This window comes from Manihot esculenta, chromosome 2 (genome assembly GCF_001659605.2).
Source record: "Manihot esculenta cultivar AM560-2 chromosome 2, M.esculenta_v8, whole genome shotgun sequence".
NCBI lineage: Eukaryota > Viridiplantae > Streptophyta > Magnoliopsida > Malpighiales > Euphorbiaceae > Manihot > Manihot esculenta.
The window spans coordinates 1,091,393-1,154,557 of record NC_035162.2 but is presented as its reverse complement, the minus strand read 5'-3'; the positions used below and the strand labels follow the sequence as shown (position 1 = coordinate 1,154,557).

Sequence of the window (63,165 nt, the reverse complement as noted above, 5' to 3'; positions counted from 1 at the left end):
TCAAAGTCGTGCTCCCAGCTCGGACTGATGATTCGCAAAAGCCCAAGACCGAGCTCTCAACTCGGGTAGACTTATATCCTCAAAGGATCCAGATACGAAGGCCAAAAAGAACGGCCGAGCTCCCTCCATAGCAGGACGCATAAATGAAGATATCCTTAGAAGGATAAAAAAGACTATAATCAAAGCCTAAACCAGTTTATCTGAAATAAAAATACGAAGTCACAGCGCAGAAAGCAGGACTAAAAGCCAAAAATTGACATGATAATTGTACGAGACTTGATCTCCCAAATCCTCAGCTAAGAGCTGAGCTCGCAAATTCAAAGCTCCTAAATGCAAATATATAGTTTACATCACAAATACGAAGAGTAGAGATAAATATGAAAAACAAGAAAGAAACTGATATCACATTACTAACTATTACAATTTATTTCTCCGGCGAGGAAGGAGGATAAATAGTCCTTAAAGGACTTACATCAGTAAGTACACCCTCGCCTGCATTATTTCTACTTACAGCCATCCCCGAAGGAAGCTCGGTGTCCCTAGGACCAGAGCTCTCAGCATTAATAGTAGGGGCCACTTCTGATCTAAGGTGAAGGCTGTCTTTCTCAGAATCAAGATCATCTTCCTCCGACCCCACCTCGGATTCCCCTGACGAAGACTCAGCTGTCCGGTCTATGTTCCTCCGAGAATCTCCTCGGGGCAAAGGGAAATCATCCTCCCCGTATAGCACTGACTCGCCATCTGAGTCCACCTCGCGCCTGCGAAGCTTGGACAAAGGAATATCAGGAGCCTGTCTAGCTTCTCTTAAACCGCGATTGTAGCCAGTTACATACATGCGGTAGGCCTTATCAAGGATAGCCTTTTTCATCTCACCAGAAGCTTTATACTCATCAAGGTGTTCTTCACAAGCCTCAGCCACAAATTCCTTAAACTCAGACGAGTCTTTGTAGTCCTGGAGATGAGCTTCACAGGCCTGATCAATTTTAACCTTCAGCTCATCAGACTCCTGATACTCCGCTATATACTGTTCACGCTTCAGCTGCGCCTTCCCGTCCGCATACTTTACCACCTCAAGCAGGGCTAAACATTTACGTTCCAAAGACCTAACTTCATGCTTTAGCTGTTGTCGACGAAGGTTGAACTCTCCAGCCAATGAAGACAGATCTCTGATACGTTCAGAACTTGTGCCCAATTCCTGCTCAAGGACTTCCACCCGGGCTAGGGCACTTTCCTTCTGAGCCTTCACCTCACCCAGGTGAGCTTGAAGCCCCTCAAAATCAGCCTTTAAGGCCTCATGTTGGCGCTGGACCTCGGCTCTTTGGCTTACAGCCTCATCTCTCTCCTGAAGGGCCATCGTCATAGAGGACAGCTGTTTTATAACCTCTACACAACGAGTCTCCACTTCAGCTGCCCTCTCATCAGACTCCTGGAGAACTCTGCGAGTACGAGACAACTCTGCCTCCAGGGCTTTGCTATGCTCTGCCGCCTCTATTGCTTTGTCCTCAGCTCTTTTAGAGGCCTCCTGGGCAGAATGCAACTCCACTCGGAGAGACTGGATCTGCTCCCGGGCGGCTGCCAGATGGCCCCTCGCGTCACTGGTGGCAGTCAGGTTCTCATCACGACGCGCTTCCTCGATCCGGCGGTCCACGGACTCCCGGAGAGAGAGATCACGAGCATCCACCTCCATAACCAGGCCTAACACCTAGGACGGAAGAACAATTGTCAAGAAAAGACACAAAGCAAACTCAAAAGAAAGGTAAAAACATAACTTACCATCAGCAGCATTTCTCCAATCGTGGATCCGAGCTCCTCACGAGAGCGAGATTGGAAGGCCACTTGCTCCTTGGTAGAACTGGCCAACTGACCAGTCAGGGCCAGCAGACGAGGATCCGAAGCCTCTGTTATCCCGCCGAACATCCGTTCCCGGAGAAGTGCGGCAACAGCGGAGGCCGGAGACTCTGAGGAAATGCTTGACAGGTCTAGCATGTTGTCAGTAGGGGACAACGAAGGAACAGCAGAAACGCCCTTCCCTTTCCCAATGGGAGGAAGAGGTGAGGAAGGACCCACAGCAGTCCGGGATTTTTTCCGAGCAGGAGATGGGACAGGCGTTCCAGAAGAGGTCGGACGCTTGCCCCCAGTCTTTGAGGGGACACCCTCAGATCCCTCAGGCTCAGTCCTCACAGGGGCAGGGGCACCTTCACCAGAAACCTCAGGGCTTTGATCCTCTAGGAGGATGATCTCCATCCCTGTCCCAGAGGCCTCCTTATCTTCAACAGGGGACTTAAGTTTCCCCCCTAACACCTCTTCAGTAGAATGAACGGCACCCTGCCCCACTTGTTCCGTAGCTTGGGTCCGCTCCATAACAGCTAGGGAAGTTTCCCTCACGACCTCCGAGGTTGAGCTCGACCCACCTTGGCCAGATGTCCGAGCTGATTTAATGCTGCGAGAGCTCGGCTTGGCAGTCCGAGCAGAGGCTTTGACAAGAGGTCGGCTGACCTTCTTGGAAGAAGCGGCCTGAGCCAGCTCTACAGCAATCTCAGTTACAGAGCGACCATCCCCAAAGGCGTCAAAAATTGCATGCATGTTCTCCCGAGACAGGTCAAAATTTTTGGGGAATTTGATGCCCTCCATTCTAACCTCAGAAGCTGCAAACAAAACAAGAAGTTATAAAGAGTCAGCATACTTCCTGATATCACAAGCAAAGAAAAAACAAAAACAGAATAACCGAACAAAGCACTATACCCGTGTCCTGGATATCCCTAAGGTTTGACGCAAACATACACTTCTCGACATCATACTTCCTCTCAACGGAAGTCAGTCGGAGCAGCCCAACCTGCTCAATAAGACTCAATTCGGGCAAATCGTTGCAGCCCGGAAAGATCTCCCCCCACCTCAGGTCCACATCCCACGATCGGCAGGACCCTAATTTCAACTCTGCCACAAGGAAATTCTCTACCCATCCCTTTATAGAATCCTTGTAGCCCGTAAGAAGAGATAACCCATTATGGGGGGAAAAGTAATAGAAGTTTTGCTTCGCCCTAACCAGGCGGAAAAAAGTGACAAACAGACAGGCCGTAGGAGCGAAACCCCAACCCAAGCAGATAGACTCGAAACAGGACATGAACAAAATGGAATTTGGGGATAACATTCGAGGAGTTACCCCAAAGTATTCAAACACCTCAACAAAGAAAGGGGTAAAAGGAAGCGGTAGACCAAATTCTCTCTGCTTCAGGAAAAACACTATGCTACGAACCTCTTGGGGATCCACTAAACCAGGTGGGCGAGGGTAAGGAAGCACTATCCTCTCATTTGGAAGAGGTGCTCGAATAAGATACAACGGAGTATCTAAAAGCCTCCGAGAAATGTGATTAGTTATGTTGGAAGGGGTAATATGCGACTCAAGGTCAAAAACATCAGGAAGCTTTAAACTGGCCATGGAAGAACAAGGAAGCGTACCTGAGAACACGATAGGATGAAAAAAGAGACGTAGAAGGAATTGCAGGAAGACAGAGAACAACCAAGAACTAGTTCTTCAAAAGACAGAAGGAATTTGAAAAGAAAGGAAGAAAGGCTATTATGAGGCAAGGCGTTGATACTGAACAGTTTTGTCTTGGAGCGGCGCGATCATTAATTGTTCTCGAAGTCTACCCTCTCGACGGTTAGGAAATAACCGGCGAGATGGTAAAGGGGCAAAAGGACGATCGCTGGGCTTCTCTACATCTATCAAGGGCCAAGTACACGATGACAGTCCCTCATTTAAAAGCCCATTCGCCATCCACATAGTACAGGCCCAACTCATCAGTCAGAGCAACTTAGCCTACTACTTTACCATCCCTATGGTAAATGCCGAGGAAACAGAGGGGCAGGTCACGAAAAGACTCAACAGTACAAGCAAATAGGAGCGTGATAAAGGTCAGACTTGCGCATCACTTAAAAAGTTATAAGATTTGATTTACCGCTACTAAACAAAGGGTGGGAGATCGAAAAGAGGCGCCAAAAGCACCTCGGAGTCATACAAAGCTGAGAGCTTAGAGTTCAACTCATCAGAAGCCGAGCTCAGAGGTCGGATTAGTCCAGCTCAGACAGCATGACTTGAGAAGCTCGGCCAGCTAAAGGAAACTCAGAGCTCATCGCACTAAACAAAGACATAACTCTCAGGTCGGCCAGTTCAGCTCGGACAACATGACCTGAGAACCCGTTCGGATGAAGGAGACTCAAAGCTCAATTCGTCAAAGTAAAGACCGAGCTCACAGGTCGGTCAGACAGTCCAGTTCGAAAAACTTGAAAGCCCAGTTAACTAAGTGGATCCGGAGTTCAACTCATCAGAGCTCGCAGATAGGTCAGATTAGCTCGGGAAAAAGCAGGACAGAGCTCAGTTGGCTAAAACTATAAGGCGAGCAATCTAAAGTATTTCACGCATAATAAAAGAAGAACAGATTAAGCATGAGAGCAGAACAAGAACTTCATTAAAAGAAAAGCACATTACAGCACGTTACAAAGGCCTACACTACGGGATGAAAGACTATCCTTAAAGAATTTACATATCCAGATACTTCCTCGTCTATGACTATCACCTACCCTACTATTCTAGTCTTCAGCTCGGAGGACTTCTCGTAGCTCGGAATGAGAGTTTTTCGGAAAAGGCCAAGATCTGTCTCGCTATTATAGGGGAACTGAACAGGTTGATTCCCATAAGCATTTCTCACTGTTCCCCTGGGTGAACGTCCGGTTACCCAAGTGTGATGCACGGTACATTCGAACAAGCTCAGATATGGTATGCCGACCGTGCACCACACATGAAAAACATAAGTCTTCGAGGCTATGGCCCCGAAGAGATCGTGAAGTACACATTCGAAAAAATCGCTGGAGACCTGACTGAATGCAGCAGATCCCAGCCTCACGTAATACTGGTACTTCACACCAAAGGAAATAATAATACTGGTACTTCACATCAAAAGGAACAACGAGCTGAACGCCGGCGCCACTCCCATTTATATCAAAAGAAGACAACAGGGGCATCGAGGAAATTCCCTTTTTCTCTGCGGAAAAAGGCGAAGTTAGAGCGAACCCCCCAACAGCCCAGACCTTCTTTGGAGCCCGGACAACAAGCAGAGGAGGAGGCCGGCCAGACGACCTGGGTAAAGCAGTTTCAACAGCTTGCTGGATGGTCCCGCCCTTCGCCTGCCATACCCGAAGGATCTTCAATGCACCCTTCAGATGCCTTAGAGGTAACATCAAATTTTCAAGAATTTTGAACTGACCCATATTTATCTCAGGAACGGCAAAAAGTTTCAAAACAGGGACAAGTCAGAAACAGTTCTCCCTTGAGATGATAAAAGCGCAATGAAGGCAAACCTCTGGGGCACAAGGCAATCTGTTTGAAGAAGGCGTCGGATGAACCTGCCACAGATAAAACGAGAATTTCTCGCTTCAACAGAAGGCTCAAGAATGAATAAAAGCTGGCGCTGATATATACTCGGAGCCTGAAGACTTAGCACGGGACAGAGCTACGCTAGACTCTAAGCTAATGGCGTCAGATTTTTAAAAGGATATTCACAGAAAAGGAAAGAAAGGAGATGTCCAGATAATGATGACAAGAAAGTAAAGGCGGCAGAGGACAAGAAAAATAGAAAAAAGACAGAAAGAGGAAAGAGCAGATAGAATTCAGAAACTGCGCAACGACTGAAAGATGAAAGGATGTTATTAAGGCACCTGAACCCGAACAGACGCGATCATAATAGTTCTTGGTATTCACCCCCTCGGCAGTTGGAGCAATAACTGCCGAGAAGGTGAAGGGGCAATTGATGACCGCTGGATTCCTTCACCCCGGACCAGGGGCTTGACCACAGCCCAAGGCCCACGATGTAGGGGTCCACACACCTGATATGCATAACAAGCCTGGCTCATCCAACCTTCAAGGCTGGGCTCGGCCCATCTTCCTCACTCAAGCTGGCCCGGCCCGCACGAAGCAGACCCTCTCCACTCAAGCTTAGTATCCGGCCCAACTCTCAGCCCAGCCCAGGATCCGGAATAATATTCACCAGACAGCCTGACAGATCCGCTCGAACGTACGCACGAGGAGAATCAGAGGCCGTTACGCATGGAGCAGGCAGCTGATACCCTAGTACCTCCGAATCCGCATGGCAGAGACGCGTGGCCCAATCCTGGAGAGACCTTCACACGCCACCAGCAAGCAAGACAATGTATAAAAGAGGAGTCTCCTCCTCAGGAAACTTAAGCCTTAATCTGTAACACAAAACCTTGGTAAAACTCTATTCTATTGGATCTCAGATCATCATTAATTAAAAAATATAATAATTAATTATTAATTAAAAAGAGAAAATAATTAATAATTAATATAACAAAAACTATAAACAATCAATTGAAAAAGTGATTAATATTTCTTAGTTTATCATATCCTTTGGGTTTGTGATTTTTGTGTGTAATGGAATTAATATAAGCGCGTAGATGAGGCCTATTCATTACTACATTTCTATTGGGCAACCATGTTGATGACTTTATGTAGCAATAACCGCTAGGAAAATTTTATTTTATTTTATTTTATAGAAAATGGAGTTACTATGAATTTGAACTTATTTTACAATTAAAAGGCTTTACGTAGCAAGAAGAGAGAAGCGAAGCGGGATCGTTTTGACTTCGACAGAATGTGTTGCTTTACTTTGATGATACTTTTGTTCGTAGTTTTTTGTTTTTATTTAGTTTTATTTGGATCTTAGTTGTATTTGGTGATGTAGATTTGTAGATTTAGGCTAGTGTTTTTGTTCGGTGTTTATTTTCTTCTCTTGTTGGAAATTGATGAGTCACTATGAAAGTTTTGGCTGTTGCTATATCATTGTCAACAGGGTGATGGGGTCGGTGAGTATCGGCGCTAGAGCACTGGATTTTCTCCTTAAGATGATTTCTTGGCTATACAAGACTAGAACGTCAAGGGCCGATCCTTTCCGATGGTGTTGGTACTAAACATAGAATCTCAATTGGTTGTGGTTTGTTGATTGTAAACTGGTTACTGTTCGTTTTTGTTTTTTTTATTTTGATTATTGAAAAGGTGCTTTGAATGGTTGCATGTTTTTTCCAAATAAATCTGATGGTGTTGTGTGGATGAATGTTGAGTTTTTTGGTATGTTATTCCTTTTCTTGCAGTAGTCGTGCGTTGCAATTGTTGATCGGTTTGTTGATCGTTGGATTACAGTGGTTCGCGATGGGTGTGTCGATTTCGACATGCATATTTTCTGGGGAGATATAAAGGCAATGTTGTGTTGATGGCGGTGTTGTTGTGTGTTACAAAGTTCCATTTTTTTTCACCTGTCGCTTTCGATGCTTTCAGTGTTTAGTCTGAATTAATTGGATCAATTCAATTTAGTTATGAGTTGGACCATTATGGATTGAATTTTATGTTCTGTAATATTAGGTCCGATTAGTTTTAATTCTATTTAGTTATAGTATGTTCAGATATTCTAAATGCATATATTCTTGCATTGATAAAAAAAAAAAATTCATGTTTTACTATGCATAAAGAAAATCAAGGTTATTGGTATTTAAATTTTTATTTTTATTTTATTATTTTTAAAGAAAACGAGATTATTAATATTTAAATATTAGCTTTTTATGCATTAAGCCATTGAACTTATGAACTTTTTTTTTTTTAAGAACACCTAGAAACCTAAATCAGTTGGGTTACTCATCATGAATCGGAAAGTTTACGAACATAGTATATTTTCACTCACTGAACCACTTTAATAGAATTGGTGGCAGATATAATTTACATATTTACATAAGTTCATCTTTTTATTTTTTTTGGTATTACACACGAGATCATGCGCTTTGAACTTGACCTAGCCTAAATTTTATTATCACGTACATTTCTTATAAAAATATCAACGGATACAAATTTAGCTAACGTCTTAGTTGCTTATTCCACTCAAAGGCTAACAAAGATGGGCTTCTGAAGGCCCAATTAGAAGCCTAAACATCATATAACTCCAGCTATTTAATGAAAACAAAACGGTACTTTTATTTAATTCTTTCAAATGTAAGATCATTTTTTAATTTATTTTTAACTCTTTATGAAACTTGAGGTTGGTGTATTCAGCCCAATTATTTTTAACTTTTTATTCAAATTAATTTAAAATTTTTAATTTAGATCAATTTAATTTTAAAAAATACAGGCTAGATTTCTTTATTTTTTATTTAATAAAAAAGCAATGAGCTCAATTTCTTATTTTGGGCTAATTTTTTTTTTATTTATTTTAAAATCATGAAACTCAATATTTCATCTCGTTAGTTAGTTTAAATTAAGCATTAAGTTTATATAATTTATCAATAAAATGAGATGAAATAAAGGCTAAATTTTATCAATTTTAATAATTATATTTCAAATATTTTTCGAAATAATTCAAATCAAATTAACCTCATGAATCATGAGGCAGAAATTAGAAGTGAATAGATAAGCACTTTCACAGTTACCATATAGAACAACGCATAACTTTTAACAAGTGCATCCAAAATCAACTAACCTTTCAGATTTAGAAACTGGCTCAAGTGAGCATAGTTTACGCCTTTAACGGCGCACGATTTGATACCCATCAAAATCTCTGGATGCCAATATGAAGAAGAAAAAGATGAAGAAAAACTACAACATAGCCATTGGTAGAGGAAAAAAATGTTGCATTTATTCTTCGCTTAATAATTCGGATAACAAAGCATTATAATCTTCTCTAGTAAAGATGCTATTTGCCCATTCTCCAAAAGCAGATTCAAAGGGTGATATATAATTGAAGGAATCCCACTCACTCACTTCTATAAGTCTATGTTTCCATATTGATTTCTAATAACAGGAAACTAACAAGGCTCACACTAGAAATACCCTTTTGCTTCAACCATCATGGCATCGTTGCAAATCCAGAAACCCACTGAGGAAACCGGTCTCCAAGAACATCACAATGCCAGCCTTGTCAAAAAGCAAACCCATGATGAGCACAGCAAGAGCCATGGCAACCAGGAGCATCACCGAGAATCCAGCATCATGGCTTCCCCTGCAAATAGAGAAATCAAGATAAAAGACAAGAAGGAAAAAAAGGAGAAGAAAGAAAAGAAGGATAAGAAGGAAAAGAAAGAGAAGAAAGAAAAAAAAGAAAAGAAAAGTGAGTCTAAGAAGAAGGAGAAGGGTGGACATTAGAAGATTACAGAATTGAAAATCAAGTGAAGTGTGGGTGCCTACTGCCAACATAATCTACACAAATAAAGGAAGAAAAAACAAATAGAACTATAGCATTAGACATAAATAAAGGTGAATTAATGTCGGCTGGTGAAGACTTGTAGATGCACCAGTTTGTTGAGTCCTACGTATGACTTGATGTTGTATCATGTGTTCCATGAATATCATAAGTCCATTTTATTTTTAAGCAGACGTTGAGCACAGATTATCTGCAGGATATTAAAATTTCATTGAAACCTGAAGTCAGTACTTTAAAAGAGGGAAGAAGAGGCTCAAAAGCCATGGAGTTACCACGACAAGCAAATTATGATACTACACGAAATGATTTCACTTCATTAGTGAACCATGTCTCATAAGATCTTGAATCATGACCACACCAACTGTATCAATATATAACCTTAAATAAAGCAATGCCTTTTAAATATACATTCTATGCATGAACCATATCCCCTATTAATTTCATAGCCTGGACATAGAAAAACTGAAACAGGCTGGGTAATCCAACAATAGTGTTGATGCTAAGGGGTATGCCACACCTGTGCTACACCTAATCAAAATTACAAAAGCATGCAAATATATTAGATAACACAGGGGTTAAAAAAACAAAAGGAAGTCAAGCCAAGGCAGTAAATTAAAATCCCTCGGACACCTGGAAACAAATGATGCAACAGCCTGAACAGCAAGATCTTCGGCTTCATCTTGGGTTAACCCCTAATGTTTGAAGATGCTTTTTGGCCATTTTGTCAGTGGTCACCACCCTCAATCAGGGGTGAGCATTGTTCGGTTCAAATCGAAAAAATCGAACCGAATTAATTTTAAAATTCGGTTTGATTTTTTATTAGGAAAATTACTTTTTAGTCCCTGAGGTTTAACGTAATTAACACTTCTGTCCCTCTATTTTGGCGACCCAACACTTAAGTCCCTCACTTTCTCTTCCGTCCAAATTCGTAGTCCTTCCGTCCAAAATAGCCGTTTGGTCAAAGTGTCAAAGGTGAGATATGAGAATTTTTTCCAAAAATGCCCTTAATGAAATCCCTCCATCCTTCTTCTACTTCATATCTTCTCTGTTTCTTTCCTCCATCTTTCTTCTCCCTCGTATCTTCTCTGTTTCTTCCCTCCATCTTTGTTCTCCCTCATATCTTTTCTATTTCTTCCTTCCATCCTTCTTCTCCCTCATATCACTATATTTCTTTTATCCTCTCCGCTCATCTCTCTTTCTTCTCCTTCCTCTCAATCCTCCCCTCTTTTTTTCTCTCCATTTCTTGAAATTCTGAGTGAGTTCTAGAAATCATTAAATAATTCTTGAAATTTCCATGGGAACTTTCCGGTGATCGTGGGTCTTCACTTCCAGTCTTCTCCCGTGGGGTTTTTCTCATCTTTGCACAGCCCGTGACCTACCTACCTACCTAGCTATCTATCTATCTATCTATCTATCTATCTATCTGAAAAGAAACTCCCAGCCCAGAAATTTCCTGTCTTGATTGATTTGATTGAGGTTATATAATCACAGTTACAAGCAATCAAAACTCATTTGGAAATTGGATCTGAATTCTTGAGGAAACCATTCACATTCTCGTTGTCATGGCATCCCCAAATCAACAAACCCCACAGTTTGATATGCACAAATTCTTCATGCCCACAACCACAGCAACAATCCAAAACCCTTCTCCCAGTCTTATGATTCCTCCGACCTTAATCCCTTCTTCTTCGTATCCTCCTCTTACCGGTACCCACTCCAACTTCCGCTTCCAATTCCCTCAGCAATTCCACCACGCCCCTTCGTTTCCGTTGGCCAATGACAACCACCACCACCACCACCCTTCTCCTCCTGCTATCTCTAACATGCCACAACGTTCTATGTCATATCCTACACCGTCTCTTCAACCTCAGCCCCAACAGCACCAGCAGCACCACCGAAACCCTTCTCCTCACAAGAATAATGAGCGTAGTGGGGCTGAAATAATGGGCAAAAAGAAATGGAGAGGATACGAAAGAGAAGAAAGATTGAGAGATTTCAGGTTAAGGGAGTTTTAACAAGTTCATTAAGGGTATTTTTGGAAAAAATTCTCACCTCACATTTGACTCTTTGACCAAACGGCTATTTTGGACGGAAGGACTACGAATTTGGACAGAAGAGAAAGTGAGGGACTTAAGTGTTGGGTCGCCAAAATAGAGGGACAGAAGTATTAATTACGTTAAATCTCAGGGACTAAAAAGTAATTTTCCCTTTTTTATTTAATTCGGTTCGGTTTTTAATTTTAAAAATTTCAGTTATTTCAGTTCGATTCGGTTTTGATCAGAAAAAAATCGAAAAAATCAAACCGAACCGAACCGATTAATGATAATAATATATTATTTTTAATAATATAGAGAAATTAAATTATATTAAAATTAAAATATTTTAATTAAATTTTAAAAAACTAAAAATAAAGTGTAAAAAATAAAAAAATTATTAAAAATCGAAACCGATCAAATCGAACCGAATCAGACCGATTCGGTTTCTGACCAAAATCGGTTCGATTCGGTTTTCATAAATACTAAAATTTCAGTTTTCAGTTTATTCGGTTCGGTTCGGTTCAAAACCGAACCGACCGAATGCTCAGCCCTACCCTCAATCACACGTATCTAATTTAGAGATTTCATCTTCTTGCATACAACTTCCAACTTATCAAGGGTACAAAGCCCATCTTTACTACCCATCATATGTAAGGAATGAGACAAATGTAGGCACACATAAAGGGGAAAACATCACTAACACATACAAAAGAAAAAATAGCTTAAAAGTACAACATATTTCAACCAACAAAAACAAGATGAAGATTTCAAAAAAATATTTATTATATATTTTTTTTCTTTTATTTATTTATTTGTTAGATTCTTTCAGTTAAGGAAAGATAACTAGAATCAAATGTGAGAAATAAGGTCTTAAGAATGAACAATTATTTCAAAGTTTTTATTTATTATCAAAGGCGCACAAATTGTCCATTATCTAATTTATTTCAGTACTCAGTAGTTGAAGTCAATAGGAGTACAAATTGCAACACAGCCTCATGCCTCACAGCACTATTCATGGATTGAAATAGTAAGAAAATTACTGCTGATGCAGCAAAGTCAACCTCAGTGGCAAAAATGCAGCCGACTCCATAACATGCACAAATTAAAATCAATAAAAGAAAGAAAACAATACATTCATGTTATTTTCATTCCATTACCCAGAATGGCAGTGCACGAAAGTAGCATAAATATCAAAATTAGGCGGCCATACGGACACAAGTAAAACTCAAAAGATGGCACATTTAACTTCATTTTATTGTATCAGTTTTCAATTTTTAATATGTTGGGCTGAAAAATAATCCCTAGGAACATATACCCTAATGACAGCACCAAATTGACTCACCCAGCACACAAATATAAGCTACTAAACTACTCAGGTTAGTATAAACATTTGAAAATTCTCACGCAAGTATGTTCAGAAAATTAAAAGCAAAAAAAAAAAAGATGTTCCTAATAGGTTGTATTATACCTAGAGCCTATAGCTTTCCCAGCCAACAGCAGATGTTCAGGGTAAATTTGCGAAACTCCACCAATTTCTCTGGTTTGGAAGAAGCCCGAAATCTTTTTCCACCAGAAATATCTGACAAATCAAATCCATTAACTTAGAATCACACTGACCATAATTCACATTTTTAACGAATTAAGAAACGAACAGCAAAAGCAATTGGTGAAAAAATGTTCAAATCGGCCATAAGAAGGGGGGAAAAAGAGAGTAAATAAAGAAATTATCAAAATACCTGATCATCCAATCAGAAGAAGAAGGGGCAGCAGCACCGGAAGCAAAGACAACAACCCGCGATGTGGATGATGACTCGTCATTTGCATCTTCGCCTTCGCATTGACAACGATGAAGAAACATCCATTTCGGATGCTAATAAGGTTTGTTTAGCCTTACCGTTATTTCTGCGGTTTAGAAAAGTAAAAAAATATTAAAATTAATTTAATTATAATAACACTAAAATAATATATTCTCCAAAAAAAAACTAAAATAATAAAGTAGTTGCATGTGTTATGGGCTTCTGTTGGGCTGATGGGACCCAAGGACAAAACTCATGGACCGCTGTGAAAAATCGAAGACTCGCAGGACCCCATGAATTGGGTAATGGGCCATAGTATAACCTATGCAAATTAAATCAAAAGGTGATTCAAGTAAAAATTTAGAGAAAATTGTATGATTTAAATTTCTGAAATTTTACGTTTTGATTGTAAAAAAATACTTAATTAAATATTTAATTACTGAAGAAAAAGGATGGTATCATGCATGGAGTTGCACGTGTTAAATACTTAATTATATCCAAATTGCAAGATGCGTTATTTGGATAGAAAGTAGGATTCGAAGAATGTCAAAAGAAAATGATATCTTGTCCTTGCTCATAGTACAGGAGATAAGATTTTGATGCCACCCATATATATAGCTAGCTTTATAATATTCTTTAATTAAAAACAGCTGCCTTATCACGATTCTTAAGAGCCAACTCCACTGTATACATTTTGATGTGGCAATCATCAGATATTGACTTTGTGTATTAATGGTGGATTATATAACGAGGCTTTTACATGTCACTAGCTCTACTGCTGATTTTACGGGGACCTCTTGAGATAGCAAAGGATCGGGTTTGGCCACTAGATATGAGGATCCCACCATATATGTTTTCTTTTCTCCACATTTCTACATGACTTCCAGCTCCGCACCTCCAGGGCCTATAAAAAGTGTTAACTCTCTTGCCCAATCCTCATCAACCAATCAGAAAATTAATGAATATCTTTTCTTTCAAGCCATTGGTTGCTCACTCTCCCTCAAGGGCTTCTGCATGTATGCTCTAGCTAGCTCATGCATCCACAAATGCCAACAAAATAACATCAGTCAGCTGGGGTTAGTAGGCTAGAAGCTCTTGCAGGGGGGCTGAACAAGCCGTGGCTTGCTGGCGATCAAGAATAATGAAGTAGTAGTAGTCCCATGTACGAGACATTTTGATTGCTCACTCTCCCTCAAGGGCTTCCAGCGACATGCATGACAAGGCTGGAGGTCATCGGGGAGAGTGGACAATATTACTGTCTGGAATTCTCGTCAACGACAACAACAATGGCATATCCATTATTCACTCTCCCTCAAGGGCTTCTGTTGGTTTTCTGGTCGACCGAATGACCAAGTACCTACACGGAAGACCTTAGGGAGAGTGGAAAATACTTGCCATTTGATTTCATGGAATTATTGCTCTACTCCGAGAATTTCAAACTAAATATACTCTGCAAATTGTTGCTTATTGCTTTGTAGATCCACCTGGAATAATTTTTACGTCAATGGAGAAATGAAAGTCAACTAGTGAATTCAGCTGGTTCTGTCGCCAGTTGCCTGCAACTTGATGCCATTGGACACTTACCAACCATTACTAAAGCTATACAAATGCAAGTGGAGGTATGGATTTATATAGACTATATTCTATGATTTTCCGTAGCTTATCTTAATTAATAAATAAATAAAAAATTCTCCTTTTTTATTTGTTTGGTTTGCAAGGGGTACTAGAGATACTCGATACAAGGGAAATTTTTAAAGCATTAATTAGTCGGTATGAGAACCAAACATCCCTACTTCGATCAGACGTACAGAGATGTCCCCGTTTTGCAAGGATCGAGGCTTGGCTTGAGGGTTGGAGGGGATGCCAATTTGCCAATATGTTGAAACGAAAGCACTCCACTTTGAAAGTGTCATAATATGTAGCTTGGTAAAAATAAGCAGCTGATAAGGCCCAAAAGTATGTAAATGGGCCGGTGGTAATTAACTTATGAACTCTGCAGGATGCTCCTTTCTACATGCATACTGTATCCTCATGAGGTAGCAAAAGATAATTCAAATATATAAAATAAATGAAAAATAATAGTGCATATACACACGCACACTTCTATTGTAATTAAAATAATAATAATAAGTTTTTTAAAATTCTAGAAATGAATTGAATATCACTAATTTAAAAGATAAAATGGGAGTATTATGTGTATTTTAACATTACTAATATTCCAAGTATAAAGAGGAAGAGAGTCTCATGTAAGGAGGGCTTAAAAAACATTCACTCTTTCTTTCCCCTGCTCAGAATAAAAATACATCAGCATGGTACTATAAGATATATTAATATTCATCGTATGAAATTTATTGATAAATTTAAAAAATATATATATTATTTAGTTTTATAATAGAGAAACTTACTAGTTAATCTCTTTAAATTTAAAAAATATATTAAAATATCTCTAACATCTTAAAAAGTCCATTAATTAGTGTTTCTATTAGTTTTAATATTTAAATTTTATAAAAAAAATTTAAAATATTTTTAACGAAAAGACTAATTAGTAAATATTTTAAAATTTTAAAAAATTAATTAATAAATTTTTTAAAAATATAGAAACTAAACAATAAAATATTTAAAGATAAAATTAATAAAGTTATTAACTAATAAACTTTTTAAAATTGAGAAAATAATTAATAGTAATTTCTCCTGAATTGAATATATATCAATTCTCTACCAACAGCAGTAGTTAAAATTACCGCCTAAAATTGTGGAAAATTTTCGGAAAGGGAGATTTGCAAACACATGTGAGGCCTTTGTGTGCCAAGAAGCGATGGTTCTAGCAAAAGTTGTTTGAAGGGATTCGGTCTCTGTCATCTATTTGCACTGTTATAGGTATTATGCTGTTTCAAATCAACATTTACCTAAGGTTATAGAGAGAAATTGAATTTGATGGTAAAAATAATTGAGAAGGGATAAGGCAACAGAGCTAGGTCCAGAGCTGCTTGCGTGCAACATTTGATGTGATGGAAATTGTAGGGAACCCATATGCTGCAGGCCTTCTCTGTATTAGTTAGCGGTGGAGCAATGGAGCCCTTATAAGTAAGTTCTGCTTTCACCTTTTACAACCTTACGTAGATAATGTTCCCTATATATGAATTGTATCATTCGTCATATCCCATCAATTTAATTCACATTGTTTCTACTTTCTATCTCCCTATCCAATCAATTCAGTCACATCAAGCTTAAACCTGGTGTTCTTTCTCATCTTTTATGCTAATTTTTCATTTATTAATTTTTTTTATTTATTATTAATGTACGCCGATATTCGTATAAAATACAATAATGATATATCGAATAACGTAATAATTTAATTCAATGCATAAAAGAAAATATAAAACTGATATACATGTGTTATAATTTAATGAGAAGCATATTTTATATGTTATCATGTGTGTATATGTATGTGAGGATAAAATAATTTTAAAATATTAAAAAAATAATGAAAATAAATATAAATATTATATAAAATATAAAATTTACGTGGAGGAACGAGCTTTTGATCATTGATGATAAATGTATCCGAGTAAATTTGAAAAGTTTGAAATTCTACCTTACCGATTCCTGTTTAAAAAAAAAATATATATATATATATATAAAATTCACATATCAAGTTTAAGTTGATTATGAATAAGAGAAGAGGACGCTCCAGTCCCACCTGCCGTTCTTCTTAGTGGTGCTTTAGAAGAGGAGTTGCAATGAAAGACCAAGAGGCAAACAGATGATAGGCTCTAGCAAGTAGATAAATAAAGACAAGACCCAGTCGCATCCAAGAATTAAGGATTTTTTTTTTCTTTAATTTTTTTTTTTAAAAAAAAAAAAACGGTAATTGAACTTTTGGCTGATACCTGCTCCAGTGAAATCGAGGACACAGCAGTATCCCCTGAATTCATTGTAGAACCCAGCAGAAGCAGAACATATAAATGATTGAGGGGAAAAAAAATGAAATGAAGAAATTTAGAACTAAAATTCATGCATTTATCATTTTAATTAATCTGACTTAATTAGGTAATTATGAGTTGAGATAACTCTCTCATAGTCTACAATTACATACCACCAAACTTGATGGCATTTTGCAGAAGACTTTACAAACTGATCATTAATTATTCCATCATTTTCAGTCGATATTAATTACTTCACCCTCCTCTGTCCGGCTACGTTTCCTAAGCCTAAGCAACCTCTTGATTCTTCTCCACAACCCTCACTCCGTCGGCAGATCTAAGCAAATTCGCCTGTTTTAAAACCCAAAGCATCATAAGCGATAAATTAGAAGGGTCACACTTTTGGGGAGAGAGAGAGATAGAGAGAGAGAGAGAGAGATGACCTGGTCTTCAGTGATTTCTACTGCAAAGCCATCTACAATGACCAACGATAGAGTCTTATTGTAGCTTCCATGCTCGAGGATGTTTGCCAATAACTGGTCATGCTTTCTACTTAGGTACAAATCAAGCTCATATGCCCCTCGCTTTGTTCTATTGAATACAAACGTCAACATCAACAACATTAGAGATGTACAGCATCAGCTTGTTAATATAATAACTCAGACTGATAATACAGACAACTCACCTATCAGCTCGAAGGCGTTCATACTCTGGATCATAATTCATGAAAACGAAGTATAACTCAGGTTTTCTACTACTTCCCATTGCCACTGCCTCTTCCTTCTTCTTCTTCTTCTTCTTCTTCTTCTTCTTACCTTGTAGTTTTGTTATTGAATGATATAAGATGTTCCTTTCAGCTTCTCCTATTTAGTATTTATAATGAACAGCTAGCAGGCTCACTTGGAATTGCAAGAAACTCACTGTTTTCTTATTTGTGTCCTGTGACTTAACATTTTCTTCAAAAAGGAATAATAATTTTCAATTTTTGTCAAAAAAAAATCATTTTTAATTAAATCAGATAACTTTTTCAAAACACATAAATATATCAAAGTGGCGCCATATATATATATATATATATATATTTGCAGTGATGAGATTAATTAAAGTCTTTCTTTTTAAAAGGACATAAATTAAATGAAACATTAATTAGGATTGTACCTCTCTAACATAACATGATGTTCATGATTCACATTTGAAGTTTCCCACCTAGGGTTTGTGGTTGTCCTTAAAAAAATGTCAAACCACACGCTTGTTAGAGAAGAAAAGTCAACCCATTGATGGAAGAGATAATGCATGAATGAATGGTAGATTATAAGGCATTACGTGTTTCTTGGCAAAGTGTAGCAATTTGTGTGATGGGTGTGAACCTCTTAATTATTTGGTTGACTATACAATACTTTTCTTTTATACTCATACCAATAAACAGAATCATTACTTCTCCAACTTCTATTCCTTCATTAATCAATCTTCAAATGAAGAAAAGATTTATCAAACCATATGGATTATAATTAGAAAGAACCAATCATCTAGTCAAACAAAAAAAAACTTCTCCACATGGGTACCCACTAATATATAATGCAATTTATTCTCAAGCCTTTGATTCACATACAACGTTTCTCCGATCAATTTAAGGAAACAATATATAAATGGAGGCTCGCTATCAATGGTCAACTATTTCAGCAAATCTAGGATTTTCAATCTAGCATTACTCATCCTCATCTTCTTGTAGTTAATTTATATTTAAATTTAAAACATGAAAGATTATTTAGTGTATAATGATATGTGTTAAATTTGGATCAGACCTAACTCATCCCAAAAACTAGTTCAAAGAGGAGGATTGCCTATATCTCATATAAAGGGTATATTACTCTTTTCCACGATTCAACACATCCCTCACACCCATAATTTTTAGTGGTGCGTGATACATTTATGGGAGGCTCAACATCGGATGAGGAGGCTCTGATACCAAATTAAATTTGGGACAGCCCTAATTCACCCCAAAAATTAGTTTAAGGAAAAGGATTGTCTATGTCTGACACATTATTCCTTTTCACAATCAATATAAGATTCAAATATACTCTTATATTAATAAATACATTAAATAATTTATTTAAATTATTTTTTAAAAATAAAAAAACAGTGATCCGGAGTATTTTAAAATTTACAAAAAAAAAATAATAATTTTTGTTGGTCAAACCCAGCAGACAGTGTAGACCCTACATATGTAGAGCCTAATGTGAACACGAAAAGGATAATTTATTTAGTTTTGTCCAAGATTATATGAATATTAGAGAGCCGGCTGTTGGGTTAATTAACAGATCTAGGATAGATGATGTAAGAATTTAAACTTTTAAATTTTTATAATATGAAAAATATATTCAATTGAAGATCATTAGAGATGATGGGTAGGGTTAGATAGTAATAAGAAAAAAAGAAAGAGGATAGAGCTATTGGGAGAAGCAGTAACGGTAGTGGAGATTTTGCCTTTCTCATGAAAGACCTTATCGTCTGAGACTGCTAATTTCCACCATACTCGGACTTCTTTATCACATTCCTAGCTATGAGGATGAGTGTTTCAACACTTGTCATTCTTTGTTTTTTTTGCAAAGCTAATTAAGCTCCACATTCAGATTAGGAAGGCAGTTTCCAGCTGGTTTAATTTGTTTGGGTTAATAGTTTTTATACTTATTATAGAGAAAGGAACAAAAACATTGAAAATCCTTTTTTTTTATTTAAAAAAAACAAAGGGGGAGAAATGAAAATTGTTTGCATGTGAAGATAGAGGAGAGTGGGTCTGACAAATGAACGTGTCAAAAAGGAGGTGAGTGCAAAATGGGGGACCGTTTGAGGACTGGGAGAGAGATCCACAGTACAAATAGAAGAAATCAAGAAAGGCCGTGTGGGTACTGAATGCTGTCAGTTGTCGGTCACATGGTGCTCCCAGTCGCACTGACATTTCCTGGATCAACATCAACCCACTCCTACAAACCCAAACCCAAACCCAAACCCAAACCCGATGTGGTTAATGCAAATGCAATTCCCCTTCAAATTGTAATATTAATACTTGTGAAGTTCACCGCTCTTCTCTGTCGGTTAAGAAAGTCTCAAGAATTGAGACTCGAGAATATTATTTTTTTATTAATTATTATAAAAAATTATTACTTAATTTTTATAATATAAAAAAATTTATTAATTAATCTTTTTATTTTAAAAAATATATTACTTAATTTTTAACATTTTAAACAATTTATTAATTAATTTTAACCGTTAAATAAAAAAATAATTAATAAATTTTTTAAAAATATATGAAACTAATTAATAATTTTTTAAAATTATAAAAATTAAATAATAAAATATTTAACAATAAAATTAATAAATAATTAATTAATAAATTTTTAAAAATATTATAAAATTTTTAATATATTTTTTAAAATAAATAAAATGAATTTTTTATACAATAAAAATTAAATAGTAATTTTTTATTTTATATATTTAATACATACCCATTGATTAATAAAAAGCAGTCAGAATATTCACACTAAAATTTATAGATATTAAATATGCACACTACATGAATAACCTCTTACAATACACGAATAACCTCTTATAATAGATATAGTCGTTTTTTAAATTAAATTTATCGATTGTATTAATAAAATTCTATCAAACAAATAGAGATATCATATCAAATAAAGAGACAATTATACTTGATAGATTCTCTAACCAGAGCAGCTAGGGTGACAAATCTATCTAATAGAAATATCAGTTTTAAAGTTTAATAAAGATTTACAATCATTCAAAATCAAACTCGTACATAAAATAATTTACAACTAATATATATATAACTATAAATCTTATATAGTTATTATTATAATAAACTATTCATATAATAGTAGTATATGATATTCTTTCCGCAAAATTCTTTTCACAAAATGTCCTCTCAAACAATTTAAAATTTAATGGACAAATATGTACTGTACATAGCTCCTCACATATTAAGCATATATTTGATGAGGCAATATATGAAAAGGCCATTGCCAACTTTGAGATCATAACTACTAGCTCCAAGATATTTATGACAAGGCTTGGAGGTAGGAAGTGTATGTGAAGGTTAAACGCCGCGTTTGATTTAAGCAGTTAGAAGGCACCGCATGCTTTGCATATTATAAGTGAGCTGGGCCTTAACATGAGCAAAGTGGGCTCAGATTGTTAGGAAGTCTTTTTCTTGTTGTTTACTTAGGTTTGATAATGTTAGAAGGTGAGGGTTATTGTAGTAATACATTAAGAATTAGTCTAAAATAATAGTTAATCTCCAATCCCATCTTAAAAGCTTTGCTTAATGACTAAGAGTTGGGACAGAAGGTTTCCCGTCTCTGTCGCTTTCTCTCAAAACCAAACATTATCATTGACTCTTGCATTACAATTTCTATTTTTATTTTCTTCTCAGCCTGTGAGATTCGTTTGATTACAAATAGGATTCCATAAATTACTCTTGTATTTTACATTTGATTGTCATTAGTGTTTTGTTTTATATTTAATTTATTAATAATGTTTTATATAATTCTACAGTAATCATTGTAGAAGTGCTCTATGAAAAGTATTACACTCAATAAAACTAAAAATAAATATAAATTACGTGTGAACTATGATGCAGGCAGAGCTCCTATTCACACCACTCAAATGGTCAAAACCCACGCAAACCCACAACTAAGTCAACGCAACGCGTCCCCTTGATTATCCAGCCAATAGAATTCTTACCCCCCATCACACGTCAAGGATAAATTGTATATTTTTTTTTTCCAAAATTTGAAGAATCTATGATTTTGTTAAATTCATTAATGAAAACGTTTTTTAAGAAGAAAAGGAAAATTCAATTCGTTTACCTTAGTAATAGCATAGCTCATCTATGGAATTCAAATGTCGTTTTCATCATTGTATCATAGGATTATAGCTACCTTTTCCATTGTTTTTTTTTTTTCAAAAGAAGATTAATTAAATTATATAAAATTTTCAAATTGTGATAAAATTTATTTTTTTGAAAAAAATAATATTAATTTCTTATTGATTTTTAGTATAAAAATAGAAACAAGAGAGAAACAACGCCAAACCATAATAAGCCACGTGGTCTATGTCCCAATTGCCCGACGCCCGCATTTTACTTCTCCCATTCAACTCTCCTGCGGTTCTTTCTCCCCCTCCTCGTATATAACAAACACAGATCTGCCTCTTTTTATCATTACCTAACCTTTCATTTCAATATGGCTCGAAATCTCCCCTTCACCGTCGCCGTCACTGCTCTCTTATTCTCTTTTACCTTAGCTACTGCTCGTTATCCGTTGGATCTGCCGGAAAATGACGTTACCAGCCACGATGATAATTTAGCTTACTGGTCCGACTCTGATCCAAAGGTCACTGCCACCTTAATCCTCCCCAGTGAGAAACCTGAATCCCAACCAGCAACGGCTGTGGAGTTTGAGTCCGAAGAAACTGAACATGCCGATTCTAAATTACCCGAAAAAGTTATCGGCACATCGGAATCCATCCACGAGAGATCAGAAACCGAGTCAGATAAGACGGTGCCATTGACGGTTGTCACTTTCCGTCCAATCAACCGCCACTTCCCTCGACGTCCACTGATCCCGTTTCGTCGCGCACATCGATGCCGTGGCAGCCACCACCACCACAACCAGTTTAAGCCATGGGGCAGTTCACGGTTTAGCGGCCCGCAGGAGGTTTCCTATGGCAACGACATGCTTCTTTCTGGAGGTGAGGATAAGGGTTTTAGTCCAGTGTTTAACCACGGCGGGAACAGATTGTCATTCATAAAGGATGAGAAGAGAGAGGAGATGATCACAAGGCGTCACCACAACCATCACCACGACCATGACCACGAGGAAGGAGAAGAAAGAGAACATGAACATGAGCATGAGGGTGGATTTGTTAAGGGAATTCGCAAGTTCTTGAAGCATTTTTGAAAGCCACGTAATAGGGTGATAGATTTATGTAATTTATGTTTCTATTTTTCTCTGTAAAATTTCTGGGCCGTTATTATATTTGTAAATAAGTCGGCATCTCCTGTATGAGATGTACAAAAATTAGTATTTGGCAGTAGGATGATAGCTGTTGAGGAGATCTAGAGTTTGTAATATATATACGTGCACCATTTAGGTGTTGTATACAACTTGGATATTTGAATTAGACATGTTCCTTAGATTACATGCAATCTTCTCTTCAAATTGAATGTGGATGGATTGGATTTGGAATATTATAGCAGTTGTTAGGGGGATCAAGGTACGAGGATTTTGCAGATGATCCTCCGTTACCAGGGATCCTACCTAGGAGGATTTTGATAGTACAGTTACTTATAGGACAATTAACGAATTCGTCCATTTTGAAGAATGAAAAATTCAAGATATTTCTTACTCAGAATAGAAAAGGGAAGAGAATTGAAGATATCAAATATGATCAGAACATGCAGCAGCCTGATGTGTAGTTGTAAGCTCAGAACAAGGCCATGGGCTTACCTCAAGAGCAGCACCACTTACATCAGAGCACTTCCATGGAGTGGATCTTGGTCCTGGCACACCATGAAGGTTGATGTTGGACAGACATATACCTGTGAAAGGAGAGTCCTTCAGGCCTTGTATGGAGCCTGGCTGCTGAACCTTCTCCCCCCAAACACCTTTAAGTGTGATGCCCTTAACAACTGGAAGAGCATTTGGGTTGAACTTGTCATCTGGGTGGTCTCCAACATCTCCTGCAATCTTTATTCCCTTGCGCACGTTCTCCATATACACATCAGAAATGGTGATATTTCTGATGAACCCTCCTCTGCCAATGTTTGTTTTTACATGTATTCCAACTCCCATATCGTAGAGGTTTATGTTTTCTGCTAAGACATTCTCCACCCCACCAGAGGTTTCACTTCCAACTGCAATTCCAGCAAAAGGAGATGATCCTGTTACCCGCCGGATTGTGATGCCAGAGCTTGGACGACCGTAAGCAATTCCATATTCATCCCACCCGCTTTTCACAGCCACAAGGTCATCTCCGGTAGAAATGAATGAATCCTCTATGCATACATTAGTGCTTGAATCTGCATTGATGAATTATGAAAAAGAGATATATCATAAACATAAAGAGAGTTTTCCCATCTACATAATTGTAAATACCATGCCATCATCAATATGCTCACAGATTTAGACGATGGAATCTATGACAAGCTGCACCTATTAGGGATTGGTTGAACTTATTCCAAGCATGTGTCTAGACTCTTAAGCCTTGTAAAGGGAGAATAAAGAACAAAAGAGAATTGGAGCCAAGAAAATAATACTGCATTTGTCCAAAATGCCACCATCCTCTTGGCAGGCAATGGCACAAACCAGCTAAATGCCTTTTAACTGCTAAATTATGTTCTTTGTCCCAATGTTTTCCTGTCCAGATCAAGGCATTATTGATCCACGGCATTGTTAATTGATTTGTTGAATTTGTACTGCAGTTGAACACTTCAACGGTTTTGTGGCTCTTCAACGGTTTTGTGGCAACATTCCATATCTTCCCCCATACAAAATGTGTACCACTTGTATGTAAATTCATAGAACAAATGATGACAAAAAAAAACAGATATATTACACAATACCTGGATCAATTCCATCAGTATTGGGCGAATCAGGTGGGGCCAAGATGGTAACAAATTGGATAACAACGTTGCTGTCATCAAGAAGGAATTCATCAGATCAGATAAACTATGTTGCTACACCTAAAATTCTCATACAATTTGCACCAGGCTAATAGAAATCAGCACAGCAAGGATATTAATAGGACAGAAACAGAGAGGGTTCCATCAATTTTCTCTAATAAGCAATAATATCATTATAATGATTTGATGTAACACAAATTCTACCAACCAATCACTTGTCATGCTTTCAACTCTAGCAAAAGTGTTTCCTATTGACCTATGCAGGCACTTACCAACAATGTTTCAGATTCTGATGATAAAATACATTTCAAGCTAAAATCCATACGCTGACACAACGTGGGATCTTGTCCCACATCGTCCAAGAAAAAGAAAAATAGAGGTTTATATACAGCCGGCAAAAATAACTAAATAACTTAAGTGAAAAATAAATTCCAATGATAATGACAAATGCCCATGCAGACCACTCAATTCTACAATCATAAAATTAATGGGAAAGTAGAATGATATATGCATTTATTTTACATCTGTGTAGCAGAAACACGAACTACAGAACCTCACCCTTTTTGCTTTTTTTTTTTTAATAAGAAAAAATAACTGTTTATGTAAGCAGAGAAATATGATAATTTTTATATTCACGTCATCATCACTGGTGCATGAACTTCACAGCGCAAATAAAGGGTCCACTTTAGCTCATCGACAAATAAAGTGATGATTCCAACCTTGTAAAATTTCTCCAATATTTAAGAACAGAAGCTTTTGCATTCTATGTGGAACTATTACCTGCAATAAACAGGATGAATGTTCCAAAAGGGAGAGTTCTTGAAAATCACATTGGATATGATTATGCTTCTTGAATTTACAATTTCAACAAGATTAGGCCTTGTAAATTGAAGAGTTCTCTGCCTCCACATTTCCCACCAGACATCTCCTTGTCCATCAATGGTACCATTCTCACCTAAGAAAAAAAAAAAATCTTTTTAGCTGCTGTACAAGCAATATACAAAATAAACGTGTCATATATAAGCCTTAGCTATTATACCCAACATTATCAAGTTCTGTACAAATGATGTAAATCCAATAAAAAAGTTAGTATGAAAACTTGAAAGTTATAATTTAGATTCAAATAAAAACCTTATCTAATATGAGCACTATTGCAATATAATACAACCGATATTCATTGTGTTAATTGATTTTATTATATAGTCTCTAAGATATTGTTAAGTACCATAATGCAGCAGCTAAAAGAATTTTGAAATATGACTTTCAATTTGAAATTTTAGCTAAAATCTGAGATTAGAGGGACACATCTAAGGTTGTAATCCAATAATATCCTTTAGGCAATGCATACAGGCCTTCTTCTTTACAATTTCAGATCACTCTCCAAATTCATGACTTAAACGACAACTTAATGCCAAGCTAAATAAAAATATAATGCATCTCTACCATGCAATAGATGAAACCCACCTGTGATTACCACATCATGAAGTCCATCTCCATGAATAAAGCTCATATACCTCCCACCAGGCCTCTCCCTCCCTCTTCCATAAGATGGCAAAGGAGCAATTAAAGGCCAGTTTGAAAAATCCTGTTGCATAAAGGAAGATGGAAAGATCATGAAACTAATTAAAGCATAGACAAAGAATAAGGAGTATGTCAGTTAGGCAGTTCATGGACTATGCATTCCTCAAGGAGCAATGAGATAGCATAGATGATTGTTGTCTCTTAACATGACAAATAATGCCAATGTCACATTAAGCCCTTTATTCTCTTGGGGGGGGGGGGGGGGGGAATGAAAATAATGAAACACCACATGCATTCAGCTGAACTCAACAAGACCTTAAACTAATAGGTTGGCCATACAAAACTTATAAAGATCATTTATCCCAAAAAAAAAAACCTATAAGATCGATATCTTGCAAATCATATTTAAATGGACAAAAGATGTCCTCATAATATAATACCTCCCCCTTCCTATATATGCTCGAAAGTAGGACAAAATAAGGAAGGGTTCAAGTCTCTCTCTTAACTCTCACAGTTTCTTTCGCTCTATTTTCTCTCAAAAGACCAAGCCATCTGTTACTAAAGTCTATTTTATAAGGTGTTGCCAATATTACCAGCTAGACGATATCATTAGATCCTCACCGTAAATTTTATCCTCATCAATTTCCAATTTTTTCGCCATATAGGCATAAACCACGAGCACCAACTATGGCAAGGATGTTCTCTCATCATAATAAAAAACGAATAGATTCAAGGACAACAATTCATTATAAACGTGTAGCCATCAAATCCCTCGGGATGAGCTGGGATTCCCACTTAGAAATATAAACCATGTGCTACCACAAGTTGTAGAGAATGCTCTGCTTACAGACTAGTATATCAGTTTCAAGCACAGAAGGGTATGGAGAGTGGATCCATCTTCTGCGGCGTTCCTTGCCTGCTTGTGAACAGTGGACCAGAGGGACAGTGGGATATTGTAAGAAAGATAATGGCACCATCCGTAATTAAAATTTTCAAAATTTTGTCAGGTGATTTTCGTTATTATATTGATCACTATAAGAAAAAAGGACATCACCAGCACCATTTGCCTAGTATATTTGTTAGGAGTAAAAGCAGACAGGGTCACTTTCATCTTCAGGAGCTATGAATTCGATGCGCACCCACTCTTAGCTAAGGTAGTGGAGATTTCAATATTCTATTGAAGATAGAATAAAGAATACAGCACCTTGACATTACTTGCCAGCTATTTGGCTGTCGGACTGACATTCAACAATTTTACTGGTTGTTAACACCTACACATGTCATCCACAATTGCACATGCAACCATTCGACGCTAGTCCCACCAATTTATTTTTATTTTCTCTTGTTCGAGAGCCCCGGATCCACTGCGGTTTATGCAGCCCAGGCCCCAGCTAATCCAATCAAAGAACTACCCACATAGACATAAAATGAAAAATTACTCAACTTCCGTAGCCTCTCCTGCAATCAGTAAATGGGGACTAAGTACACTTATTTTATGCCATAACTAAAAATTTTTTCGGTTTGAGAAAGAAAGGAAGCACCAAAACATGTCTAAATTCCAAATTACCAAGTTGAGCAATCTACTTTCGCAATGCTAATTACCAGGAAAATGCCTTCGTAAAATTAATAAATCACTTTGTTGGGTTGAAATTGTCAACATAAAAGTGTTACCAGTCAGATCTTAGAGACTATTGAGCTACTAGCTGGTGGTTCTTCCTTACAAACAATGTAATCCAACTGCACAACTAAGATTAGTGCCAGAACAAGAATCCAGCATCGAATAATCCTTTGATTCACTTAAAATAAATAGTAAAAAATTTCTTAAGACACAAGAAAGGCTAAATCGAATGGGAAGCAGAGTGAACAGCTAACCTGAGTGGCCTTAATAACGGCACCTTTAGCCAAGTAGAGAGTCATGTGGCTAGTGAGATTAAAGCTCCCAGTTAAGTAGACACCAGGGGGTATATAGAGCAGCGTACCACCACTCCTACTCAAATGCTGAATCCGATATATTGCCTCCCTAAACGCCTTGGTATTCAAGGTCATCCCATCACCGACGCCACCGAAGTCGGTTATCGATATGTTATCGTTTCTATACCTCATCGGCACTATCCCAGAGCAAGTAACCACTCCGGCAACCGCAAAATGACTGGAAAAGAGAACAAAAACAGAAACCCCAAGAAAAAAGGACAGCAAAGACACAGACTTTTTCATAATTTTGGCTCGACTTGGGGGACAAATTGAATATGGATAAAAATAATGAGGTTTCTGGTAAGATTCTATGTATAGTGCCAAACAGAAAGATGGAAAAGAATTGATTCAAAGAGGAGACAATTAGGAAGTGATTACAATAGGAAAAATACAAAATTAGAATATAGATTTAGAGAGTATAATAATAGATCTGGAAATGATACAAAGAGAAAGATGTTGTAATGGTGGTTTTAAAAAGCATTGAACAGAGAGCATTAAAGAGAGCACAGGAAGCAAAAAAGAGCTGTGAAAGTTGAGATTTGTCTGCAAGTAATTTGTCTTTCGGATGGAGAGCGAGAAAGAGAGAATTGCGCACTGAGCAGTGAGAAGCTGAAGCAGCACGTTGAAATCAATACTGATGAAGCGTTTTTCATAAAGAAATGCGTGACGTATTGGCGCTAGGCCACAGGCCAGCGAGGACGGGGTTTTCTTAGCTATTTACCGTTATGACCCCTTCACATTTGGACAGCATCCACTGATCCACATCTTGTGTCTCTATCAGGGGCTATAAGAGATTCAGCTGTGATTTAATTTGAAATTAGATACTTTTTTCTCCTTATTTTCTCCCAATTTCTTTACAGGATTTACAGCTCTGCCAAAAAGCTCGGCTGACTACATAGTGGAGGACCAAAGGCTGCGGCAAAACCAAGCTCAAGAGATGCGCTCCCAATTATACGATTCTCCAGCGAATTGAATATGCCACCATGACAGTCCAGCCTATCATTTACCATTCTCAATAGAAAATTATATCTCTTGTCAAAATGACTAAAAATTAGAGTTACATTTGGTCAAAATATTCCCATCTAACTGGAAACACTTGCAGAACGGAAAAGATCTAATGAAAATACCTGTATGAAATGCAAAAGAACAAGAATTCCCAAGGTATTGCCCACTCCCAATGCTCAGCATAGTACATTGCTCGTATTGGGTTTCCTACCCATTCTGAGATTAGGCTGATTGCTACTGATGGTTATCATCTACATCACAGGCAGAAGGATGGTCACTATTTCCTCACAGGCAACCCCAAAGCTCAACTTTGCGATATTGAGAATCAATTTTTCACTAAGCCTTCTTCTCTGATCGCCATCAGAAAATTATGAAAATCAAATAATATCATTTCATTTATATCACTATTTGTGGCAGATATAATGTGAGATAAAAAAAAAGGGCATGACATGATCCATCCCATATTAATTGGAAATTGGGGGGAAGAAAAGGTACTTATATAATTTGAATAATACTCATTCACAAGGTCTCTTTTGAAGTGGAAGTATATCCAATCCGTTTTATTAACATTGTATCAGAGATGGGTCATCTCACTGTTGCTCGACCAAAAAATGTCCATTTATTTTGGGGGTGAAATTAAACGTTTAATTTATTTGTTAAGTTTCACATGCGTCATATTATTTTGGATAATCTTCCTTCCACAAAATGCATTTTGAAACAGAGTTAAAAGTTAAGACCATTTAAACCTGGGGGACACTGGTATACTCATCATCATTCAGTGCATATACACGAGAAAGCTGGTCGAGTTGAGTGCCAATTAATATCATCCACTGCGAAGGAAGCAATGACATAAGCTCGTACTAAATGTGTTTACAAGCTATGCACGAGAAAAGTATGATCCTACCACAGTGTGTATGATCCTGCAATATCATAAATTCTAGCCTTTCATATTTCCTTCAAAAGACGGATCTTTAGTTAATAAGATGAAAAAGAGGGCAACCATTGGAGGAGTATTAAGGGATGAAATAACACCCCAACAATGTCCCTGACTATAATTGTACATCATATTTCCTTTCATATCAAAAAATGATTTTATTAAAAAAAAAAAAACCTTTATTTTAATGTTGAAAAAGCAGTGCTATAAAATTATTTAGTTGTTTTGGATTCTTGTGAATAGAATATGTCAAATTAAATGCAAAAATAATTTTAATACTTGTGACTAGCATATTTAATAGGTTTTTTCAACGGCAGCTATAACAACAAATACCAAACTGCAAACAGAACAGATCCCATCAAATATCATGCGTAACTTTTCATTTAACCTGGAGCTGGCAAGTTAGCTAACAGGTTAACTAACAAGTCATTCTGTTTTCACCGAGTGAAGAGACTATATGGTAAAAAAGGCATCAATAAACTAAAAGAACACAGCTTACATATTTGTAGTTTCTTCCTAAAGAAACAAGATCATACATTCTTGTATCCCATTCCTCCGGCAAATAGAAAGAGGTGTACCATATATAATTTCCAAGGATGATGCGAACAAGCATCTGTTTCATAGTTAAACTAATTCTCTCCATGCATTCATATTTACAATCAGAGGTCAATATATACCCCCATTATTAAAGCACCCAAAAAAGAACACACACGCAACAGTGAAAATCTAGTTTGCTGTTTCATTTAGGAAGCATATGGGCATAGATGATCGTACTTGTCAGCTAATATAGACAAGACATCCAAATGGTGAAAAGGGAGTGAGCATATTATAAAGAAAAAGAAACTTTGCCTATAGTATGTGAAACTCTCAATCTGCTTCTGACAACAGACCATTACGTTTTCCACTTGCATAAACAGAAGCCACTGCACTGGCAGTCTGCTCCAAATGCTTCAGATTCTGCCAATGGGCTCAGTTCGGTCTTGCACTGCCAAACGCTCTGATACATTAGCCAGTGACTTCAGGTTACATTTAATTAGGGCCTCAACAAAGTAACACGTTTCATCCTTGGTGTTCCCATCTGGCACATCAACCACAAACGACTCTATGACAATTGTCCCTGGTCTCCCATCAATGACCTCTGGATGGACAGTAATGATGGACGAGTAGTTCTGCAAATTAAGCAGAATATTAAGAGACCTGAGAGATGGAAGAATCATGTATGGTCTCCACACAAACACATTGGAGGAGGTGTAGCCATTTGCAGCTTTAACTATCAAATATGGCATTGAGGAGCAACTCATTTCATAGAAAGAGGAAGTTCTAATCAGCATAGGTTGATGAACTGTCAAGTGAAACTTATCCAACTTACAGTTATGGCCAAATATAAAGCAAATAATGAATCTGCTGCACAAGTTATGCAAGTTAAGAAGATTAAAAGAGCATCCTCAAAATGCTCATTTTTAAGAGGGGAATATAAAGAGAACTTAGCTAACTATCATAACAACTCTCACATTCTCAAGTAAATATCGAATATGTAACAAAATATAATTTTATTTAGTCATTTTCTCATAAACAGCAACGAATGCAAATAAGATGGAAGCATATAAACAAGCTCTAAGGATAAATATAAATTGGATAAATTTCTAGAGAACATCAGTAATTCACCATCAGCCCACCAGTAACATTTTTTGTAAATCAATGCGCTATTTCTTTTTCGAGTACATCAACACTTCAAAACTCACTCTCAAATGACAACGATCTATCATTAACTGGACAATTTCCTTGACTAGACCTAATAGCAAAATTCTATATAATTATTAGCTCAAGTGTCCCTACAACTAGATGATTTCACATTGCAACATAGAAATTAGACAATAAAGCAAATGGAACACAGCAATTTAGAAAAGAACTGCACTACTGTGACTGTCTACTAAAGCCCAACTTATAAGTATCTTAGCTAAAAGCACTACATTTATCCTAAATATACTAATGCAAGTTTGAGTAGATGTCGAAATTTTCAGCATATAATCCACAAGTCCAACCCTACCAACACCTCAAACATCAAGGAATTCAAATAGCATTCAAGATTGCCAACCAAAACTAAACCCGTGCTCTCTCTCTCACGCGCGTATGTACTTACTCTCACACACTCCGTCTCTCTCACACATACATACAAAATATGATCAAATTGTTCATACCTTAAGCCGATGGTCTCCTCCAACAATCCTCATCCTAAATATATGCTCCTCGTCATCTAGCAGCTCCAATCGTTCAGTGCTAGTGGTAGCTGGAAGTCCAGACTTAACATTCACCTCCCTAACACTTCCAATCTGAAGGTCTCCCTGCACAATGCACCTACTAACAAACGGCTTATACCTCTGCGGTTGATCAAATCTTCTCACCAGAGACCACACCTGATGATTATTCAAATACCGCAAACATACAATAAAAACATCACATGAATATAATAATATTATCCAATCAGGCCCTGGAAGGCAAAATCCAGACAAATTACAACAATCGATATAAAATGCTCTCGGATCTACCAAAACGAATCCTCCACTTTTAAATCGAATAAGCTAAAAAGAGAAAATAATATGGAAAAAAAAAAAGAGCTTACTAGATGAACTGGAGCCTTGATGTGTTTAACGAGAGAGGAGCTACACTGATGGTCTTTAACCTCGTGCTTATGGTGCCTTCTGATGTAATCGTCTTCCATCTTGCTAAACGCATTGCCGTTGACGATCATATAATCACTGGTCACCATAAAGAGAGGAAAATCGTGACCGGAAATGGAAGGTCAAAAGATCGCCGAGAATAGCGGAGGTTGTATTCTAACGGGTGAATCGAGAAGAGGAGAGTGGAGGAATTCTCAACAGAAGCGTCCAAAATACACCGCCATCACTGGCAGCTCCACCAATAGAGAGAGGTCCAGAGCTTCTCATCTCATCGTTTTGTTCATTAAAAAAATGAAATAAAATGGCAACTTGCAAAATTTTTTAATCCTGTTTATCCATACTTTTTAGGGAGTGTTGGTCTCTGGTCCGGTCCGGTCCGGTCCGGATAGAGATTTTCAATGAGGAGCGGAGAATGATAAAATCGCACAAATAAAACGATGTCGTCCAATTCCACCACAGGCCAATTTCAACCTCTAAAACCATAAGTGATGAATTTGACGGACCCAAAAGCTGCCTTTACCATTAAGGCTTGGAACAGTACTAGACAAACCAAACACTTCTACTTGAGGTCCTCAGCCATTCAATTCATCTATCTAACGCTCGTCATTCATTTCATACCAATCATACGTTCAACCAACAAGGCTGATACAAATGGCAAACTGATGGGCTAAGCTAGTTGTGAAATCAAGCCCATAAATCTATTACGTGAGCATCTCGCGCCTATAGGCAGGCCCATTACGAACTGGAAGCTATTAGATAACTACTACGCCAACAAAAGGATGATGATCTTTCCCAATCTTTTTTATGGTTGGAGAAGACGAGGACCACTTTCTTTTCTGACACAAGCTTCTCAGTCTCATTAAGAAGCATGGAGAATGGAGGATCAGTTGTGTTTAAACGTGGCTCTCTTCACTTTCATCATATATATATCAGATCAGATAATTTATGGCGTTTATGTCACTAGACTTCTCCTGTAGTCGTTTCTCGTTACTTTTTTATTTCTCAATTCCGATGTGACCAAGTGTGGCAATTTTAGACGAAATGAACCTCCTGTAAACAAGTTCTAGTTATTATTATTATTATTAGTATTTAATCTTCTTTCACACTTCCGGCTCCCTCACCTGAACCAAAAAGAGAGGAACTTTCTATTTCTCTCTAAATCATCTCTTAACAGGAAGGAACGGGTCCCAAAATCTATTGAGGAAACAGAGCACACAGTTTGAAGAAAAGTAAGGTAAAAAGACAACGTATATTAATGGGTATAGTAAATGCACTAACAAGGGAAAAAAGAAGTAAAATGTTTAAATTATTCAACTAGTAACTCAAGGCTACAAACTTCTCATACAACACAAATCTCTGTGTAGCATGATCATCCTTCACTGCCTCCATACAAAAACAAAGGCCAGGCTTCATAGAAGAAGAACCCTTTACCTAAAACAGCAACAATATCTAATATTCCTAACCAAACTTACAACAAGAAGAACAAGAAACAGTACTCAGATAGTCATATTGAAACTACCATTTACACTTAGAACTAACAGGATAAGTAAAAACAGATAACACATCGCTCATCACTAGGATTCTGACAAGAAATGGTTCCTTAATTAGCAAGAACCTCCCAGATCAACTCAGGATCAAAAGAAGGCATTCTTGCGAGGGAGCAGCCATCAAAATCCATTCCTTCTGGCTTCATTATTTGACAATCTGTGGAAACAGACGGGGAAGAATTTTCATACTTCCAGAACCCATCCTCAGAAACTGTTGGTGACACCAATTCACCATCCCAACTATCACCAAAAACAATAGGTGATAAAGATGATGAGGATGGGGAAGATGAATTTGAATTTGAATTTATCTTCACCATTTTATCTCTCTCAGAATCATTAGCATCAACATTATTCTTCTTCGCTGCGTTCTTTTTGGCCCTTTCTCTTTTTACCTTTTGGCAAATAGCTTGAATCTTGGCGTCCACTGAATTCTTCAAAGCATTCAATCTGTTGCAATCTGTGAATCCAACCTTGCTGGGATCCTTGTTATTTGGGAAATTCAATCTGGCATATTCGCCTCTAAGCTTATAAGCTGCACGATCATAAGCATAAGCTGCAGCTTCAGCAGTATCATAGGTACCTAACCAGACTCTCGTTCTGTTCTGAGGGAGTCTAATCTCTGCGACCCATTTCCCCCAATGCCTCTGCCTGACTCCCCTGTATAGTTTCTTCTTGCTTGGAGCTAAATAATTGCTTGTCCGCACAGAACTTTGAATTGGGTTTGTCAACAAATTGCGAGAAAAAGAACTATTATTATTTGTTCTGTTTTCTTCGCAAAATTTTTGCAAGAGATCTCTCTGGCGAAGGTAGACTGAAGAGCCTAAAGGCTCAAAAACAGGGCCAGAAATGGAGCTTTCTGGAAGGCAATGAGAGAAAATTGAATCTAAGGTGTTGCTCCCTCCCGCCAATATGAGTTGCGAGAGAGAGGACCCAATATCGGGAGCGTTGGTGAATCCAAATGGAACGTTGGTTTCCTGCATTCTCTCAATGTTTAAAGAGACTGATGCTACTAGAGAAGAAAGCAGACGAAACAGAAAGAAAAATAAATGTACAGGAAGCAGTGAACTAAAAATTTGTCCCCTTCCTTGAAGGATAAAAAATGGGTTTTAGGGGAAAGGAAAAAAGAAACTATTAAAAGCAAAGTTACAGCTCGAAAACAAGAGATTTGAAGAAATATGTAATGAAAGAAAATATTAGAGAGAACCAGAAAAGAAAACTTAAAGCTGGAGCGTTAATGGGGAAAAAGAAACACAAGTTTGAATTTGATTTGTGAAAGCAAGAAAACCAGAGTGGCTATGGAGAAAGGGAAGCATTAGAAATCCTGTGTAGAAGAATCAAGGAATGAGATATTTTTCTTGCGAGGAAGATAAGCGTCTGAAAGAAGGCGTTTGGGGCTACAATGAACTAGTGGTTGGGTCCAAAGTTGGCATATTTATAGCAGCAGAGGAAGAGACTCCTCACTCCTCAACCATATTCTAGCTGGTGTCCACACTTCTCAGAATCACAGCCTCCAATTCCAAGTGGTTTCATCTTTGAGCGAGTCCAACTTGAAGGAAATTTTGGTTGCTCAGTGACTAATTTGCCCCATCAGGGAATATTTTTTTTATTTATAATAAATAAAATTAAGTTGAAAATGTTAAGAAAATATTAACACTAGTAACCTAAAAAATTAATATCTTATAATAAATAAATATATAAATAAAATAAACTATACTCATCAATATTAACAATTTTATATCTAATATTTTTGTCCTAATATCTAAATAAACCAATTTCTAATCATTTTTTTCCTTCCATCCAAACATACAAGTAATATTTTTAATTAAAGATGTAGGACATTTTAAGTACAGATTAAAATTATAGTATTAGGTTTAATTGTTTAATTTTTTGCAAGCATAACAATTATTGACTAAGAAAATTACAATAATTGAGACGGTGTAACAGTAAAATTGCTGTAAGCAAATATGAAAGCTGTAAAGGAAGTGAGTTTCATAAATCTTGTCTCCGTGTGGTCCCCACAGACAGGCAGCCGTACATCCTCACTGCTAATCGCTAAAAAGCCACTTTTTCTATTAATTATACAGAGTCAGACTCGGAGATTTTCTAAAGTCTGCAGAATCATATCTCAGCCACGCGTCTGCTTCCAAAACGACACCACTTTTATCTACTTTTTCCTCTTTCGTGATCTCTCCTACAGGATAAATTTTACCTTTCTTCGATTCATTCTAAGCTTGGCTTCAATGGCACAGCTAGGCTCATGCTTAGCCATTTAAGCGCTTCTACAAATTCAATTATAAAAGAAGAACGAGCAATGGATTGGCTTGGGAGACGAAGAGAGAAAGGTAAAGTAAAGCAGTGATTGGAACCTAAAGAAGAAAGCAACATAGCTTACCAAAATGGGACCCAATACAGTATGGTGCATTAAAGACGTAAAGGTAGTCTTGAAAAGGTAGATAGATAATAGAGATTTTAAGAGACAAAGCTTGCACATCTCCAATGGCCCCCGCAAGTAAAAAGTTTCCCCAGTTTACATGTGAACTAACCTTCCACGCCTCAAATCCTCAATCATGCGCTCTTCTATACTTACCTATCTACATTTCTTACTTTGCCTTTTTTTTTTTTCTTGCTTTATTTGTTCAATTTCGCACTTCACCCACTTACAAGCTTTTTTCCAATATTAAGGTTTTACTTAGAGAGCAAGGTTTCAAGGAGTACTACTCTCTATGTTTTTTATTATATGCCATTTGAGAATTTTGTATTCAAATTAAATTAAATAATAAATATATTAAATTTTAATAAAAATAAAAATTATATTATTTTTCAATTAAAATATCTGTATAAACAAGTATGAATCTTATTGGTATTATATTTATTAAAGAGCAAATTATTTGAATCATAAAACCATATATGATTAAAAAGAAAAAAAACTACTAGAATGACAAATAAAAAGACAGATTGAGTAATTAATTAGATTTTTAAAATATTAAAATTATTCTAAAAATTACACAGATTAACTTTTGAATTTCGATTGGAAATAGATCTCGAGTTGAAGGAGACGAGCAGTAAAAATTTCCGACAAGGTGGACTCAGTCTAACGTGTAATTAAATTGCAACTTTATGAATTGGACTTCGAAAAAGTTGTGTTTTGTCCATATGCAGACTTGGTCACAAAAACACAACCGCGAAAGCCGACAGTGCAGTGGTCCTGTCTCCTGATCCAGACACGTCGTAACAGTTTGGCCACGTGTTTCTTTCTCATTCATGATCAAGAGAATTTCACTTCATCTCCAAAATTATCGTGATTCTTTTGCAATTTGGGTATTCATTTTCTTTTCCCATTCACGTAACTAGAAGAGGGTAGCAGATTACGTGGCTTTTTTAGCCAGTGGTCCCAAATACCACGTAGGTCGTTGGGGGTATCTGCAATTGGTTTGTGACGTCATGATGATATCACAGAAGAGGTCGAATCACTGATGGGCTCAGCCAGCCCAGTGAGTGGCTCACATCAGCCTGGGCCCAAGTAGTTGTAAACTGGTGAATTTTTCGCTAGCTGGACACCAAAGTGGTCCCCACATTAAATTTGGAAATTAGGGTAATCACATGTGATTGAGATACCTTGAAGCTTTAACGAGCTCCTCCTTAACAAGTAAAAGGTAGGAGAGTGAGGAATAAACACTAAAAGGACCACATTTGATAAGTTGATTTTCGATTTAACCCAATTTAATTGGAGTTGAAATCAAACCCGTACTAAATCTAGCTAAAATAATTAATTAATTTGAAATTTTAATAATTGATTTAAGGTGGGGTTCTAATTATTTCAAATAATTATAATTAATTGTAACACTGAAGTCAATTTAAAATTTTATTTTCAAGATATAATATTTTATTGTTGATAAAATATATGAGAGGAGTAGGAGATGTGGGTACGTATAGCATGTGATAAATTTAATGTGGCTGTCTCACCTTCTCAATTTTCTTGTTTTTCCATAGACGGAAAATGAGATGAAGAAAGCATCCATTCCACACCCATAAACAATTGAAATGAAGTAAGCAAGATGATGGGAGCTTAATTGTTTTAATTTAAATTTTAATGTAATTTAATTATAATTAGTGTGTTTATTAACTTTTAAAGAGAAAAATTATGATTTTCATTTGAAATTAAAAATTCAAACATGTAAACAAGAAAAAACAAAACAGAGAAAAAAAAAAAAAAAGTGAAATATGGTGGATTTGGGTGTGGTGGTGGGTTTTTCAAATATCTGTATGAATCCACCGCCACTTTGACAATCATCATTGGCTTTTTCGAGGATGAAGTTTGGTTTCATATAATAATTGATAAGATAATGAAATAAAAATAAAAATTCAAGGAAAAAAAAGAATGAAAATTTTCTTATCCTTTTCAACTTATTGATGGTCCTCATAATGTTGACATCTTTTTTGGTTATATTTTCTCTGATGGTATGGCACTTGGACCTACCATCATGCCTTGAGTTAAAAAAATCTAAAATTTCTTTTCTAATGATAACAATATCATTAATAAATATAAAATATAATTTTATTTATTTTTATAATAAAAAAATAAAATGATCAAATTATTTACTATTCGATGGATTGAATAATAAGAAAAAGAAAAAGGAAATTTGAACATGACAAAATTAGAGAAGATTAATTGGAAATTAATATTTCTGAACAATAGTAAAATGGATGATTCTCTCTATATCCATTAATAATGGAGGAGAAAGAGTCAAACATAACGGTGGTGTGAGTGGCCTGAGTCCCCACTGCATTCATTTCACTGATCTGTTTAGGTCATCTGAGAATATATTTGAAAATTTCTGTTTTATTTATCCATTTCTACTTAGTCAATTTGCTTATCTCATTAGTTCAGATTTAAGAAACAAAAGAAAAAAAAAACGATCTTATCACTTTTCTGAAAACTTCTACACCTTTTTGACCTGTAATTAATTACATATATTACTCAATTTTAAGAAATTGTATCATGAAAAAAATATTTGTAAGCTATGATCTGTAAAATTGATAAAATACAAATTTATCATATGAATCCTTTATTTTATCGTTTATTTAAATTTTTTTTTCTAATTTTATATTTTTTATTATGTTTTAACTAAAAAATAAGAATAATAAAAAGTCAAAATCAATAAAAAAAAATTAATTATGTCAGTGACTGAACAGATTTAATATAAACTTTGGAATAGCAACAGAAACAGAAAAAAAAAATTATATCTTTCTATTAAATAATACACAATCTCAATCTAGATTTCACTACATAAACTCTCTCAAAAATAAAGGAATATCCATTTCTCTTAAAAAACCAAATTAAAAGAGTTATTTTATTAGAATTATTCAAATAGAACTTTTTTAAAATAAAGTTTTAAGAGAATTTCTCTATATTCTTACTATTTAAAACATCTTTTTAATAGCAGTTTCGGATATTTTCCACTTTCGAATTTCTTTCATTCTTCAATATTTTTTAAAGTAATTTGTGGCTAGTTTTTTTATTTCTCAATAAAAATAAGTTGAAGCTTCAATTTTATTATGGACCATAAGATATAATAATAATAATTATTATTATTATTATTATTATTATTTTGTTTTCAACGTGATACATTATTTATATTTTCAATATAACATATTATTAATTTGAATGTTTAAAATTTATAATTAATTAAAATATTCAATAATAAATAATAATTAAAAAATTATAGCTCAAAACGTGATTTAATTTGTTAGTTAAAATTGAGTGTTTTTAAATTGATAAATTAAATCTAATTGATAAGTTAAATATAATAGATATCTTTTTGGATTGATTGTTAATTGTATTAATTAGCAAATTTTTTTAAATTAATTTATACCCAAAGAGAAATTGATTATTTAGAGTATCTTTTATAACTATAATTAATTTAATTAAATAAATAAAGTTATTTTTATTTTCATAATTAATTCTATGAATTCTATTATTCAACAGAAATTTATTTATATTAATTTAATTTTTTCTTATTTATTATATATAAAAACTTTTATCTTAAATTCTTAATTAATTCTTATATTTTATGGCCTATCCCCTTCTTATAATAAATTTAACTTCATATTTCAATAAAAAATAAAAATAATTTTTTTAGATAGTATTTTTTATAAAAGAAATGAAGTTTTATTAATGGCTCTAATTCTATATCTCGTAGGTTTAAAAAAAAAAAGAAAAATTCAAATACCCATTATTGTTGTTAAGCTTTGTCTTGATAACAAGCCATTTCTTAATTTCTAAAAATACCTTACATATATGTAGAAGATTAAGACACTTGCATCTCTACCTACCTGTAGAACTCTAATAGAACCGTCGGCTTAGGGTAAGTTGACTTGGAAGCAAAGTGACGGACGTGCGCCATCGACGAAGCCATGTGGAGGTGTTTTGTGGAGGTCAGTGATTGAGAGGGAGGTGTTAACGTTATGGGGTTTTAATTAGGGAAGGTAATTAGTTCAGGAGGTTCCCACATTCCAGGAAAAAACATATTTCATCTCTATAAAGTCAGCCTTTATGTGCCTGCCGTTTCCCATCTACAACCACATTTCATATTTTAATATTTAATTATTAATTATGATGGAATTTATATATAATAATAAATTTTTTTTGTACATACAACATTTTTTGTTTACGCCATAATTACTCGCAAAAGAGGATAATGTCTTAATTTTGACTTGGATAGAAATCTTGTAATGAGCCAGGCTGGCCTAGGCAGGAGACGTGGCGGTGGCCTTGACTGGGTCAAGCCCAATCTATGGTGTGGATGCACCGCTCATATTGGCTACCCCATTTTGATTATTAATGTTGGGCTAATAAGAAAGGTATCCCAGCGCCGTTTCTCAACTGTGACCCAAATCCTCGTATGAAACAGTCTACTGGCTAATATTGATTTTTTTTTTTACTAACATATTTTTTATCTAAGAATCTCGATGATGTTATGGCACATATATGAAACATCCCTAATAGCTAATATTGCAAGAACGGGCCAATTTCGAAAGAAAAGAAAAGAAAAAAAAAGGGCCAACAAATTCCTAATTTTTTGTGTGAAAATAATAGCCCAACAATACTAAAAATTGCTATGCACCGAAACATTTTAAATTGAACATGTATGTTGTTACGATTGATCAACTTTTGCTTTAGGCTGGATTATTCAGGGTTGGGCTCTACTCATTTTTACTCTGAACTTTCCTGTGGTTTTCTCTGTAGTTGTCGGCCTGTTTTCTATGTTATAGCCCATTAACTTTTAATGTAACATCTTAAATGCATGGTTAAAAAAGAATATTATCGGCTCAATTGCAGTTCATCACAAGGCAATCATTTTCACTTTCTTTTTTTTTTTTTGTTGGAGAAGTAGACGAAAATTCATAACATCAAGGTGGCATGCATTCCTAAACAAAACTTGACTGAGCTATTAAGTTATAAACAAATCTATCATCTTGGAGAACTCCGATAGCTAGCAAATCAGCTGCCTCATTTTCAGACCGACGAACATGAGAAAAAGAGCGGATCACCACCGAGTCTCCTTCAAACTCAACACATTGACAACCATAAGTCTGAGCCAGCAAAACTGCGTCCCTGCAAGCCATGCATTCAAGAACAAGAGGATCTGTAATGTGAGGAATCGATTTGCAAGACCAGATTAAGGAATTGCCTTTATGGTCTCTTGCTATTGCTGCAGTGGCACCCTTCCCAAACTAAACCGTAATAAATTCAAATTATTCGTTGCAAACTAAACTCTCTCTGTTATCTTAGTTTAGCCTAATGGGAAGCATAGTTACTGTAGCCAAGAAGCCAAACAAGATCTTACGAAATATGTAGAATAACTTCTGGGTCAGTTTTTCTTAAGCACTCCTTATCTTTCAACCCTTGCAAATTTGTGAACTTTATTGTTATAATCTTATGCAAGCAGAGTCTTTAATAGAAATCTGGTCATACACCAACCAAAACATATTCCAACCACGCAGTTTCCAGGTCAAATTTCAAGATTTTTTAGTCTCAAAATGAGTCTAAATATTGCTTCAACGTAACACAAAATACACAAAAATGAATACTTACAGGGAAAATTGAATCTTATAAATAAAATTTATTTTATTTTTATTTAAAATAAATTTTAAGAGGATAAAATTCAATTGAGCTCTTTTATTTTAGATAAATTTGTAATAAATTTAAATTAATTTATTTCCTCCTTCATTATTATTATTTCTAACCTAAACATAAATATTTATTTTTATGAATAACAATCAGTTTTATCACATTAAAAATATTTTTTGAAAAACCATGATTAATATTTTTAATAATATTTAAAATTTAAACTTCACATAATTTTTTTATAAAAATATTAATTATGGTGAACTCTTTTTTTTTTAATTAACAAAATAATGTAATGAATTTCTTATTATTAATCATACATGCATTGAATGTTAATACTTAATATTAAATTAAATTCTAACAAAGTAAGCAATTATTAATTATTTAAAAAGTATAAGCAAATTTAAAGTTAAAATAAAAAAAAATAAAATATTAAGGGAGAGAACAAAATGAAATTCTCAAATTTTGATATAAACAAATTTTAAGAAAAATAATTGTTTTATAAAATCTTTATAATTTTAATGAGATTTATTTTAAAATTAATTTCACGAGAATTCAAAAAACTTAATTTTTACATTATTAATTTTATAGAATACAAAATTTAAAAAAAAATAATTTAATTCATTTAAATTCTATTAAAATTAATTAATTTACATAACGAAAAAAGTAAATCATATTTGATTATGAAAGGTAAGATAAAATGACACATTTAATTTTACTTCATTAAAACATTATAAGTGAAATTAGATATACTTATCTTTTATATATTTTGAATAGAAAGTACTCTTGAAAATTACTCTTAATGAGTATTTTATTATAAAAAAGTTAAAGAAAGTCCAAAAAAATAACAATCCAAAGTGCCCATATAGGAACAAACCGACCCAGCCCATACCCAAAGAAGCCTCAGTTTCATAAGCTCCCCACTTTACCATTACCATTGACCAAACACAACTAGTTAAACCGCCGCCTCAGAAAAACCATTTAGAAATACCACAAGACACCTACAGGCTCATCGACAACCAATCAAGGCTCCAGCTCCAAAGAGGTGATGGTAGTTCTCACGATATCTCACTCTTTTTTAGCCTTGAAGGAAGTCAATTGCAGAAAGGACAACATTACTCTCCGATGAAACCTGTATCGATACCATGCAAACACTTCCACTTACTGAAAAGTGTCGAATCCAAACCCGATCCACCAATACCCACAAATCACCAAAATATCCCTCTTTTATAAAAGCTCCAAGCCAAGATATGTAACAAATAACACATCAACTGACGGAGAAGATGGAATCATCATTCATAAAGCCCATAGAGGCCCAATTCAAACAAACTCAGCTTCGCTGTCTTCAAAGATATTCTCACTCTTTGAATTATGATTATACACAAATCACTCTGCATTATTTTGTATTGGAAAAACTGAGAGATTAATAAATTTAATTTTTATAAAATTAATAAAGTTTGTTTATATTACAAAAATTAAATAGTAAATTAATAAAAAAATTAATTATTAAATTTTTTAAATTATTAAATTTTATTAAATTTCTAAAACAAAAAAAGTGGATACACTTCCTTCTCTTATTTTTCTTATCCCCCGTATTATTGCCTTTTTGCATATACAGCCAAGCGCTGGAGAGCACGTGAAAAGGAAACCAACGTGGTCTCCATCTATTGGAACACATGGACTCAGCACGTGCAGTCGCATTCCGTTCATGACGTTCTTTACATGCATGAGTTGTTGGGACTAGCAGTAGAGAGAGTTGAGAGTTGAGAAGCGGCATCACATGGTGGGTCCCATGAGATTGTCAGTTGGCACGTGCACTCACATGAGCAAGGTTTGCTTCACTCCTCTTCTGATTACACGTTTCCCGTCTTCCACGGATATGTGGGGCCCTAATATCACCGCTGATTGCGATTCGACACGGTGGCAGTTTTTGGGGGTGCATGGACCCCGCAGATCGCCATGATCTACTACTCACTTGGGTAATTAACGGCTGAGATCACTCTACATTAATTCCTGTGGTATCCGCTACGTTTATTTATTATTATTTTTTAAATGTCTACTAGGGGGTCGCCGACTTCATGGACTTACCTTGGGCTGCTTCCTATGTCATTCACTTTATCATCCGTTTGTTTTCTTATAGGAAATAGATAAAGTTTATTTATAAATATTTATAATAAAATTTCCCTCACATCGAAAAATATTATTTTAAATACTATTTTCTCATACTGTTAAAAATTATAAATCCTATTTAATTTAAAAAAATTATTTCTAAAAATTCACTTTTCAATAAATAATTTAAATACATTAGAGAAAATAATTTATTTTTTATAATAAATAGAAAAAACTCTAATTTTAAAAAATTCTGAAAAAATAATAAATTAAATAAATAAAATTTTAATATTTTAATATTTTTTAAAAATTTAAACTACTTTAATTAAGTTATTCCAATTAAATAAAGTTGTTATTCCATTTTAAAACTTTGATACATTTTTAATTAATAATTTTGCTGGTAATATTATTATTAAAATTTTTAATAATATTATCATATTCAATAATTATAAATTTTAATAACAACAATTTTAACTGAAAACTTCCGCAATTTAATCTTCTGGAAAAATGCAAAACTCTTGGAAAAAGAAATGCAATTACATCATTTTTTTTTAAACGGCGACGTTGATCGAGAATTGGAGAAGAACAAAATAGCCGTAATGGAGGGAAGCTGCAGCCTGGAGAAGTACATCACCTGGGCCCCAAAAGTCGTGGCAGTTAATTGGGACATCGGGAAAAACTCCGACTGCTTTTTAAGTCGGTTGTTTCAAATCGAATGATCCAATTTTTTTAAATTAGTATTGGATTTTATTTATTTTAATTTCAAGGTTAAAATAAATTTTAGAAATATTGAAAATTAAACTGTTTAATTAAAATTAAACAAACTTAAACTAAATTATTAATTTTAATTTAAGATTCATTCAAATCAATTGGAAAATCGCTCCCATTTTAGTCTTTTTTTTTCTCCATTATTATATTTTTAATATCATTTTATATTGCAGAACTTTACTCTCCAACAACCGCACTTCATGCTGCAGGGAACAATCCAAATAAACTTTGGGGCATTTTGCTAATTGTGGGGACTTTAATGAGTACGATTGGTAGAGTATCTTTCAGTATTTAATTAAAGTAAATTTATCAAAATATATTTGAAAAAATAAATAATTAAATTTAGAAATTAATTTCTAATTTAAAAATACTATTTACATTGGATAATTTTGAAAAATACTAGTTCTGCCTCAATCCCTCACCTCACCGCTTTGTTTTGGATAGGAACAAGTGAAGAAGATCGAAATTCTAGCTTTTTAATGTCATAAAATAAAATTTTAAATGAATGATCGAATTTTTTTAAAAATTATTCTCAGAACACACTATAAAATGATAAATTACTGTTTTATAAGGATCAATTAATTAAGTTTTAATATACAAAAATATTATTAATAATGAAAAAAAGACAGAGGGTCACTTCAGTAGACAGGCTAGGTTGTCTCTTGTGCGGGTTCGCTTCTTCCATATACAAACGATTAATAATGAAACATCCTTTTTCTTTTATATTAGTAGTGGAATCTATAAGCCTAATTAAAAATGAGTGCCTAATTCTTAAAATTAAGGATATTACCAAAATTATCCCATATGATGTCATTTTTTTTTATGAAAAGAAAAGAAAATCAATATTCAAATTTCAAATTTTCGTGCATGCTACTGATGGTGATGGTCGACAACTGATTAAGTATACATGTGTGTAATATCAATGCGCTTGAAAATCAAATTTGGAAACCAGACATGTGCCTACCTTAGCCACAAGCTTTGTTCCCCTGTAACTTGTAAAGCTTAGATTGCTTGATTAATGTTCTTTTACTCCTCCAGTCTTCAGTTTGTTTGTATAGTCACTTTGAGCTGATGTAGCAGGAGAAATCACTTTTCTATCTTAGCTTTTGCTAGTATCGGTAAAGGGAGCAACATTAACTGTGGATCACAATGAGATGAGTTAAGTCACGTTTCTGGTTTTGTAAGATTTTGATCTCACATATTATATTTTTTGAGTTTTGCAGACCCATATTCTTGAATTTTCATGTTAAAATTTTAAGAATGTATCTAATCTAAAGTATAAGTATTACATTAAAATTTTTAGAATGTATCTAATCTAAAATATAAGTATTATACTTTCGAATTCTCTTAATATCTTTCTAGAACTATAGACTTATCCATCAAGAGGTGTCAATAGTCCATACTTCTCAATGAATTTATCAAAATTAATTTTCGTGGAACGGTGAATTTAAAGAATAAATATGGTTCTATAACTACAACCAGTAGAATATAACTATAGGTGTTATTATGAGATTATGAACCATTTGACTTTAGAAATATTTACTTAAGAGGAGATTTCTTTCGTTGTTTCGTAAATTTTGATTATATTGTACAGAATTCTTAATAATATAAGACTCCGTAAGAAAAATCTTATAACAACTTTATTACAAAGATATATTCACGATACCCTTCATATTTCTTCATTTTAGTGAGTCTCCATTCCCTCTTATGTCAATAAAAAAAGGATTTTAACTCCTCATTATTTAGCGAAATAAAGTTTGACCAACGAATACTTTTTTCATAATCTTTTGACTCAATGCAATTTTGTATTTTTTTCCTTATGATTATTTTTAGAGAATGAAATCCTGAGTAATAATATATCCTCCAAAAATTGAAGAACTGTAACCGTTGAGAAGTGAATATTCTCCATCTATATTTAATTAACCCAAAACATCGTCAACTCAATAGGCAACAATTTACACATGAAAATGACCCAACTGGTTGAATTATGTTGAGCATGATTATGAGGAATATTTCATCTATTGGTTTCTCACAGAAAAAAGGTTTATGATTGCATGGATTTTTATGTTGTGGGTCTAGGGACAAAGATTTTTAGTGTTTAATAAAGATGTTGATTTGGGTAAATACTAGATTCCAAAGTCAAGTCATTTGACATTGTAAAATTTTAATTTTAAATTTCAGTTAATATTAAAAAAAAAAAGAATTAGCAAAAGCTCTTATCCCAAGGGTTTTATAAATAGAAAGTGAAATATGCCTTGTGATTTTACTTCGCAATTAAATACAGCCAAGGTTAAAGAATATGGTAGTCATCTGAAATGAAATCGCCCAGATCTTCTGATATTACATGACAATTCAAAACTAATAATAAAGAAAAAGATGTAAAATTGATAAACCAAATGACCTTTTTTTTTTTGAAAAAAAAATAAAGGAAAATTGCGGCTTGAATCACGGAATTAAAAGCAAATCAAATCCCACAGTGAAATTAAAGCAGAACAATAATTTTATATAGTTGCCACTAAGATTATTTAAAATAAAATTCTACAATAATTAAGAAAATGGAAGCAACTTCCCTTCGTAATTTAGTGCTTTCATGCCATCTAGTGGATATAAGCTGTCCTGTTTGAGTGTCGAGAATTCAAATAACCAATCAAAAGTCATTTATTCATCAAATACTTTTATTATATGAAAAATGGTAACATTTGAAAAAAAAAAACTAAGATCGGCAGATTTCTCCGTGATTGACTCAATCCAGTTCGGGTGGCCCTGCATCTTGTGTGTCACTCTTACCTTAATTTGCGTTGACAACTTTTACATAATTTCAATTTAAAACCCTTGATGTGTAAAATATTGAATTCACTCCTTGGATGGCATGGACCCAATAAATACAATAACATATGAAACAGTTGAAAAAAAAATGGCAGGGAACAAAATGATTTGCGAATGAAAATGAAAGAAAGGGTAAACAGCTACAGAATAAAGGGAAATAGAAGTGGGGCATGCAAAGATTATCCCTCATAAGCCATGTCCATGAATGTATTTTGTTGGGAGCGTGGTTTGAGATAAGGCTCCCCTCCGCCATTAAAGCTTTCACATTCTATCATATCCTCAGTACAAGACATGCACATATCATATGAGATCAATATAGGGCCATGTGTCTCTACCAAAGGCCATTTGTCCTTCACTATGATTTTTTTTCTGCACGTGTGAGCACAGGCCTAAAAGTTCTTGCTGATTAAGTGTATACCCATTTAATAAACTTTTGTTTTCTCTACTTGAACACATAATCCATTGCCATGTCTTTGCTAACAGGACTGAATTTTCATGAATGGACTGCTAATATAATTCATTAAATTGGAAACCAGTGTTTCTTTCTTGTATGCCTCTCAAATTCCAGGTTCTACCTTGTTGCTAAGGAATAGCATCTTGCTTAAAAGATTTTTTCTTTTTATAAAAAATATAGAAAGAATGCTTGGCCCCCTTGTAATTAAAGATACAAGATATCAAGCTAAAGCACATGCATGTTGGTAATCTTCAGCTCCAGAGTATACTTGCATCATTGCTTTTTATTGTCAGTGTCCCATCCTGTCCAACCCAGCTCCTACTGATCAAGATCACAGAGCTCTGCCTAAAATATCTCACCCACTGCTCGATTCCATGCTTCCTCATTTTGCCTCTTTGCACAAATGCCAACTTGCCCATTTGACAAGTAATCGAGCTTGGATATAGATTCTATATTGCTAATGTAACTTCATTTATAATATTAATTTGACTGAGATTCTATCTAACTCCATGGAAGTAGAAAAGACTAGTGAGAATCCAACTAATTAAGGTACTTAATTAACAAGAACAGATCCCCATGTTGACAAGTATTGTAACTTGTTTAGCGTTAGGCAGCATATGTCTGCCTAATTAAGCAAACTCAATTTGAGTGAAAAACAATCTAACTTGAAAGCACGCAAGCCATGCAAATGGCAATAACTCAGATCTTCCCAATTGAATTTTGTATGCAATTAATGAGTTTTTCTTATATTTATTCTAGGTCTAACAAATTATATTTGACTTTACAAGTATGAAAGTAGAATTTAACGTTAGTGGGCATATCCCAAAATTTTCAAAAGAAAATGCTGTGAGAGAACAAGAAGACCCCTAATTGAGGGCACTAAGGTGCTTAACAAAAAAACAAAAAGACTTCCACGTATGAAAGCTAATAGAAGGGAAGCCTTTTGCCTTTTTCCCATTGGAGAATTCGCTCAAGTTCCAACCATTTTTATATCTGCTGCCATTAAGAAACACATTACATATACCCCTTTTTTTTTATAAAGGACCATTCACCCACTGCATGATCCTCTGCATTCATACCTACCCTGCACCACGTGGAATCCTTTCTTTTTTTTTGGAGCTCCGAGTGCTGCGTGGCATCATATTAAAAGTGCAGCTGAATTACCGGCTATTCCCGTTTCAGTGGTGGAGACACTGTGTGGGGACGACAGGGTAGAACTGATAGGGAACTGTGTAATGCTGCCGTGGCCGTGACAGAACCGGCATAGCCGGTCATCGCGGAAGCTTGCCTCCTTGACTTTTATACGTGTCAAAAGCAGACTGCTCCTATTGATTTCTTTTTTTTTTTTTTTTACTTTTATAAATACGAAAAGCGAGAGACATTATAGAAAATAAAATTAAGGTTTTATAGTTCGGCGGGGATTGGGAAGACCGTTGATTGCGGTTGGAATAAAGCACTCTGACATCGGACCCTCCTTTTTGACCACATCTTCATTTGTCATTTTCTCTTTTTCTTTTTTCTCATATACTTGAAATAAAAATATTCTAAGGACAAAGCAGTCCACAACTTTAGTCGTATTTTACAAAAATGCCATGCAACTGACCTAGCCGTAGGAAAATGATCGTAACCGGACTGTGCATGTCGGTGACATAAAATATTATTATTTCCAGGCGAGCAAAATTAAACGATGGCAGGGTGTCGCTCATCTTTCTGTCGGGGTTGCATCTATGACATCGTTTCAGGTAGATCCACCCATGGTACAATTTAAAATTGAGATTTTGATAAAATTAAAATTAAATGAAATCAGATTACACTACATTCAAATTAATCAATTTTTATTTAAAAATATTTAATAAAGTACAAATTAAATCTAATACTTTAAATTAAGATTGCCAATGATTATTTGATTTATATAATTGAAACAGTAAGTTTATTTAATAATTTTTTTACTATCTTCTTAAATTATTATATTTAAAATTAAATATATCATATTATTAATTTTTCTATAATTGATAAATTTTATTTTTCAATATATATTAAATAGAGTATCTCAAAAGTTATTAAATAAATTATTATTATAAAAAAATAAAATAAAATTACTATTTGAGAAGAATCAACAATAAAATAAATTTATTTTTTAATATAAATAAAACAATATTTTTGTCCATGTAATTTAAGTATCACAACAAACAATTTAACAGCCAACCAAAGTTATTAGATTTCCAATATGTGAATTGGCATGGAGATGCATAATCATAAATTTCATTAATGTGAGAGGTTATTAAGCACATGGTTGAAATTTTATTATTTTTCTCCTTTTCGCCTGCCAAATAGAAGCTTTCCCATTAATGCGTTGAACTTAATCGGTGAGGTATCTGTATTAGGTTTTTGAGAACTAAATTAGCGTGACATAAATTTTTTTTTAAAAAAATTACCATAAGACTTTTAATCGCTTAATTATTTATATAAGAAATTATACAACTACTTTAATTAATTTTTATTTAAAATACCTATATAAATAATAAAAAGTAAAAATAAAAAAGCAGAAGAATTGAGTTTTTTCTTAACCGAAAAAGTAAAAGAATGGATTAAAAAGAGCATATAATAATTTTTTTTATCAAAATTAAAACATATGAACTGCGACTTCTGAAGAATTGGGTCAGTTTCCTAATTTAGCAACGTTCGAAAGAAAGGTAATAATGATCCAATTAAAAGCATGCAAAATGCAAAATCAGCCTATTATTAAGCGGATAACACTTGCTATTCTGAGGAAAAGTGCAGGGGTATTTTAGAGAATTTGAAGGTGGGGACAGCTTCCTGAGCTTTTTGACTCTTCTTATCGCTGCTTCCTTTTCCATTTCTCCTTTTCAGTAAATTCATAGCCTATGGGGACTGAGACTGCCGCTGTACCTGCAAGTGAAATGGCTTGCTAGGTGATGGATAGGCTTATAATGGTAAAATAAATAAATAAAAAATTAAAATTAAAATTATTTTCTACAATTACATTAAATCCTCACCGACCCTTCCAGTGAAGAGCCAAAGGTCACCCACATGACTCTGTTCTTTTTCTCAACTGTTTTTCCAGTCTTCAGAAAAATAAATAATATGAAAATAAATAAAATTAATTGAGCTCTGCCAATTTCTCAGCTCTTGATACTTTCCTTTCCTCCTCAATATATAGCACCTTCAGCTCCTCCCATTCCTTGCTACCACTCTCTTTTGTTCTTCCTCCTCTAACCTCTCTATTGTAAGAGGAAGACTCTTACAGGTGGGTTTATCAGAAGTTTTAACTGATAAATATACCATCATTGCCATTATCCCCTTTGTTGTACCTAGTTGCTGTTGCTGAACGGATCTCATAAGCTGCATTTGGGCTCTTTTTTTGGCTGAGACCCTTCTGTTTCTACTTCAATATGGAGAAGCGTTGTGCACTCTTTTCAATGGCCCCCCTGTTTCTGTTCCTTTGTCTCCCATTTGCTTTTGCTGGGCATGACTATGGTCAAGCTCTCAGTAAGAGTATTCTCTTCTTTGAAGCTCAAAGATCTGGTTACCTTCCCCATGATCAGAGAGTCACTTGGAGGGCTAATTCTGGTCTAAATGACGGCAAGACCAGTGGGGTAAGTGTAAAACATCAACCTCCGTATTGAAAAATCCAAATGGGTTTATTGATTTCTTCCTATTCTGTTAGCTGAAATTGTAGAAGTAAACACCATTAAGTTTGTTTTCAAAATTGCAGGTGGATCTAGTAGGCGGGTACTATGATGCAGGGGACAATGTGAAGTTTGGGCTCCCCATGGCCTTCACGATTACAATGATGTCGTGGAGCATAATAGAATATGGGAAACAAATGGCAGCGAGCGGTGAACTTGGTCATGCCATGGCGGCCGTTAAGTGGGGAACTGACTACCTTATTAAAGCTCACCCTGAACCCTATGTTCTCTACGGGGAGGTACCTTTCACACTACAACTTTCTCTTTTTCCAAAGTCAGACTTCTGTTTACTTTCAGAGAGGGCAATTTCTTGATTTTGAGCAGAATAAATTCGTGAATGTATTAGTTTCGTAGAAATCAAGCTATGGCATAAAACCGGCTCTATATGCAGAATAAAACAGTGCTAAAAAAAATGAGTTCAGCTCCAAAATCGTAATGATAACAAGTCAGACCAATTCCATTAAAGCGTCACTAGTTTTTATTTTCTTAATCTTTGATAGGTTTTCACCGTTCTGTTTGTCATTTTCATTGAGATTATCTTGTTTTAACAGAATTGATGCCCCATTAATCTGCACTACTACTAATAATATGACGTCTTGTTTGTAACAGTAACAAATTTAATAATTGTTAACTACTAATAATTTAACGTCGTGTCGTTCTATGCTATGCGTTTTTTGTGAGTTAGGTGGGAGATGGAAACAGTGACCATTATTGCTGGCAAAGACCGGAGGACATGACCACCGACCGCAGAGCTTATAGGATTGATCCAAGCAATCCAGGGTCGGATCTTGCCGGTGAAACGGCCGCCGCCATGGCTGCCGCCTCCATCGTCTTCCGCCGCTCCAACCCTGCTTATGCCAATGAGCTCCTCGCTCACGCACATCAGGTAAAAGATTACACTGTTTCTGAATATAACAGTACTGTGTGTTTTCCACTTTTTTTTATAGATAATCAAAATATGGAAGTTTAATTTAAACGCCGAAAAGGTTATTAGGTTTTAAAAATAAAGATTAGAGAGAACAAGTATGAAAATAGTGGTAGTAATTGCAAAGAAACGATGCCGTTGTAGTCTTGATAAAATGAATTTCGTTCCTTTAAATGCGAATAAAATCTTTCGGCGCACTTTTTGGATCATGGAGATGGTGAGACGCTTTTCTCCGTTTATCACGCGTATTGTCTGTCAGCCGTACAGATTTATTTGTACTCCCAGATCTAAACCGTCCACGTGTTTCGACCCATAAATAGCGGAGGCAGTTGCTAGTTTACTGCTTTCTCTTCTCACGTGAGAACACTGTCGGTGGATTGGTTTTTTAGTCCCGCCTCCACCATCAGCCAGGCCCACTCCTATTGTACTTTCCCTGCCTAATTTCTTATAAAATTTTGAGTTTCCCTACCTAACCTTGCACTTTTCATCTAATCACATGAATTGCCACTGACCTTTTTCTTTTTTCTTTTTCCATTTTCCAGCTGTTCGATTTTGCAGACAAGTACAGGGGCAAATATGATAGCAGCATTACTGTTGCCCAAAAGTATTATCGCTCAATTAGTGGATACAACGTAAGAAAATTAACTTCTTTTTGTTTTTTTTTTTAATTAAATTTTAGAAATTAATGTTGTATTTGATTTGGTTTTGAAATGCTACAGGATGAATTGCTGTGGGCTGCTGCCTGGTTGTATCACGCAACCAACAATCAATACTACTTGAGCTACCTTGGGAACAATGGTGACTCGATGGGTGGAACTGGTTGGAGTATGACTGAGTTTGGCTGGGATGTCAAGTATGCTGGGGTTCAAACTCTCGTTGCAAAGGTATAAATTATCTTAATTTAGCTCTAACACAAATAATATGTTCGTATTTGTCACAATTATCTGGAATGTGGAGGATTGACTTGCAAATTGGTAATGCTGCAGTTCCTGATGCAAGGCAAAGCCGGACACTATGCACCTGTCTTTGAGAGGTACCAACAGAAGGCTGAGTACTTCATGTGTTCATGCCTTGGTAAGGGCGCCAGGAATGTTCAGAAAACTCCTGGTGGTCTCATTTTCCGCCAGAGGTGGAACAATTTGCAATTTGTCTCCAGTGCCTCCTTCCTGGCTACCGTCTATTCTGACTATCTTGCTTCATCTGGTAGAAGCATGAAGTGTGCATCCGGCAATGTTGCTCCATCTGAGCTTCTCTCTTTTGCAAAATCTCAGGTAAAATTAATCAAATATTCGATGTCGTACTCATACAACATATTTTTCTTACGAGCATACAATCTGAACTTATGCAATGTGTCAAATTTTTTTTCCCTATCAGGTGGATTACATTCTTGGAGATAACCCAAGAGCTACTAGTTACATGGTGGGGTATGGAAACAACTATCCGCGACAAGTTCACCACCGGGCTTCCTCAATTGTTTCCATTAAAGTTGATCCTACGTTTGTCAGCTGCAGAGGTGGTTATGCCACTTGGTATAGCAAGAAAGCAAGTGATCCTAATGTCCTTACTGGTGCTATTGTTGGTGGCCCTGATGCCTATGACAATTTTGCCGATGAAAGGGACAATTATGAGCAAACAGAGCCTGCTACCTACAACAATGCTCCGATTGTTGGTATATTGGCTCGCCTAAATGGTGGTCATGGGGGTTACAACCAGCTGCTTCCAGGTATATAGGCTCTATAGCCATTGTTAGTAACATGATGGATTTGCTATTGCATAGGATAACTCTGATCATGGGATTTTATGTGACAGTGGTGATTCCAGCTCCTAACCAGCAAAAACCAGCACCACAGCCTAAAATAACTCCAGCTCCAGGTACTTAATTTTTTTGCTTCCCTTCTAAATGTCTCTGATTTTCATGCCTAATGCACTCATATCCAGCATTTATTTTTTAGCTGGTTGATCAAGGGACTAGTGACTTCATTTTCTTTTTCTTAAATACTAATGAATTTGGATATCTAATATTGTGCCGTCTATTTTCCAGCTTCAACCTCTGTCCCTGTTTCCATAGAGCAGAAGGTGACAACTTCATGGATCGCCAAGGGAAAAACTTACTACAGATATTCCACTATAGTCAGTAACAAGTCCGCTAAGACATTGACAGATCTTAAACTTACAATTTCTAAGCTTTACGGTCCTATATGGGGTCTAAATAAGTCTGGAGATTCTTATGCTTTTCCATCATGGCTCAATACTTTACCTGCCGGAAAAAGTCTCGAGTTTGTTTATATTCATTCAGCCTCTGCTGCAGATATCTCAGTTTCAAGCTACACTTTAGCCTGAAAAAAGGAAGAAAAACATCTACAGAAACAAGAAAGCGGTTGGTATAACTTCTGGGGTTGTAATGTAAGAATTGTGCAGCTATACAAAAAGTGCGGTCCAGAAAGGTCTTTTTTTACATGACACCTTTTCTTCGTTTGGGATTTTCAGCTTGTTGATTTGGCATCTGATTAGGGTTCAGTGAATTTTAGGCTAAAATAAGGTTGGAGGATGAAAGGAGTGAAGAGACAATCAAAAAGAAGTGTGCTCATCCTCTTTCTCCTCCACTTCACTAGCTTTTATAGACATGCTTGAGAGAGACGGTTAAAAGAGTTCTAGTTGAGATGCAAAAACTCAGACCTCTCAACTAGAATTCAAGAAAGTCTTTTTTCCTTTATTTGTACTTGAAAACAAAATTCGATGTTCTTTTTAGTGTGATGTTGTAAGCTCTGCAACAAATTTTAAACTCCTCATATGAATATAGTCCGTGGCATTACAAAATTAATCTTGCTCTTTCCCCCTTTTGTCTATTGATATTGAAAATTCACATGTAGCCCTTGATTTTTATCCCATGTCCACTCAAAATCTTGCAGACCATGCCCATTTATATGCGGCAATGAATATGTTGACTCTCTGTGATGAGATAAAAAGGTTCATCTGATCCATGCATTCAGCAAACCATAAACAGTACAAACTCTGAAAAGCAAAACCATAAATAAAATTGTCATGACTAAAGAAAAGATGAACAAATATTATACTACTTTGAACTCTTTGAACTCTTGAGCTCGACTATAATGACGCTGATATTATCTTTGCTCCCTCGAGCCATTGCCAATTCGGCTAGCATAGCAGCTGCCTCTGCAGCACTTCTTCCTGCAAATCTTTCCGCAAGTCTTGTGTTTTTTATTCGGCCATCAAAGTACTTCTTCACAATTTCACAAGCAAACTCACTGGAAATAACATCCCATAAACCATCCGTTGCTATTATAATGAAGTCATCTGATTCGTTTCGCTCAATCACTGTAACCTCTGGTTCTGAGCTCACATAAGGTTTTAAATACTGATCCCCTGTATAAAGTAGACGGTTTTGCATTACATTAACAGCAAAATCTTACTTGACCCGCTTCATTACAAATATATCTACTGGGATTTTATTATTTATTTTCTATTTCAAATCCATGGTGAATTAAAATTTTTAAATATTTGCCATAATTCATATTTGTAGTTAAAATATTAAATTCTTGATAATAAATTAAATCTTTTCAATCAACCGTAACATGAAAAAGTTACATTATCACCAGTCTGTCCCTAAACATTTTATTTGATTAATAAAAAATAACAACTTAATTTAAACATATTTAAAAATTAAAAAATATATTTGCAATTTTCAAATTTTAAGGTATAAAATTGACAACATTTACAGTCTTACATGTATGAGGAAAAAAATATATATATATTATATGCACACAATTTAAATATTTACTTTATAATAATATAAAAATACGTTAACCTTTAAAAATAAAAATTAAATTGAAAAATTTTAAACTATGATTTACTATTAATTTTTAAAAAATTTTAATCTAATTATTTAACTACAAGTCAACAATAACTTAATAGATTAGACTTCATTATTTGAGATTTAAAACTTTAGCTACATATAAATATTTCTACTTTCATTGGAATCAATTGGAAAAATATACAAGGTACCTATTGATCTTGAAGTACCGAGTACACCAAGAACGCGGCTACCATGCCAGTTAATAACTCGTCCACCGGCAGCTTCTACTCTCTCCCGTTCATCGGACCTGTCAGGCTGTACAAGGAAAGCCCAAGACACAAAGCTCTGTTTTACGTTTTTTGAGCTCTAAAGCAAGCAAAAGAAAAATATTTAAAAACCAATAAACCAGTGTTATGCATCACCTTATGGTCATTAGACAAAGCCACAGCCACTCCTCCACGACAGACAACCACCCTAGAATCCCCACAATTTGCCACCACCACCTCCTCCCTTCCCACCATAACCACTGCTGCTGTCGATCCTACTGTCTTCTCTGATAACTCCTCTCCATTTTCTCCACCACCACCATCACCTCCTCCTGGACTCACCTCCTCATCCATCTTATTGAAACACGTTCCCATCACCTTCTCCCAGTAACCTAATCCCTTCTCGTTAATCGACCTCCCTTTCTCCACCTCTTTTGCCACCAGCTGGTGCATCCTATCTCTGCACGCGTACGCCACCCTAGCTCCTCCGTGTCCGTCGTAAACCGCAAAAAAGTCGTAACGGCCATGCTCACCTACGACAACTCCTGGGGCAACTGTCAGCGCATCTTCCATCGCTCTACGCCGTCCAATCACCGAAATCGAGCCATGTGACACGCAGGTCATACTTACATGACCATCATCTCCATCACAGCCAGCCATATTTATTCCGACGGGTTTTACCACTTTCTTCCCTTTGGAGGGATCAGAATATTCCGACTTATGAGATAAACTGAATTCGCTGGAATTATTATCGTGATTCTTGCGTTCTTTTCCCCGACAGTTAGTGTCTTCGCTGGAGGTTACTTCAGTTGGGCCTCTCTTCTTGCTTGTATTATACTCTCCACCATCATCAAGAAAAACACCATCGACAGAGCAAAGAGCCTTCATGCTGTTTGTATCCAATTCTCTCCGTTGACTATTGTAATTTGGTCTCTTGAGAAGGGTTTCGCCGCTACCGCTGCGTTTCGCCGACTCTGACATAATCCTCCCACTTGCCACCATTACCACATCATCCTCGCAGTGGCCCCTGCTTTCATTCGATAGCCCTCCTTGTAAAAGAGAAAAGAAGTTGGGTAAGCTGTTACATATAGTAGTGCGATGGGTGGCATGCCACCTGTGCATGGAGAAGATGATAATCTTGGAGGTTGAATTTCCAATAAACTATATGTCGATGGCACAGATTGAAGGTGTGCGCACGTGGCTTGTGATTTAATAACCAGAGTGTTCGATAAGTTTTTTGGCCCGAGTCTTCGGAAATTGTGTGTCCCGATGTGATTACGGGAAATCTAGGTGTTTCGAGGCAAGCATTGGTGGCTAATATTAGGAGAAATTATATAATGCTTAAAATTTTCTAATTGGCATCATAATTTATTTATTTTTAGTTAAATTTATTGAAAAAAATAAAAATTTGAGTTAATTCTTATTCGGTTCTTTCTTCTCTCCACGTTTTTTTATTTTATTTTATACGTTAGAATATAATTGAATTGTTGTAATCAAACTTAACTGTAATATTGTATATATAAAAAAATTTATAAAAAATTATATTTTTAATATATATATATATATATATATATAAATTATATTACAAAATAAGTATAAAATGTTAATGTTTATCTACTCTTCCCTTAAATGCAATATCCCCGATTCGATAAAAATAAAAAATAAAAAAGTTAGGAGCAGGAAGTGGCCGCCGCTCCAGCATACATGAGTCATCTCGGGAAAGGATATGTTGTCTTGTCCCGGACTTTTATTTGGGAGCTGAATTGTGGAGGTGTAGGTGACAATGTCCCACCAGGACAAAGGTTTTGAACGCCATCCATGTGCCCACCGATTGAATTCCTTTACTAAAAATAAATGCCGCCAGGCATCAACTTTCGTGTATCTTTATCTTTTGGGGTCTACGAGCCCGCTTAAGCAACTTATAAAGTGGTTGAGATTTTCATTTAAGTGCTCTTTCTCTAGAATCTAGATCCTCTCCTAATGAATCTTAGGAATAAGGCGAAAAGACAAAGAGAGGGCAACATCTCAGGCAAGTTGATTTTGATGGCTTTGCGAGCAATTTTTTAAATCATGCATTATTTTAAAAAAAATTATTAATTCAAACAGAATTTGAAAATATTTTCAAATTCTGTGTGTCAACGTCAGGGTTCGCCAGTCAAAATGTAGAAAACGCCAATTCGACACTAATAGTATCGAACAAATGGCAGTTCGGCAGCATAAATGGCGAACTTGGACTGATGCAACTTGTTCGGCACTCTTGATGCCGAACAAGTTGATCTGGCTGCCCTGACTGCCGGCGGTATATGAAGGAAACTCTTCGGCACTTATATTGTCAAAGAGTGCCATGCAAAAAGATTCATGTACCTGCATGTTTAAAAAAAACAAAAATAATTTTATAAAAATAAAATAAATTTCATGTACCTGCATGTTTTAAAAAAAATAAAATTAATTTTATAAAAATAAAATAAATTTAAAAGGGAAATAAATGAGGGATTAAATAATTTATTAATTTAATTTATATTTTTTTAATTATATTTATTTTTAAATTTATTAAATTTTTTAAAAATTATTAAATTCTATTTTCTTAATTATATTTATTTTAAAAAATTACATTGTATTAGATATTAAAAATTATTTAAAATAACTTTAACATAAAATAAAATTAATACTAATCAATTTACATAATATTATAATATAAAAATAAAATTAAAATTAAAATAAATTTTGAAAAAAAACTTAAAATCACGCCAAAAGCAATGTTCGGCACTTGTAGTGCCGAACATTGCCTGCAAAGTTTTTTTTAAAATTTAATAATAAAATTTATTTTATTTTTATTTTTATTATTTATTTTTATTTTATTTTTATTTTTATATTATAATATTATATAAATTGATTAGTATTAATTTTATTTTATTTTTATATTATAATATTATGTAAATTGATTAATATTAATTTTATTTTATGTTAAAGTTATTTTAAATAATTTTTAATATCTAATACAATGTAATTTTTTAAAATAAATATAATTAAGAAAATAGAATTTAATAATTTTTAAAAAATTTAATAAATTTAAAAATAAATATAATTAAAAATATATATATTAAATTAATAAATTATTTAATCCCTCATTTATTTCTCTTTTAAATTTATTTTATTTTTATAAAATTATTTTTGTTTTTTTTAAAGCATGCAGGTACGTGAATCTTTTGCATGGAGGAGACTATAAGTGCCGAAGAGTTTTAATATAAAAATAAAAATAAAAATAAAATAAAAAATAAAAATAAAAATAAAATAAATTTTATTTTATTTTATTTTTATATTATAATATTATGTAAATTGATTAGTATTAATTTTATTTTATGTTAAAGTTATTTTAAATAATTTTTAATATCTAATACAATGTAATTTTTTAAAATAAATATAATTAAGAAAATAGAATTTAATAATTTTTAAAAAATTTTAATAAATTTAAAAATAAATATAATTAAAAAAATATATATTAAATTAATAAATTATTTAATCTCTCATTTATTTCCTTTTTAAATTTATTTTATTTTTATAAAATTATTTTTATTTTTTTTAAAACATGCAGGTACGTGAATCTTTAGCATGCAGGGCGCTCTTCGGCATTATAAGTGCCGAAGAATTTTCTACATATACAGCAGGCAGCCAGGGCAGCCAGATCAGCGTGTTCGGCATCAAAAGTGCCGAACAAGTTGCACCAGCCCAAGTTCACCATTTATGTTGCCGAACTGCCATTTGTTCGACACTATTAGTGTCGAACTGGTGTCTTCGGCATTCTGACTGGCGAGCCCCTAGTGTTGACACACAGAATCCGAAAATATTTTCGGATTCTGTCTGAATTGATAATTTTTTTAAAATAATGCATGATTTGAAAAATTGCTCTGGCTTTGCTGCCTTCTCCGCAATGGATGCCTATATTTTTTTTCTTTGCAATTTTGTGATTAGTTTATTTGTTTCCAAGTGTGTTTTGATTTACTTTGAGAGAATTTATGGTTAGGAGATTTTGATTTTTACTTATTTAGGTTTTATTGATCTGTCATTATTTGAAGTAATATTGAAAAGATGCGAGTTTATAATGATTAGCACTAGAATTTAATCAATTTATCATAATAATTTTATAGCTGTTAAAAGTTGAAGATTTTTCTTTTGATTGTCGACCACGGTGGATAAAGAAATTTTGGCTGGATATTTGGTTTTATTTTTTGGTGGTCAAGGGATAGTGATGTTTTATGCAATACTTTAATTCATGTTGTTTTATGATATTATTGGCATGCATTGAGATTTTTATTAATATATTTGGGATTTTCTCAATCAAATTAAATTAATTTAAAATTTAAATTTTATTTTTTAAATTTATTTTTTTTTTATTTTAAAAATTTTTTAATTCAATTTAATTTTAATATAAAAAATTATTAAAGTAAACCGAATCAAATAATAATAATAATAATATATTATTTTTTATAATATAAAAATATTATATTATAATTAAAATTAAAATATTTTAATTAAACTTTAAAATATTAAAATAAAATAAAAATAAAATGTAAAAAAATTTAATCAATTAAACTAAATTTAATTTAATTAAACTAAATTTAATTTAATTAAATAAGATCACTTTAATTTAAATTAATTTTTATTTAAAATTAATTAAATTTAATTTTTTAAAATAATATAATTTTTAACTACAATTCGATTTTCAACTTAACTCAGCAAATACTCGTCATTAGAACCTGCTGCTTATGCATGTGATTTTGTTTGCAGTTGTTTTTTTATCAAGTGTTGTTCTTTCTGTGGGTGTCGGCATATCTCCTGATTTCGGTGAAGGACACGAGCTAGCTAGAGATATTGGGTGGGCTTTTTTTATCTCTTGCTCTTATTGTGAATTTTATCCCGATAAGCTTTTAATGCAATGTTATATTTGCATTGTCAAAAAAAAAATGATATAAAGTTTAAATAAATCCGAAACTGTTAGTAGAAGGTTAAATAAGTTTAAAATAAACTTTTAGCTCTAATTAACCTAGAATTTTATAATTAAGGCTAAATGAATCTTAACATAGTAAAATATTATTTTTTAATAATAAAATATTCACTTAATTCTTAAGTATTAACAAATATTTATTTTTTTAATAAAGAAATTTTAAAAAAAAAATAAAGAAAGAATCCAAATATGAAAAAACATGAAAAATCTGTTGCCTTTTCGATTGCTTCTATCTCTTCCTGCAACAACCACAGGAATAAATTCAATACAAAATAACTCTAAACAATTTAAAATCGATAAAATAATTAGTGATTGTTGATTTGAGGTTCTCCCAGGCGACGTGGGCTGCATCATATAACTGTGGGCAATTATTACTTAGATTCTGTTCTTAAGGTTTTTTTTTTTTAATGGGACCTCTTTGTAAGTTGGTTTTATTAATAATCTCTCCCACATTTATCTAGCCTCAGTCACAGGTATAGAGAAGCCTTGTAACTGGCAGCCCATGTATCTAGTTTGGCCCAGGTTTAGCCCCCTTCTCTTCCATCGGAAGTCATAGGTTGTAGCAGTGGCTGGTTTCTCCATCTTTCATGATCATAAGCTCTAAGCTCCATCAGAGAAGAATATTACAATAGTAAAGAGGAGAAGCATCAAGCAGACTCGCAATATCATATTTTAGAAATGGAATCGGAGACTCGATTGGTGCGAATCTGCATCGAGGCAGCGTGTGAAACTAGAGAATCTGTGGAGAAATGGAGGAGGCAACGACGGACTCTCGAGCGCATTCCTTCCCTTCTTGCCG

The 63,165-nt window shown here is 34.8% G+C and overlaps 9 protein-coding genes and 1 long non-coding RNA gene across 13 annotated transcripts in view; 4 read left to right on the top strand and 6 right to left on the bottom strand.

Moving 5' to 3' along the window:
• Positions 1 to 8,664: 8,664 nt before the first annotated feature.
• LOC110604865 lies at positions 8,665 to 13,218 on the bottom strand. 2 transcript variants are annotated; one of them, XR_006348785.1, is made up of 4 exons: positions 13,027 to 13,218; positions 12,759 to 12,869; positions 9,346 to 9,444; positions 8,665 to 9,053 (listed from the first exon to the last, which is right to left on the bottom strand). XR_006348785.1 is itself a non-coding variant. In XM_021743167.2 (3 exons), the coding sequence occupies exons 1-3, from the start codon at positions 13,146 to 13,148 to the stop codon at positions 8,894 to 8,896; spliced, it is 393 nt and encodes a 130-aa protein (XP_021598859.1). In that variant the 5' UTR covers positions 13,149 to 13,208; the 3' UTR covers positions 8,665 to 8,893. The 2 variants fall into 2 exon arrangements, 1 of the variants encoding a protein (XP_021598859.1); XM_021743167.2 differs by lacking the exon at positions 9,346 to 9,444 and having other exon boundaries at positions 13,027 to 13,208.
• Positions 13,219 to 13,744: 526 nt separating this feature from the next.
• LOC110609825 lies at positions 13,745 to 15,165 on the top strand. The gene is made up of 2 exons (XR_002487085.2): positions 13,745 to 14,705; positions 14,805 to 15,165. It is a non-coding gene; the product is annotated as an uncharacterized LOC110609825 (long non-coding RNA).
• Positions 15,166 to 17,097: 1,932 nt separating this feature from the next.
• Positions 17,098 to 18,005, bottom strand: LOC110609796 (subtilisin-like protease SBT2.5). The gene is made up of 3 exons (XM_021749608.2): positions 17,695 to 18,005; positions 17,453 to 17,600; positions 17,098 to 17,360 (listed from the first exon to the last, which is right to left on the bottom strand). Exons 1-3 carry the CDS (start codon positions 17,772 to 17,774, stop codon positions 17,298 to 17,300), a joined length of 291 nt encoding a protein of 96 aa, XP_021605300.1. The 5' UTR covers positions 17,775 to 18,005; the 3' UTR covers positions 17,098 to 17,297.
• A 4,148-nt stretch (positions 18,006 to 22,153) lies between these two features.
• On the top strand, positions 22,154 to 23,232 carry LOC110609137. The gene has a single exon (XM_021748497.1). The coding sequence runs from the start codon at positions 22,268 to 22,270 to the stop codon at positions 22,982 to 22,984; it is 717 nt and encodes a 238-aa protein (XP_021604189.1). The 5' UTR covers positions 22,154 to 22,267; the 3' UTR covers positions 22,985 to 23,232.
• Positions 23,149 to 28,949, bottom strand: LOC110609136 (probable polygalacturonase). The gene is made up of 5 exons (XM_021748496.2): positions 28,102 to 28,949; positions 26,173 to 26,293; positions 25,489 to 25,663; positions 24,649 to 24,719; positions 23,149 to 24,105 (listed from the first exon to the last, which is right to left on the bottom strand). The coding sequence occupies exons 1-5, from the start codon at positions 28,441 to 28,443 to the stop codon at positions 23,465 to 23,467; spliced, it is 1,350 nt and encodes a 449-aa protein (XP_021604188.2). The 5' UTR covers positions 28,444 to 28,949; the 3' UTR covers positions 23,149 to 23,464.
• A 1,648-nt stretch (positions 28,950 to 30,597) lies between these two features.
• LOC110609283 (abscisic acid receptor PYL8) lies at positions 30,598 to 33,141 on the bottom strand. Its single transcript, XM_021748749.2, has 3 exons — positions 32,760 to 33,141; positions 32,338 to 32,553; positions 30,598 to 31,308 (listed from the first exon to the last, which is right to left on the bottom strand). The coding sequence occupies exons 1-3, from the start codon at positions 32,904 to 32,906 to the stop codon at positions 31,090 to 31,092; spliced, it is 582 nt and encodes a 193-aa protein (XP_021604441.1). The 5' UTR covers positions 32,907 to 33,141; the 3' UTR covers positions 30,598 to 31,089.
• A 957-nt stretch (positions 33,142 to 34,098) lies between these two features.
• Positions 34,099 to 35,868, bottom strand: LOC110609282 (ethylene-responsive transcription factor ERF061). The gene has a single exon (XM_021748748.2). It carries the CDS (start codon positions 35,342 to 35,344, stop codon positions 34,418 to 34,420), a length of 927 nt encoding a protein of 308 aa, XP_021604440.1. The 5' UTR covers positions 35,345 to 35,868; the 3' UTR covers positions 34,099 to 34,417.
• Positions 35,869 to 51,723: 15,855 nt separating this feature from the next.
• Positions 51,724 to 56,105, top strand: LOC110609095 (endoglucanase 6). The gene is made up of 9 exons (XM_021748436.2): positions 51,724 to 52,266; positions 52,386 to 52,598; positions 53,045 to 53,245; positions 53,827 to 53,916; positions 54,004 to 54,168; positions 54,271 to 54,555; positions 54,659 to 55,007; positions 55,094 to 55,156; positions 55,326 to 56,105. Exons 1-9 carry the CDS (start codon positions 52,063 to 52,065, stop codon positions 55,622 to 55,624), a joined length of 1,869 nt encoding a protein of 622 aa, XP_021604128.1. The 5' UTR covers positions 51,724 to 52,062; the 3' UTR covers positions 55,625 to 56,105.
• Positions 56,106 to 56,239: 134 nt separating this feature from the next.
• Positions 56,240 to 58,514, bottom strand: LOC110609096 (protein phosphatase 2C 51). The gene is made up of 3 exons (XM_021748437.2): positions 57,521 to 58,514; positions 57,308 to 57,413; positions 56,240 to 56,668 (listed from the first exon to the last, which is right to left on the bottom strand). Exons 1-3 carry the CDS (start codon positions 58,484 to 58,486, stop codon positions 56,358 to 56,360), a joined length of 1,383 nt encoding a protein of 460 aa, XP_021604129.2. The 5' UTR covers positions 58,487 to 58,514; the 3' UTR covers positions 56,240 to 56,357.
• Positions 58,515 to 62,825: 4,311 nt separating this feature from the next.
• The window catches only part of LOC110608538 (dynein regulatory complex subunit 6), a 3,129-nt gene continuing 2,789 nt past the window's right edge, over positions 62,826 to 63,165 (top strand). The window contains exon 1 of one of the 3 annotated variants that reach the window (XM_021747788.2): positions 62,826 to 63,165. This exon is cut by the window's right edge and continues 55 nt beyond it. Coding sequence is in view for 2 of the 3 variants with exons in the window: in XM_021747786.2 (XP_021603478.2) it covers positions 63,045 to 63,165 (121 nt within the window). In the remaining variant the exon portion in view is untranslated. The other 2 variants (XM_021747786.2, XM_021747787.2) reach the window with 2 other exon arrangements.

What these genes read in the sequence shown, in the direction of transcription:
- LOC110604865 (XM_021743167.2), bottom strand. Translation starts at nt 13,148, where the DNA reads ATGTTTCTTCATCGTTGTCAATGCGAAGGCGAAGATGCAAATGACGAG. An exon ending in TCTTCTGATTGGATGATCAG is followed by an intron (nt 12,870 to 13,026) that starts GTATTTTGATAA and finishes TTGATTTGTCAG; the next exon opens with ATATTTCTGGTGGAAAAAGA. An exon ending in GGGAAAGCTATAGGCTCTAG is followed by an intron (nt 9,054 to 12,758) that starts GTATAATACAAC and finishes CTCTATTTGCAG; the next exon opens with GGGAAGCCATGATGCTGGAT.
- LOC110609095 (XM_021748436.2), top strand. Translation starts at nt 52,063, where the DNA reads ATGGAGAAGCGTTGTGCACTCTTTTCAATGGCCCCCCTGTTTCTGTTC. An exon ending in TTCAAACTCTCGTTGCAAAG is followed by an intron (nt 54,169 to 54,270) that starts GTATAAATTATC and finishes GTAATGCTGCAG; the next exon opens with TTCCTGATGCAAGGCAAAGC. An exon ending in TCTCTTTTGCAAAATCTCAG is followed by an intron (nt 54,556 to 54,658) that starts GTAAAATTAATC and finishes TTTCCCTATCAG; the next exon opens with GTGGATTACATTCTTGGAGA.
- LOC110609096 (XM_021748437.2), bottom strand. Translation starts at nt 58,486, where the DNA reads ATGCACAGGTGGCATGCCACCCATCGCACTACTATATGTAACAGCTTA. An exon ending in CTTTGTCTAATGACCATAAG is followed by an intron (nt 57,414 to 57,520) that starts GTGATGCATAAC and finishes TTCCTTGTACAG; the next exon opens with CCTGACAGGTCCGATGAACG. An exon ending in CGGTACTTCAAGATCAATAG is followed by an intron (nt 56,669 to 57,307) that starts GTACCTTGTATA and finishes TACTTTATACAG; the next exon opens with GGGATCAGTATTTAAAACCT.
- LOC110609136 (XM_021748496.2), bottom strand. Translation starts at nt 28,443, where the DNA reads ATGAAAAAGTCTGTGTCTTTGCTGTCCTTTTTTCTTGGGGTTTCTGTT. An exon ending in ATTCATCCTGTTTATTGCAG is followed by an intron (nt 24,720 to 25,488) that starts GTAATAGTTCCA and finishes TCTTGATGACAG; the next exon opens with CAACGTTGTTATCCAATTTG. An exon ending in TACTGATGGAATTGATCCAG is followed by an intron (nt 24,106 to 24,648) that starts GTATTGTGTAAT and finishes TCATCAATGCAG; the next exon opens with ATTCAAGCACTAATGTATGC.
- LOC110609796 (XM_021749608.2), bottom strand. Translation starts at nt 17,774, where the DNA reads ATGGGAAGTAGTAGAAAACCTGAGTTATACTTCGTTTTCATGAATTAT. An exon ending in GAACGCCTTCGAGCTGATAG is followed by an intron (nt 17,601 to 17,694) that starts GTGAGTTGTCTG and finishes TGTATTCAATAG; the next exon opens with AACAAAGCGAGGGGCATATG. An exon ending in TAGAAATCACTGAAGACCAG is followed by an intron (nt 17,361 to 17,452) that starts GTCATCTCTCTC and finishes GTTTTAAAACAG; the next exon opens with GCGAATTTGCTTAGATCTGC.
- LOC110609282 (XM_021748748.2), bottom strand. Translation starts at nt 35,344, where the DNA reads ATGCAGGAAACCAACGTTCCATTTGGATTCACCAACGCTCCCGATATT.
- LOC110609283 (XM_021748749.2), bottom strand. Translation starts at nt 32,906, where the DNA reads ATGGTGACCAGTGATTATATGATCGTCAACGGCAATGCGTTTAGCAAG. An exon ending in TCAAGGCTCCAGTTCATCTA is followed by an intron (nt 32,554 to 32,759) that starts GTAAGCTCTTTT and finishes AATAATCATCAG; the next exon opens with GTGTGGTCTCTGGTGAGAAG. An exon ending in GAGGAGACCATCGGCTTAAG is followed by an intron (nt 31,309 to 32,337) that starts GTATGAACAATT and finishes CTTAATTTGCAG; the next exon opens with AACTACTCGTCCATCATTAC.
- LOC110609137 (XM_021748497.1), top strand. Translation starts at nt 22,268, where the DNA reads ATGGCTCGAAATCTCCCCTTCACCGTCGCCGTCACTGCTCTCTTATTC.